We start from the raw sequence: 72089 nt of genomic DNA, 5'->3' as shown, positions 1-72089 counted from the left end.
ATTTACAAATTAGAATTAAGAAAGTAATGAATCTTCATGAACAGTATACAAAAGCAAAACAAAACAAAACAAAAAATCTGTGAGATTCTTCGTTGTCCTTTGTATACAATTGTAAGGAAAATATGTTAACCATAATGAAAACAAAACAGATGACAAGATGAATTTAGAGCTAAACAGCTTTTCACTAACCGACTGGAAATCAGAATTTCCCAGGGGTCCATTAAGAACACAATTGTCCATCCCTTGTCAGGCATCAGCATCTTGGAGGTCACAACTGTTTCCCATGCAAAGTGTGCACTGAAATCTTTGAGTTTTAAACATTACATGGGAGACTGCTCTGTGATACAAGTGTCACATTTGAACGTTTTGTATTGCATCATCTTTCTGAAGAAATTCACTCATGATCATACCCAGTTATATCTTGGGAGCAGCTTAATATTACTTTTTTCTTCTGTCTTATCCCTTATTCCTTAACATTTGCAAAAAGTGTAGATGAAATACCACCAAGAGAACTGTGAAGTATGTGCCTTTCTTAAGGGGCCATAGCTAGATATATGGTCCTTGTCAGTTGCTCCAGTGCTGGCCATCTTCAAAATGACACAGCTCTGGAAGCTGCTGTTGAAGTTGCAGTTTACTGAAGTGGTGATTAGTGAGAATAAAGTAGAAATACTGGAGCTAATGGAAACAGGGAGCTGGTTTGGATTTAGACCAGGCACCAAAAATAAAGCCTCTAGTTTAGACAGACAATATAGAAAAGGGTTATTTTGTATAATAATGAGGAACTAATAATTTTAAATTGAATCTGAGACCAATATATCTCTGACTTATTTGTTTGGGTTTTTTTTGCAACTACTCCAGCAAGGTGGAATTAATTTACTTAAAGAAGTGGCACTATAGTGTGCTATGTGAATAATCAATTTCTAATATCATGTCTGAATAGGAAAAAATGAAAAAAAGGAGTAATTTTATGCTGAATAATTTTTTATAAAATGTTATTTCTATTTTCTTACTATCACAGATTAAATGCTTGGAAATTGAGATTATTTCTTTGAATAAAATTAGACAAATTTGGTTTCAACAAGTGAATTGAATTTCATTCCTATGTAATGTAGCTAAAATATTTTTTGTATGAATTTTCTATCCTATTCTTCTTCAAAAACTGTGTTCCAAATTTTCCCCTACTTTTAAGGTGATTATTTCTACTTAAATGTTAAGTGAGAATTTTAAAACCCCCAAACCTGAAAATTGGTTTCATTAAAATTATACTTTAAAAACTTTCTGTTATTACTTTAAATATTTTCCCAGTTAAATACTTTCTGAATCTGGGAGAGGCTGAGCAGATTATAGAAGCCTTTCAAACACGTCATACGAATATTCTGCAGTGTTTATGAGCTGGTAATGAAAATCAGTTAATTTCAGAAATCATCTTATATGTATTTGCTCTATGTGCCTTTTTCCCCAAGTGCCTAGATTGAACAGGGACTAAAGTAGTGCAAATCCCCTGACTCTATCAGACCAAACAGTGGAAATACCTTCTGAAATCCAGCTCACAGTCTGGCTTTTATAGTTCATTTTCTAAATGAATTTGTAGATTGGTGTTAGCTAATAGTCTGTTGTTATATCTACAAGTTGTATCATTTCGGCTTGTAAATGGTGTTTCAGGGTAAATAAGCCTATTTTTTCCAATATTATAACAGCAATGTGTTCAGTAGGATAGCCATTTTCTCAGCATTCTGCAGAAATAGAATTCTACAATTTCTGCAGTAGATTTTATGCATATTTTCTTATAATCCTTACTCCTGATGGTGAAAGCTGATTTGCATCAGAAACCCACCTGCATCGACATTATTGTCAATAAACTTGAAGATGTAATTTGAGTAATAATGAAACAACATTTTATTGGGAATCTCCAGAGAATTGGTTTCACAAGATATAATTGGAAGGGGGTTAAGTGTCTCCTGCACCAATTTCCAAACTAAGCATCTCAGCCATCAGGATGTATATATTTTAAATCTGTCTGGGGAAAAAATAAAGTAGAATAATCAATAACAACTTAAGACAAGAATATGGTTGTGCTGAAATGAGGACATGGAGGGGGCTGGTTAATGACGTAATTTGTACACTGAAACATTTTTCGTTGATATGTTATCAGTATTCCTTATATTCTGTATATTTGAAACTGTTTGGACAGACCTTCATACGTTGCAAATTGTGCATCTGCACTGATTAGCTTTGTTTTCAGTGATAGAAGACCTGGCTTTTTAAAATTCCTAATTTTTTTTTTTTTAAATCAATAAAACTCCAAGCAGTTTGTTGACAGACTGAGATTTACTTCAGGATTTCAGGACTCAGAACATCCTCTATCCATTTCTGTGTCTCTAAAATTACATCTGGAAATCAAAATGTACATTTGGAACAACTACCAAAACTTGCAGGTGTTTAATTTATGGCAATAGGGCTGAAAGGTTTCCTTTTGTTTTATGTTTGTTTTCCAATAGCATTTAATTCTCTCTCTGTTTAGGCCAAATGATTTGAGACTTATTTTTCAGAGGCAGCCTTGTTTCCTTTTGATTAGTGCTTTGATCACAAAAGCTGAAGCTAGATCTCATCATTAAAGATGACAACAGATTACTAGCTATCCACTGAAAGGAGATTCAGTATCTAGAACCCGATTTTCTCTATGGTCCAAAATAGTTCAAATCAATTGACCCTTAGTCTCATTTCTTTCTTTTAATCCAAGCCTTTGTTAAAAAGTAGAATGAATGGTATTTGAAAGTAGAATGTGAATTGAATTCTGTTTCTTCTCTGATTTGTCTTCTTTCTTTATTGTTGTTTTGGCGCTGAAGAAAAACTCTTGGTTATTTAAAAAAATTCCTGTTGAAGATAGGAAGAGATTGTTTTTATCCCATATGTTTATCAAAAATAACTACATTCTGTTCATTGCCTTTAACATATAAGCACAATGAAAAAAATGAAAGACAAGTTTTGTCTGAAAGCAAATTGATTGAAGATTATTAATATAGATCATTTTTCATATTTTCAGTGTTTGAAGCAAAGCAGATTGTAAGCCTATCTTGTAGCAATGCCAGCCAACACGCTTCACTGATAGCAGCCATAATATATTGGAAATTATATGTATATGTTTTGCTTACATTAGATTTGTAATTATTGGACAAGTATTTATTTTAAGCCTATAAGTACAATGATAGTATTTCTGAAACCAGGAGGAAATAACTTTTACTATAGAATAATTTAAAAAATGACTTAAAATGCTAATTTTATTGGTTCCAAAACTCAGAAAGGTAACAGTGATGTTTCTACAATGAATTCCTGTTTTCAAAGGGCCATACTAAGTAATATTAAGTAGGAGTGTTAAGACTGATGGAAGAATAGACACAGAAAGAGATTTAAATGGGAATAAAATAAAACAAAGCTAATCTTGAATGCAGTAGAAGAATGACAAGATGTAATTGCCACAGTTCGTTGTTTCACTTCAGAAGACATCTTTGTTTATTTGTTTATTTTTCATTTTCCTACAGTAAATGATTGATAAACAAATAGAAGGCACGTTCTTGAAATGTCATTGTTATTTTCTTTTAATTATTGCCAATATCATTAAGCAATAATTGTTTCTACATTGTGTAGTGATTATTTTCTCTTAAGAGTCTTTAGAGATGTGGTAGGTAAGGTCAGACACCCCTCAGTGGAAGTACAAATGAAAAGCCCTACCTCATTGATTTCTTCTCCACTTGCAAAAATTAGATTTTTTTTTTAGCTCTCTGCCTCATCATGATGATTCCAGATAAGCACCTTCGTAATAATAGACTAGTGTGGAGAGGTATCATGCTTCATTTCAATGGTACTCTACAGTAAGTTTATCATGGATTCAATTCATTGCTGCAAGACCATGGCTTCAGTTACTAAGAAGAGCTTTCAGTGAAGAAATTCATCTGTGCATGGAAGAGAGTGAGGCAAATTCATCCATGTTCTAAATCATCGGACTTCATTGGAATTACCACAGGAAAAAAAAAAGTTTCACTCCATTTATCCATCACTTTACAGGAGGATACCTTTCATAAAAGTTATTTTCCTCTCTGCTGCTCTGCTGCTTACATATTTCACTCTTTGAGTAGCAAAAGTGAATGATAAAGATGGTGATGAATATTTGTCATACCACTTATTTTACAGAGAAGTCCTTTTGTGAAGGAATAATAAGTCTGAACTTTTCATTCTAACTGACTTCTGAAATAAAGAATAAGCCTTTCTGTAAGATGTAAGACCAGAAGAAAGACCTCACGAAAATATGTTTTAGGACACTGCTCCCTCGAATTTAAAAGAACCTATGCTTAGGTAACAGTTCTAGAATTCAAATTACTGAACAGTTTGTAAATAACCATTCCTCATAATGCTATTGTGAAAATGCCCATGGCCTGAACAGATACACTCTTTGCTAGGTAAAGAACTGCTTGGAGGGCCAGGCCCAGAGTAGTGGTGGTAGAGTTAGGTCCAACTGGCAACCGTCACAAGTGGTATTCCCCAGGGGTCAGCATCAGGGCCAGCCCTTTTTAATATCTTTATTGATGATCTGGATGAGGGAATTGAGTGTGTACCCTCAGTAAGTTTGCAGATGACACCAAGATGGGAGGGTAGGAAGGCCCTATAGAGGAATCCGGACAGGCTGGATTACTGAGCTGAGGCCAGTGGGTTGAAGTACAAGAAGTCCACGTGCCAGGTTCTGCACTTTGGTCACAACAGTCCTGTATAATAATACAGGCTTGGGGCAGATTTTCTGGAAGACTGTGCAGAAGAAAAGGATCTGGGGGTGTTGGTTGACACTTGGCTGAACATGAGCCAGTAGTGCGCCCAGGTGGCCAAGAAGGCCAGTGGCATCCTGGTTTGTATCAGAAATGGTGTAGTCTGAAGTAGTTGCGAGGATAATCCCTCTGTACTCAGCATTGGTGAGGCCACACCTTGAGTATTGTGTTCAGTTTTGGGCCCCTCCGTACCAGAAATACATTGAGGCCCTGGAGTGCATCTAAAGAAGGGCAGTGAAGCTGTGATGGAGTCTGTAGCACAAATCTCATGAGGAGTGGCTGAGACAACTGGGATTGTTTAATCTGTAGAAGAGGCTTGGGGAGACCTTATCATGTACATCCTACTAAGAAGAAGAAATATGTAACTTTTTTTGCTAGTAAATCTGATGTATTTCTTGAATTATGTTTCAGAAAAATAGAACGCACAAAGGACAAGAGGTAAGAGTGCTAAAAATTGTAAGTCTTAATATAAATCTGTATCATATTTTAAATAGTATGAAATCATATGTATCTCTAAACTGAGTGTGCTTGCATCTATTTTAAACACTTACTTTTATGAGAAAGTCTAAAAATTCAAATCCAGGGTGGTGTTGCTTATTTCCTAATCTTAAAAAACATTTTATTTATTTGTTTGATTGATTGTTTGTTTATATTCATTTTGGAATTCTACCTTCATATACTATTCCCCACTGATGTAGCAATTTATACTTAGAGAAAGCTGTCATTCCTGAAGCACTTTAAAATTGCCTGAATAGCACAAAAAGCTATCAGGTGACATTTAAAATATATATATTGCCTGCACAGGGAGAAAGTTTATTTAATATTGTGAAGTTTGGATTAGTGATATATTTACAACAGTCTTCACACTGAGAAAGTGCTTGTTTTTGCTTCAGCACAGAGCCAGCCAGACTCCTGCTCTTTGTATAAGATGAAGCTCACATTCACACATTAGCAGTATCTCCATCTGACATTTTCTGTTCTGATGGAATGAACTTCTCCTCTTGCTTAACAAATAAATAATTGATAATTTACTGCCTAAATCAGCAATTAGGTTTTCAACTGCAGATACTAATCTCTCAAATATCCGAAAAAGATTTCTTCCCTTTCCCTTCCCTTTTCCATTTGTTTTACTTTTGCTTTTCTCTTCCCTCTGACATGATTTGTATTTTATCCTGCAGAGTGCAGTACACAACATTTTAGATGTGTATTCAAAGAAAAGGTGGACATAAGATCTGAGAAATCTATGTGAAAGTTATCAAATCAGATGTGGTAGATGTGAAAATGACTTCTTTTTTGTGTGTGTGTGTGAGAGTTCTGGTATTACATATCGACTCTTTCTGTGAATCTGAATTCAGTTAAAGCTTTTGGAAAACCCACTGGAAAATCTATAATTATAGAAGAATGTGAAAGAACTTGGACCAATATCAAAGCCTTTGAAAAAATGCTTTTTAGTCAGGAATAATTCCATTTATGTTAAATGAGACTTTCTCACTATTTTATATGAAATATGCATTCAGATGTTTTGCTGAAGCACAATCTTTATTACTTGCTTCTTTGGTAGGCAAGACCTGCTGAGGACACAAAAGTCTAATCTGACACTGGAGTTTCAAGTGGCCATCTGATTCTTACATGTGGCGTTTCTCTATTTTTTCCTCAAGCAAAAACCATATAAGATGTCATATAAGTTTCTATAACAAGTGATCCCTGTTCTGCAGGTTTACAGGAATTGAGACAGTCACTCATTCTTTAGAAGATCTAAACCATTTTATCATCCAGCTGGAGAGTAAATGAAATATAGGAAAGTTGACTGAGGTGAATTGAGGGGAAAATATATTCTGACTGATGATACCACCTAAGTGACAGTATATACTAAAGAAAGAGTGTCATCTAGCACCCTCTGAGTTCAGTTGGAAATCTCCTAGTAATTAATGTTCAGATTAGATCATATTTGAAATTTGTTATTATGTAATAAAAAAAAAAGTAAGCAGTCTAAATGAAAAAAAAAGATTAAATGGTGATAGTCAGATGAAATGACCAAATAAGTGATTAAGCAAAATTAAGCTGGAGTACTTCATGATGTTTGAATGCTGTATCAAAGTGTAAACATATCACATCAGTTCAGCCAAGGTCTGGTTTGGATGAGTGAGGTGGAATATATTGAAATGTTGATCATGTAGCACATTAGTGAGCTGTGTATTGACAGGGGCTTCCATAGTCAAGGTGTTGCTTTTGATTTCTTGTTAAACTCTGTCAGTGATTTGTGACTAATCTATATCTAATTTGAAGTATTCAATAGAATCTCCTGCATCTCTACTTTGAAGGCCCTTTTCTTTGTTACAGATTTTTATGAACTTTATTACCCCTGATTTCAGCTAAACATGTTGTGCATAAGCCTTGAGAGAACAAGTCTGATGTTAGTTTGATAGCCAGCCCTATTAGACAATCCACAAAATTTTTTTCTCTACCTCTTAATCTGATGATCTTGACCACTTCAAGGGAATTACAATATGAGATATTGCAAAGTATGCATTAGGATGAAATTGAATAATGTTATTTGCTTATGATTGCAACTGTAATTGTTTAAGCGTCAGCATTAGGTGCTCTCAGCATAAGCCTGACTCTCAAATGCCTTTCTAGTTTGCTGCAGAGCTTGCTTCAAATTGGAAACAAGGTACTAATCGTAGCTGTTTTATTTTCCTCATTATTGGATGAGACTTTGATTTACATAAATGATGTTGGCCACAACATGGATGCACTTAGTTTTCCTTTGTAAAGCTTAAATTTCTCTACTTAAGATCTTAAACTTTTGTTGGTAGAATATACATAAACTAGCTTTAAAAAACAACATTTTCCACACACAAGACCAGAGGTCATATAAAACATTATTAAATGGAAAACATAATATTTATGGCTGTTCATAAGCTTTTTATACCACAAGCTGTGGCAAGATGAGGAAGATATATGAAAAAAGGATTTGTAGTTTATTTTTCCTTTCTTTCTTCTGAGGAAAAAAAAAGTGGCAGAAATATGGTAAAACACTGCAATGAAATAGCTGTGTGGCCGCTAATGCTTAATGGCATGGACACTTTGAGCATTATGTGAAAGTGTGGATTAGAGGGCAAATCTGATTTTCCATTTAGGCAGTAAATCTATTCCTTCAGCACTATGCATGCTGCACTTTTGCAGAGAATGACCAGATCACAGTCATTCTCCCTCTAGTGAGATGTATACAACTTGAAATGGGTTCTCAGAGGAATATTGGCAGAGCCCCATCTGATGGTTGGGATGTACTTCTGCAAGGGAACCTGTTAGGGGAGAAATGACAGTAATACACTGAAGTCTCTGCAACTCTTGCACAAAATGATTCTGAGCAAATTATGATATACCGGATCCTGAAGACAGACTGATGAATGGGAGGATGCAGAGGATGTTTTTCTCTCTCAAAGCCAAGTTAGAAACAATAATATAAAAATATTATTATCTGTTACTTTCATGAGAAGTAGAACAGCAGGATAAAAAAATCACTGTTCATGTTCATACATAGGTTTGCTCTGAAAGTAATGCCTCCTATTTATTTCCATGGAAATTACAACAGATGCAAAAAGCACAATAACTCTATTTGATAGAGCAAATTCTCAGCCACAGAACACTTTTTCAACACAGTCACCACCATTAGCTACGCAGTTTTGCCAGTGTTATCAAGAGCCTTATGCTATGCCTTTAAAAATCTGCATGGTCTTCTGGAACACAGCTTATCTTTCATGCTGCTGTCACCACTGCTAAAACACACCACCCATCATCTCACTGTGCTCACATCCACTGTTTAGTTCTCCAGAAATATTCACCAAGTGTCAGTGAACGTCAGTGGGTGCCTTTTTTCTGGGTGGAGGAATTCAGTGACATATCATTGCTTCATCCACACTTCATGTCAGACACCATTCTGTCAGACTATCCCTCTACTGCCATCTGTCACACAGCAACAGCATGTAAAATATTGGTGGTAAGGTTCAATCTGTACTGTCATATCACCAACATCTGCCTCTGACTTCATGGGCCAAGAACATATTAAAATAGGAGGCATTATATATACACATATATATGTAAATAAAATGAAAAATAAAATGATTTCCCACTTTGGAAAAGCAGTAATTTCAGCACTCCAATTCTAAGGAATTTGCTTAATTTCAAAGTCACAAAGCATCAGAAGTTCATCTCTCACTGGAAAGATATTCGAAAGACCTTCATGAGACAAAGGTTTAACATCACCGAGACTGCAAGAATACCTGCAGGCACACAGCTTGCCTGCTATTCATTGCTCTCACTAACCTCCTGCTATGAGGCCCATCCTCTCTGAGGGTTTGTCTGTGCACACATACCCTGACTTTACTGCCCCATAAGACAGTGACTGCTGTAACTGGTGCCCTCTGGTAACCCAAGCCAGCTCGTCCACCTTCAAGGCACATAAACAAAAAGCTGCTCACTGTTTACCTGGACCAAGTCCCAAACACTGTGCATCTTCAGTGAAGAGATGTTAGAAGAACATGGAGCAACTTGAAGTTTGAAGAAGCTGAAGAATGCCAGGATATAAAACAGTTTGATGACAGCAAAACATGCGATAAAATTCCAGGAGGAATAAGGTTGGTTAAAAGGTTATGTATTCTTTTTTCGATCTGGATGCATCAGCTGAAGATTGTCTGCCTATAGTGTCTCATGAATTTTCAGCAAATGCTACCATGCAGCTCTGACATTTATACTACATGTTCCTAATTGAATTCAAAGGCAGACCAATTAGACCATGTCTGTATTTGCCAATGTTTTAACCTAAACTCATCCCTCTGTCTGAGAGGACTGTTAAGATACTCTATTCTCTCAGCAGGGATGTAGAGTTGGTAACCTTAAATGAAGAAATTCAGGCAAAATACTTTAGTTTACTATCCTCTGCAAAGAGAGTGCTATTGGGAAAATAATAATAATAATAATAATAATAATAAAAACAAAAACACACACAACCAAAAAAGACCAGTCAATAATTTAAAATATAACATTTTATAGGGAGTTTTGAAGGGAAATGGCACTGAGGAATGTGGTGTGAGGCAGAACAAAGGCTTGTTTTTTTCCTGCATGTATGCCTTTAAATTGCCTAGACAAAAAGAAAAGGGGAGGGAAGGAAAATATTTCTCAATTTCTTCAGGATTTTACATATCACATAGTCCTGTTGCAGCTGAGTTTCATAATGCATGGAACCTGAATGATGCAGAGCTGTGATGCAGACATTCTACGCAGAAGGCCTTCTGTGTGCATTAGAATCATATGCTGTTGTATGATGGGCATCTATGCATCTACTCATATATCTATCTGAAATTTCTCAGATACGAGAACAGAAGCCCAAACTTTGACAGTGTTCCAGGAAAGCAGAATTTTTTTTTCTTACTATATATAAGATATCAAAATGAAAGATGGCTGTAATATATCTTCCTTTCTCTAGGAGTTATATTAGCAAAGAGTGAGGTAGTCGGTGTTTCTCAATTTGTAGTATGTTCACAGCACTGTGACAAGCATGTGTTTTGTGGATCATGTGGAGAATTGTGAGAGACAGAGTGGTTGAGGTGTTTGGGAATCAGAAAAGTCTGAACACTTACAAGAATGGATTACGCAGTAACTGCAGAAATTTAACCATTTCATTTCATGTGGCTTCTTCTCTCCTCTCTACAAACAGGTGCTTACAAAAATGGAAGCATAGGTTCTCTTTCTTTTCATGGCCATGCTTGGATTTTACTGACAGATAGAGAACACTTTGCTTTGGTCTGGCTCACTACCAGAGCAATAGGCACGTTCAGTGCCAAATTGCTGCACGAGACCATTTTGAATGACAGAGTAAAGTGTATGTAAAGGATGTGAAAACAGGTGGTCTGGGATGTCTGGTATCAACAGAGCATCTGGTTACTGAAGTGTGACTGCATTACACTTTGTATTCCTAATCAAGTGTGCTATTAGCAGTGAGTCAAGAAGCTGGCCTCTCTTCCAGACCTATCATTCTGTAACCTCTTCAGAGCAACAATATGCAGACAATCCTGTGTTTTATGGCTCAAAATATTTCAGTCAATCTATAATTTCTTTACATAATCTCTATTTCTTTTATGACTGAAAGTCAGATCAACTTCACATATGCTGGAATATTTATACAATATGGTTTAGCTGACTTTCGTGAAGAGACACATCTGTTGCAAAACACTTGAATGATTTTTGACCTCTTTGCTGAGTTAGAAGTGACAAGATCAAGCAAATGTATTTTTATGCTTGTTTAATGTAGTTATCTGCATTAATATTTGGCATATTAACTTCAATAAAATTACTTGAAACAGGCTTTGAATGCAGGCACCCTTTCTCTCTTTGAAATCAAATATTTACCAAAAACAATTGATTAGCAGTCTAACAGAGAGATAAGCAAAGTGCTGAGGCACTGCATGTTAGGTGACAATGAAGGGAAGGTCTTGGGACCATGAAGGGAAGGTGGATTTCACTAATGATGCAGATATTGCAGTCTTGTTACAAAGAGCAAAGCGTATGAATTAAGTTTTAGGCACAGAATTCTAAAAGCAGGTATGAGAGCACATGGTCACAGCAAACATAAAAAATGATTGACATTTGTCAGATCTTCCATAGGTAACTCCTATGCAATCATGCCTTCAAGTTTTAAACAGAAAGTGATTCATGACAGTTTATTATACTCTGAAAGGTGAAATGTAGGCCATGATTTCAAATAGAAATTCTGTCTTTTTTTTTAAACTTAGGTTTCTGCTAATAACTTTTATCTATCTATCTATCTATCTATCTGTCTGTCTGTCTATTTATTTATTTATTTAATCTTCTAAAATAGCATGACCCGTTTACTGAAATCTGTTTCAGAAAGGTTTTTATTTTATTACAAGTTTAGGAAGAGCTGATGATAAAGTCTATGGCTCTCCTACATGTTCCTTTTACATGAGACGCCTACTAAAATCTTTCACCTTTTCTGTTCCCATGAAAAGCACCTTTTAGGACTCTGGGAAGTACTTGAAATATTCCTACTCACATTTAAACTCAGACTTAAGTACAAATAAATAAACCTTACAACACACTGATGAAGTCCTTTTGTACATTCTGACAACTTTTCTGTTACTCTGATGAGAAAGTTAGCTTTGTCATTAGCTTTGTCTGGAAAGGACTTAAGCTGTCAGCATTATTCATTTACCCTTATGTGCAAGTGAGAGATACACCATGGTGATGCACGATGAATACTTATCTTGTACAAAAAATACATAGAGACACCAACATCAAGAGTTCTTCTCTCTTCATGAAAAGGAAAGTTATTCTGTAGAATATAGCCTTTGATGCTAATCACAATTGTATAAAATCTGATTGCGGATTTGGTAGCTTTTGATTGTGCAAAGCTGATAAGCTTTCTCTTAAATTTCTGAGGTTGTTAAAGGAGATCATCTACAATTGTTTGCTTAACCAGATGACCTGAACTTCCAGTGGATTGAATTCCCTAGTGTACTCATCTCATTGTGATTCGTAAGGCATTGGTCCAAAACGTTTAATTGAGGGGGGAAAAAAAAAAAAGAAAAGCCCCAGAAAACTAACCACAAATCATTATTCAGTCTTTATATTTGCTAGGTGTTGAAAATGACCTAAACAGAAAGAAGACAAGTCAAATGCTAAGGCTATGTTCAATAAAGGTCAGGAGAGAGATGTTGGTCCAGCTTCAGTCAGATTATAATGTTATAAAGAAATAATCAATATACATTTTGTAATACGGTTCCAATTCTTACGAAGACTGAAGCAAAGCAGCATAAGAAACAGTGAATTCTACAGTAGAAAAAAAAAAAAAAGCACACTTCTACCTTTTATTCCAAAGCCTTCTTTCACTGAATTCTTAACTACCATGTGGCTTGTTTTGTGAGATTTCACTGAGGAATAGCTGTCAGCATTCAAAAGTCAGCATTTTAAGATGGTACAGCATGTATGTGTGAGCTCCCTTTCTCTCAAATAGCTTTGAAACACCAAAGGTCATTACCTGCTCTGGTACCAGAACTCCTGTAACATGCTGTGGTGTCTCAGGTACATCTGGGTGTTCATGTTAGCTTTTTAATAGTGACAGCTTCATGGAGAAATGACTGCTGGCCTGAGGTGTTTCAGACAGTTTCCCTTCTCTTCCTGACTGAGAAAGAATCTTAGGCTTTGCGTCCAGAAATATCAGTTACTTTTACAACTAAGGTATTTGTTCTCATTAAGGTAATGCTATTAGCATGACCATTATAAAGGATCCAAGGCCTGCACAATGGAGACAGCATGGCAGTGGCTAAAATAAAGACAGATACAAGTCAGTGAAATACATCTCCATCTCCACAAATTTGTTAAAATGTAGGTCACAAGTTTGTGACCTACTGTAGCTTTTGACTAAAATATTTATTTCTGTTCTTCTAGAATTGCAATGGATTAATTACTTTAGGTCAAATTTTGAGTTCATTTTGGCTTTTGGGACTATCAAAATGACATAAGGAAGCAGAAGATGTGAACCAGTCACCCTAGTTCATCAATATGACTAATTAGCAAGGATGCTAGAATTTACAATCTCATAATAGTAATAATTAAAAAAAATGAAAAGAAATGGACATTAAATTTTCTCCAGTATTATATTTCGGTTTTACTTTATCTTGGGATTAAAAACTAGGTTACTTCTAATAACAAAGGAACTAGAAATAATAGCATTTACAGAAGGAACAACGAAGGACCCAAACTTCCAACAGTTATTATAATGTTTCACCAAAACATCATGATGTTTTGAAAGGCTTATAAATACAAAACAAAAATGGCAGGAGATGTGTTTTATATATCAAAAGTTCTCTGTATTATTTATTTATATATGTATTACCTTATCTTTTTAATCAAAGATATAATCTCTAACTTATTTCAGTGTCAGAACCAAGATCTTAAATTGTTTTAAAATATTCTTTATTAATTTTTCTGTAGCTGTGTAACGAATTAAAAATTCCATGGAAATGTAACAGCCAGAGTAATAGGACTGGAACCAGAATTCATTTTAGCTTCTAAATTAGACTTTTATAATAAATGCTAAATTGAAAAGCCATTACAAAAAGGTTACCATCTTTTATTGCATGAAGTTAAGACTAATGGTGCAATTTTCTCAGTAATTCATCTTTTACTTAATAGCATATAATTGTTTAAATAACATTTTAGCTCCTTTAAAAAGAAGATATTGTTAGCAAAGAAAGTCTGAGTATTAGATATTCAGGAAAGTCCTCGTTGTGATGTTGGATTGTTGGTGTGATTACATTACTTCATATTTTGCTAAGCCACAGGAGCATATAATTTTCTGCATCGCTAGTTGATTTGCGTTCTGACTGATGACCTCAATATCTCACAATTTTTTCTTTTTCTGACAAAATGCTTGGGGAGGTGAAGGGTGTTTGAAATTCATTTTGTTTTTCAGTTGGTGTGGTTTTTGTGTTTTTGTTTGTTGTTTTTTTTTTTTTTAACTAATCTTAATAAGGTATTATGAATGCAATTTAGTGAAATAGATTTGCAAGTGAAAGAAAAGTGTGCTCAGAATTGCAATTAAGCCTGGTAAGTGCCTGTAGACAAAAATGTGCAATTTTTAAGCTTAAAACTTTCAAACCTCAAGGGATTTGTTCTCTTGGAATGCATAATCCTTATAGGTCTGCATGCTTTTAAAAATGTAGCTAGGAAGATCTCACCTAACGCTAATCCACTTTAGCATCCACAAAATATATTTGGGCACTTGCATTTCTCTTAGCACACACAATCAAAGACTGGGTGATCTTAGTCAATTTGCATACCTTTTACTGTTAAACCTGAATGTTGTACTTCTGAGTCTCCTGAAACATGATAAACATGCTGTATAGCACAGCTGAATTAATGGCAAACCCAATCCTTTCATTTCAAATTTTGTTAGGATGGTGTTGCTCAGGTGCTCAGTGGCTGGTGTTGGGAGGTGCGGAGCATAGCAGTGGGGAGGATAGCAGGTCCAATCAGTCTCATTTCAATGAATGAATTCAAGTCTGACAAGCTGGTTCTGGGCTGAGTTGTTCCACCACTCACTGGAGCACAAGAGCTGGCATGGGAGACGAAGTGAAGAAGAAACACTGTTTCCTTACTGCATCTTATCTGAATAGCAAGTAAGCTTTCCCTGCAACAGGAAAAAGAAATCAACGGTATTTCTATTGCTGCAGTATCTATGTGCCAACTGCAGACATTTGTTTGAGTTGGCCTATGACATTTTTATATGGTGTGCTTTGTTTCATTTCTTCTGTCTTGCATCCATTTTAAATATATTTTAATTATTTAAAAAAAAAAAAAAAAAAAAAGAGAAAGAAAAGAGTAATAAAAAATAGAATAAAAATGCCCTGTACATCCAGTTGAGATGCAAATGGAAAAGCCTTCTCTTCTGAAACATTGCTACAAATATGGTGGTAACCCTACTTAAGAGCTAGAGGAAACAATATGCCTTTGTGGTTGCCTGTGAAATCCTCCCTTCCTTCCCAAGCTTGCTGTCATTCACATCCTAAATAGTGGATGTTCCAACTAATACATGCTTCACTGAGCAGTGCAGTTCAGTGGCATGCCACTCCTGCCCTGTCATGTCAGCTGAAATTGCTGCGTTGGAATGTAAATTAACCCCAGAAATTACAGTTATATTTTGATAAGTGTGTATATATATATATATTTTTTTCTGTATATGCATTTCTTCTCAACTGAGGAGGGGTTCTAAATTAAAAAGTGTTGGATGACAGAAGTGGGTTTATCCAAACATATCAATTTACTGCCCAGATAACTTGGATTTGAGTATTTTAAGTGGAAAACCAAAAGCTTGATAGGCTTTTAGTTAGCAGCTAAATGGTGCTTATGTTAAGAATAACATCTTTTATGAGCCAAAAGGCCCTAGTTCTCTGTTAGATTAAATTACTAATAAATTCTCCAGGCAATATTGCAGTGAGAACATACCACAGGTAACCAGGAGGTGTAGCAAGAATGTCTAAACCAATTGTGTGGAATAGAGAGGTTCTCGAGGTGAAAGAAAAGAGAGTGAAGTGTTACAAGTTTGTCACTGCATCAGCATGTCAAAAGACTACTGTCAGGCAACAAAATAGCTCTAAGTATTGACCCAAATTCATTAAGGTCAAAGGGTTATTCACTAAGTTATTCGCTAAGCACTGTTCAACCACTTGGTAGTCTTGGCATAGATTCTAGATTCTATCTAGATTTCTGTCAGAGGAACACTGAAATTAACACAAACTACAGTGAAATAAGGAGCTATTGCTGTTAGTTTAATAATTTTCTCTTTTAGTATGTAAATCCTCAAGTTATGGAAATCTAAAACAGTATTTCAGAATCACTTTGCTCTACTTTATATCATTTTTCATATTAGCAGCTCTGTATTTCATGGCAAGCATTTGAGAGTCATTAATTTCAAATGGCTGAATAAATATTGCTTACTTGACAGGCACTTATTTAAATGCATTATTTTTGGCATGAGGTCTAAAATTATGTTTTCAAAAGATGGCCACATTTTTTGGCTCTATTTTCCCCCTCATCTCATTGCAATCTGGCACAATTTTCCCAGTCTATTTTATTTTACCTTACCACAGTGATTAGCTTTATAGCCAAAAGGATGAAAAGCACCCACACCTACAAACATGCAGTAATGATTTGCTTAGAGCTCTTTGTTAAGCCTGTCCTTGATATTTAGCTGTGTTGCTTTGTCTGCAATCCCCACAGAGTAGACAGTGCCAAGATGTGATCATTTTTTAACTCCCCATCAACAACCTAAATAGTGAAGAATAGTAATTTCAACACTGGAAACCTGCATAGTTTAATTTTCAATAATAGATGTTAAATGAACAGTAAAAAGTGTTTAATGAATTTGTAGTTCTTTTATGCAGCTGTTCATTGCTTCTTAGTTTAACTCTCTAATTACGCTCCTTTGAACAGGAATTTATGCAGTTCTGTCGGCTTTCTTTCTGTTCTATTGTCTGAGATCTAATTACAGTATGTGTCAATATAGTTGGACTGTTTAGAGGAAGTAAAAAAAAAAATGTCCGTAAGAAGAAGAGTGGAAAGTTATTTATTGAAGAACACTGTTTTCTTGTTCTTCCCTGAATCAGGTGGTTCTCTGTTCTAAAAGATATCAGAAAGTGGTCTGAAAAAATGGAGTACAAACAAGCTACCCCGGCACACATCTCCTTGCTGCTGGCAGACAAACAGTAGCACTTAAAGACAAATGTACTTACAGACAGTCTGCTGTTTTCTGTCAGTACCTGCAAGCAGACAGTGCTTGCAGGCAGGGTTTCACATGTTATTTTATATATTTCTTGAGATAAATATTTTAAGTATTTAAAATTAAAAGGTAATGTTTGATAAATGCATTATTGCTATAAAACATTAATGCCTCGGTTAATTACATTTAAAGATGCTTAAATGTTATGTGGAAGACAGAATGCTGGTTTGGAGCTGATGTCTTCATTCTGATGTCTTTAAAAAGAATCATGCAATCCAAGGTCATGAATTACCATCATTAGGCTGTTTCATAAACAATTGGAAGACGCATACTGGCAAAACGCACTAGAAACAAGAAAGTCCAAGGATTATAAAATATTGAATTAGGTTTTTTAATGGAATGAAAGGATGCTGGAACAGTACATCCCAATTTACAAGGCATTAGTGTATGTGTGAGTATAGTTATCCTACATTGTGTTCTCATACATCACTCGTGGTTTCTGTAGAGCAAGAGCTAACCAACACAGTATTTTAGAGAGCTGTAGCTGCATGCACTTGATAATCTGACTGGACATACAGGGTTTCACAGGTTTGCAGTGATGATACTTCTATCTTAGGCACCTCATTAAAACATCCAAAGATTAGGGAAATAGATTTGGGCCATATTTCAACCAGCTGACAGGTTTGTGCAGGAAACAAAAACATAGAACTTTATATATTTTCTGTATGGAAGGCCTCATTTTCCTTCCTATTGCCCTGAATGTCATATCGTCATTTGTATCAAGACAAACTGAATGAAATACCCATTTCCTTATGCTCTCTTCATACTTGAAAGGACTTTGGTCCAAATGCATCTTTTAAAATGTAATTAAAATCTAAAGTTCATTTATACCACTTGAAGACAAGCTCCTGCATTTTGCTATTTTTATGGTTATCTATTTACAGCTCTGCAGACATGAAACAAGCTTTATCATGAGTACTTATAAATCAGGCCTTTTAGAATAATTTTACCAATTTTATTGATCCTTCTGGCTGTAGTTGCTGTTCGAGTTGAGATCTGATCTGAGAAGGGAAGTGACATTTGTTTCTGTGAATTTTGATAATATCATGGAACTGCATCACAAATTCTATTTATTTTATTTATTGTAATTAAAACCTGAAATATAACTTGAAGTATAAAAAAAGGAGGAAAGGAAAAACCTGTGATGATTAGTAGAAGGAGAAACATGCAAAATCCCAACTTTTTTATTTAGAAGTTCAGAAAGTTATAAAATTATGCACAATATTTTGTAAGATTAGCAGAAGTCTAAAATAAATGAAAGGCCAATAGAACGATGTATGTAATGTCAGTAACAAGGATTTGTAAAGGAAGCCAGATCAGGAAATGCTAGGTCAAGAATCAAAGCTAAGTCATCGTATTCCAGGTTCCTGAAATCAAAGGCAAACTGCATGCTGTAATAGCATTTGCAACAGTTGCCACCACCATGTTTTAAAAGGCCTTATGAGTTGAAGGGAAATCATGATTATAAAAGCCTGGTGAAAGATAAAATTCTCCCAGAGTTTCAAGTAACATAATTTATCAGACTGACTGTTGCTCCAAGATTAAATGAAAATGCACTCCATAAGCTTTCACGAAATCATATTTTCTTTGCCGTTAGACCGAGGAGATTGTTTGTCTGTTGTTCAGTAGAAATTAAACTAAAAGTTTTTGTTAACATATGAAATTAATACCTAGACAATATTTACAGAACCGTTTCTTTTTCCAACCCAAGTGATATTTCTAACCAGTGAAGTTTTTTGAGCATTAGTACCATTTCCTCTCACTAGATCATGTGAATGAAACTTCAAACCCTTCAAACATTCAAGCATTTCAGAAATTTTAGATCTCTTTCTTTTTATTCCACTAAGTAGAACTCAGCATGAGGTACTCAAGATGAAAATGACAAAATGAGTACAGGAGAGTCATCAGAAGCAGGTGATCTTGCTGCTTCCAGCTGGAGCATTTACTAGCTCTTGGAATGCTTCTCCACGTCCTCTTGAATCAAAATACATCAAACTTGCCAGAAGAGCAGTAGATATTTTCTTTATGAAAGGAAAACTTCAAGAATTTCAAGAACAGCTTTAAGGAGATCCATGAATGATTATGGATCTGTCAATATCTACCACTGCATCCACAACTAAAGTTTGTGCTCAAGTTCAGGAAAGACGTGATTTAAAATGTGCTTTAAGTGTGCTTCCTGACCATGAATATATATAATTTTTTAATTTTTTTAAAAAGGAAGTGGAAGTAAACAGAAATTCCAGCAATGGGTATTTTGGGACTATGATTTCCTTTTACATCTGAGAAAACTGAAGTGCTGGTAACTGATCCGCTTTATGTGTATAAGAATGAAACTACAGGGCTTGTTTTTTTGTTTTTTTGATTTTTTGGTTTTTTTTTGCTGAAGAGTGCTTTCAATTCAGGAAAAAAGATCAATCAAGAGAAACCATAAATGGCACTGAACTCCACATTTCTCTTTGGAAACAACAGTACTACCTTTAGTCTTACTCAACAAGAACTTTCGTATCACTTTTATTTACATATAGGATTATACATAGGGGATACAGGGCTTTCTTTTAGAAAGGTTAGTGACACACTTGGTGCTGTGTTGGCATTTATTCTTTGGGTTTTTATTGCTTCTGAGCTGTGGTATTTATGTCTCTGAGGTGAGAACTTCCATGTGTAATACATGCTCATGATTTACAGACCATGCGCGCCCTGATGTTGTCTGCAGGGACAGGAAATTAAACAATTAACCAGAAGGCAAGTAAAAACAAGTGTAAAGACAAGAGTAAAACAAGCTATTTCCCTCACTGTATTTCTTTTTCAATATTGTTATTTAATGGTCAGAGAAGGCTAAAAACTATGGCCTTATATAATGGCTTGGGGAAGCAAGATCATTTTCAATAGATGAACCAGAGAACAAGCTAAAGCTTCCCTCTCCATGATGAGGAATTTGCCATGAAACATATGAATACAGCCCTTAATGGCAGTTTGACCTTCCGTGTTTCTCTTGTGATCCAGTTCTCCCAAAACAATATGTTATAGTTAAAGCCATTTCTGCTGGCCTTTGAAGACTTCCTTAACATGCTCATACACTCCCATCCACTCCAGCTGTCTGAAATGACCATTTCCAAGCTCCCCAGTGATTACTTTAAATGCAATAGCATTGACAGGTCACTTTATTAATTGCAAATTGCACTATCTGAAGATGCTGACAACAGATATTGAGAAAGGTACAGAATATCCTAATTTTTCATAGCATAATCAACATGTTTGGACCCCCAGATAAAAATAAATTACCTCAACCCTACAATATACTTGACACGTATTTATTGCAGCATTCTCTATCAGCAGTTGCCATACCTCCATGAGCTAACTTCTCACACATTACCCTAAAGCGTGAGGGGGAACGTTAATGAGAAAGAGCAATCTGGTTGCTGAAGTGAAGCCCTGGTAACTGTGTCTGGGCTCCAGTTGCTGTGTGCCACAAGATTTTGCCTTCTGCACGTCTCCCCCATCTGCAATGTGTCCACCAAGGTAGCAGGCCCAATGATAATTTTGTGTCAGACCTCTTGAGGATAAATATATGGCAATAAAGGGCATTTTTATTCTTCAGTGATAGAAAACAATTAAATAGACAATATTACCTGTTAGAATACTAATTACTGAAAAATAATTTCATGTTGCCTTGCAGAAAGAAGAACAATTTCAGTGACTTGAGATGGAAAGCTACCAAAATTATCTCAATTTTGAAGGTCATCACTACAGACATACTACATATGTATTCTTGTAGCCAAAGTTTACAATACAGTGTAAGCTGACGATTTTTAACTTCCTGTTTGCTACTGCTGTTTTCATGATGTCTTGAGTTGTTTGATACAAAATCTAAATTATTAGGCTTGAGAAACGGGATTAACCTTTCCAATCAAATTTAAGGTGAAATTGTTTAACTACAGCAAACAGTGTCATGCTGTAGATAATCCTTGTCCTTGATTAATGCTTTTATAATCAATTGCTGTCTGGAAGTGACTCCTTCCCATCGCACTCTTCACAAAAAGAGCAGATGGTATTTAAAAGGTTATGGCAAGAGGGCATTTCAGAGGTCAAATAGAACATCGATCAAGTGGGCAGAAAAATTGCTTTTTTCCTTCCCCTTCTCTTTTTTCTCACTATCCATGAGGGAATGTGGCTTATGAATTATAGTTTGATCTATAGTTCAAGTACTAAAATGCTTTCTTGTTTCAAATTTCTATGTTGTTTTGGGTAATGAACCTGGAAATTGGATTCCTTTTGTGCCAATAAAAAATTGTGCCCAATGCACATATCTCTGCAACATAATTTTTAGACCCAAGGAGATTTGCTTGCCTCTACCTTGAAAGGAGTCATTACTAATATCCAGAATATCCTTAGATCAATTAGCAAAAATGAGAATGACTCTGAAAAAAATTGCACTTCAGTTCTGCCATATTTCATACAAACAAATTAAAAAATGAATATATTGTGGGATTGACTCCCTTTCACTATTTTGCCTTCAATGCTGGATACCATTCTTTATTAGACTCCCAAAAAACCTACTCTCACCTGGAATGATGGGGCCAGAAAGACTATGCATATTAATGTAATACCCAAGATCAGAAATCTGGATTCTTCCTCTTTTCCATTTATCAAATATATTAGCACTCTTTTCTCTGCTTTCTCTTTCACACTGAAAACACAGTGTAGGACTAATAGAATAGTAAAATCAGTTTATGTATGTTTTCCAATAATTTTAAAGGAATTATTAATGAAAATTTTTATCCTATTATTTAGGAAACGAACATTGTCATTTTTGCAGATTAAAAGAAGCATATTTTTGTCAGCTGTCATATCCTACTTGCCACTCATTGTTACAAATAACTTGATACATAGGTTACTGTGGGCAAAAACATGACTAGGTCTTGAAAGCAGACTTTCATCTTGGAAGAAAGAAGTGAAAATACTACAGACTTTCTTAGTGATCAATACCATGTTTGATTGGATAAGATATTTTTCTGCATTGCATCTTAGATTTGGGTGCCAGAGCCAGCCAAACCTTTATAAACTAAACAATTCTCACTCACGCTGTGGACGTAGACACACATGAGCCTGGAGAGATATTAATCATTCAGGAGTTTATTCAATAATGCTTAATATGTTGCTTTTATTACATAACTAAAGGTGCTATGCACTTTTGAGAGATGGACAAAAGCAGATCCTCATGCAGTCAAGCTTACAATTAAAGAGACATCTGGGTGTCTTGACATCAAAAACTGCCATCGAGCCAATGATGTCTTTTAAACAGTACTGATATACACAACAATTTGTAACATGCTGACATACCTTTCAGTGTCAGTTTTATACTTTGACTTCCTTCAATTTTTGATTGCAGTGGGTGTAAATTTAAAAAAGAAGTTGAAGAACATGAGGTACTCCAACTAAGTCAGACCTGTCAGTACAGATTTGCTGGTCATCAGGGAGAGAAATTCTTTCAAATTTCACTATTTAATTAGAGGTTCTTAAAAGGCGGTGTATGATGCTAACATGAACTTTTGCATAGTTACGAATGAGTTTCATTTGAGGACTGCTTTACTTCTGGCATTAACATAAAACACGATTTCCCAGGAACTTGTGGGGAGTAGCTGTAATCAAGGCATACATCACATCTTGGAGCAGTACCATCCCCTAGAAGACAGCTAGTGTCAATTGCCTTGTTATGACTAGGACTCAGTGTTAAATGCAAACTGATAAAAGAACATTTTTATTACTAATCTGAAGACAAAAATACCCGTGAAAATAATGCTAGATGCACTGTCAGCATCATAGCATTTTTTGTAGTGCTTAATATATATGTATTTTGTTACTAATCCTTCAGTAATTTTAAAACTAAATCTCTTGTCTTCTATTTATTGATCCACTGTTAAAGCATTGCTTGTGACTGAGAGATATTTTTCATCATATTTAGAAGCTGTTTGTTCAGAAAACAATACACGATGGTTTCAAGAGAGAGAAAATTTAATGAACTTATATAGAGGAAAAGTAAATTGTAAGGAGATGCTTCTTCTACTTTCTGCTATTAATCTTTCAGAGCTCTTTTCACTGAAGAGACTACGAAGCCTTCAGATAAACTGACAGTCTCTTAGGTACTCTAATAAATAGCCAAAGTCACCAGGTAGCTTTTAACAATGGCAATGCCTGTAAATATATGTCCTTTCAGCTTTTTATTCCCATGCTTAATTTCAGGATTTGCTTTTTTCTCATTTTGTAGAGTCTTAAATACTGTTCTGAATCATGAAATATAAACACGTGCAACTGCAATGTGATTTTTTAAAATCTACTGTAGTTGAATAGCGTCTAGTCCTTTGAATGCTAAATGTGAAATGAGAGCTTCATATATACTATCAATCATAAAAAGGGAGGAAGGCATAGAAGCCATTAAGAGAATTTTTCTTAACTGTCTTTCCCCTAACTAAACCTATTATACTTACATACGCTTCCCATCACTCTCCCTGCTCCGTCACTTTCCAATCCATAGCTCACTCTTACCTTTCATAACCATCCACAATCAATCCCACTTTTTTTTTTTTTTTTTTTCCTTTATAGTGTGAGAGTACACAAAGGTTTCTTTTCCCAACATCTCCTATTCCTGAGCTTAGACACAATATCAATCTTCAGGGCCATAGCATATATCTGCCAGGTGATCACTCTTCTACACCCTCCGAGTATTTCCTTGGCCCAATTATATTCTTGCCCTGGTTGTTTGCTTCTTTCTCAGAAATCTATAATACACCATCCACTGGAAGAGAGAGTGGGAAATGCCCTAGGCTTTCCAGAAGTTGCTGTTTTGTTATAGCTTACGTTGCTACTCAGCCCATAAATGTAACACTAAAATAAACTGGCAGTATCTGTGTTTGGATGACTATTAAGTGAAAAAAGCTGCACGGTATTCTTGTACAATCAATAACTTACATGTTAAAGCTAACGCAACACTTTAAATTACAAAGGAAAAGATAATAAAATATTAGCAAAGTGATGTCTATTTGTTTGTGTATTGTTGGCTTTTCATGCCAGAGTACTCGATCTCAGATCTTTTGTACATGCACTCGGGTTGACACAGCATGTGGCTACACACCCTCCACATGTGTCATGAAATTTTAGGTTTTACAATTTAAGTTTTTTAGATTATACTTAGGACTTCATCTGAAAAAGTGAGCGCACAGATGCTTAATAGCATGGGTAAAAAGGTAATAAATAAATAAACAAATAGATAGATAGATAAATAGATGTAGAGATATTTTTGTCCTGGTATAAATTTAATCAAAATACATAAAGTGAGACTGTTTCCACAGAGAAATAAAGATTATAGTGCCTGAAACTGATCTATTGCATTTTAGTAGCATGTTATGGACAAAGATTTCCTATCATTTAGTTTCAAAAATTCTACACCTATCTACTACTGGCTTTTTGAGGAACCCAAATTCCTCCATTAAGTAAATTGGTTTCTGTGCCTAAAATCTCAGAGAGTGAGGCAATAAATCTTTAGTAAAATATGCAATAAATGAATGAGCTCTGCTCAAAGAGATTACAAATTCTGATTTATTTTTCTAACAGATTTCTCACAGACAGACAAACACCCTGAGCTGTGTGGCGTACCAGAAGGCACCACAGCCACCTAGCTGTCAGACATCCAGGGCAGGACACCCACCAGTCCTTCAGTCTGGGCAGAAACATGTGTCCATGCATTGAATAGGAAACTGGTGCACACAGCACAGTGTATTGAGTGACTGCACATCCTGCAGGTAATTTTTTCTACAATGTAAACAAATACGTTCCAAAATTTGCCAGACTAGCTCTGCATGCCACGGTCTTTGTGCACACAAACCCAGCTCTCCTCTAAGCCCAGCTTTGCTGAGCAGCTAGTAACATAACTGTGCCAGCAGGTCTAATTGGACTGTGAGGTATTCAAATGTCCAACATTTAACCTATATTGTTGTTTCTCCATCTGGACTTAGTCTCATACAGAAGAGAGAGTTTCTAGGATAAGTGGGATATCTCTAGCTTTCATTCAACAAAATGGGCATTAGAAAGCTGAGCAGATGTTATTTGGACTTTTTTAGAGAAGTATACACACAGAATTTCTTTATAAGAAATGACTAATATTGGACTTTAATGACAAAACAGGCTGCTGATTAGCATATCTAACCATTTATATGTAAACTATAATTGTTTTCAAATTATATAAAGTATCACTGAGTTTTTTCGTAGAATCACATAATGGTTTGGGCTGAAAGCAGCCTTAAAGATCACCTAGTTCCAACCCCACTGCAATAGGTAAGAACACCTTCCAGTAGCCCGAAGTCCTATATAACCTGGACTTGAATGCCTCCGGGGATAGGGCATCCACAGATTGTCTTGACAACATGTTCCTGTGCCTCCCTGCTCTCATAGCAAATAATTCTAATCTAAATCTACCCTCTTTTATTTAAAAGATGTCTTATCCTGTCACTGTACACTCTTGTAAAAAGCCCCTCTCCATCCTTCCTGTTGGCCCCCTTTAGGTACTGGAAGGCCACAGTGAGGTCTTCTCCAGGCAGAACAACTCCAATTCTCTCAGTCTGTCTTCATAGGAGAGATGATCATTGTCATGGTTTTTCTCCAACAGCAGGTTTTTTGTGCTGGGAACCCCAGAACTGAATCCAGTACTGCAGGTGAGGTATTAAAAGAGCAGAGTAGAAGGGAACAGTCATCTCCCTAGACCTCTAAACCACACTTCACTTGATGTAACAAAGATAAAAATAAAAAAATCAGTGGAATTCTTCCTGGGTTGCGAGCTGAACAGCAGAGAAAAAAATTATACTTCCAAAGTCTGAATTTTGTTTTATTTTATTTTTCAAATACAGAGCTGTCAAATGTGTGAACATCTAATAATCTTCTTTTAACTTCATTTTGGTTCCATTCCTACTTTGCTTGTCCTGATTAAGTGGATAACTCAGTATGTCAAGTCAGATTTACAAGGATGATCCAGTTTCATTTTGTCCCAGAGGAAAAATATTATTAAACTACCCACCTGAGGAAGTGAAATGTATAAAAATGTCTACATGTTTGATGTTATGGTTAAAAAACATCCTGTAACACACTCCATGAAAACGCTGCATTGCAATTGAGACAATATATAATTATTATGTGATTTCTTGACTGACACAAAGTTAATGCATTAAGGAGAATATTTCATTTTTTCTTAGTCTCACTCTTGCTCATTAAAGATTGTCATCGACTGGTGGACTCTGAAAGCAAATTGGCTACAAAGCTCTACATGCTATAAGGCAGTTGCTATCAACAGATGAAAAGTGTAATGTGCTGACCCAAAAAGCATGCTGAAAACTACTGGTGGAAGCAAAAGCTTCACAGATTCAGGTGAAACAAACAAAAATAAATAACAAAAGCAAGAGAAATAGCATGAGTTGGACTAGACAACAAGAAACTTCAGATGGCCCTTGCGTGACAGACATGCCAATATCCACTTTTTAGGATGTGCTTTAAGAAGCTATTGCAGCAAGCATAATGATACAAAACAAACAAATAAACAAACAAAAACAATAACAAAAAAAAAAACAACAAAGCAAAACAACAACAACAAATAAAAGCCAAAACATCCCCAAATCATCCACCATCTAATTCAGTTCTTTATTTTGTTTCAACTGTCTAAGCATTGGAGAGTATTTACCAGTAATAAAGGCTACCGAATTAAGAAATTATGGTACCTCATGAATATTAAAAATGTGAACATTCAATTAAATTTAACTGTATTAAGCCCTGTTATGTTTCATAAGTGTTTCTATCAGGAACTTTTTTTAGATGGCCAAAATATTTTCACATTTAAAAAGCAAATAAATCTAACTGAGGTGAGAGAAAATACAGATAGCAAACTAGGAATTCAGGAGAGATAGGAAACACTACAAACAAGAAAAGATAAACAGACTTGAGGATTTAAACGAGAATTTAGAAAGACTGCCTTGACTCCAGAAATAATAAAAAAATGCACTATTAAACCTTTTTATTCTGGTACCATCTAGAGGCCAAATGACACAGCATCCTGTATTGCTAGGAACTCTTTAAACATAAAATGGCAGATATTCCTGCTTCCGCTTAAGGAGTAGCTATGGTGTACTCACAGTTAGTAAATGTTTATATCATTTCTTCTTTGTGGAATATTTTCTATGTGCTTGTATTCTTTACAAAATAAATATCCGGATTATCTTTGTGCAGTGGATGCACAGCACTTCTGGCTGGCCACCAGCTGTGTTGTACGCACAGATCACAAACACAGGAGGTGGAACTTGCAGGTCTGCCACAGGAACTTCACTCAGTGCTCCCATCAAAATGATGCAGTGACAAGAGATGCACTTAATACCAAGGAAAAGTTGTTATTAATGCCATGGGGCCTTGGAATTAGAGTTTGCTTTCTAAGACATCTGATACAGTATTTTGCTAGCATTGTGGTAGAATGTAGAAAGCCAAAAAATAAACATGGCAACCACAAATCTTCCTACTTTTCATTTACAGACATTTGAAAATGACATTTAAGGAAATATGTCTGAATGTTTTGTGCTACCATTATTTCAATGCTTAGTTCTAGTGAACATGTAAGTGAAAGAATTTTTTTGAGTAGCCACTTAGAGAAAGAAACATTAACATGGCACGTTTGCATGCAATCCAGGGCTACTGAAGTGACCTGTGAATAACCCAGCCTAAAGGCTGCAAGCTGTCAAGATGGAATTACTTTGAAGCTCTGTCTGAGCAGACAGAATTAGGTAGTCAGGGCAAATGCATGCAGTTACTCAGAGTAGGGCACGTGTTAATGAGGCTGTGTTGCTTCAAGCCACTCAAGGCTTGCTCCAATCTCTCTCTGTGCCACTGGCTAAGGGAACTGCCCTTTACTTGAGTAGTCACGTTTATCGTTTGCAACTGGGCTATTCCCTAGTAAAGTCAGAAAGGAACTAATTCTAAATCCATTGATTTCTAAGAGGGTTTTTTACTGAGCTTTCAAAGTATAAACTTCAATTTATGCTTGTGCTTTTGGACATTTTATTTCTGTTGATGCTTTAAAATACATTTTGTTTTACTGGTAAAATTCATGGAATGAAATACAAAATACAGTGATACAGATTTGATCACAGTTCAGTGAGGGTGATCCATAAGTTGGCTGAAACCTGTGCAATGATCCTACAGATGTTTTAAGTAGCCTTATTAACTTTTCATTTATTTAACATACAAAAAAATATATATTTTTACACTATGACCATACAAATCTTCAAGTATTCTTAAATTGTTACAGGAAAAACTGATAAACTGATTTTAAAAGATTTATTTTATCATATTTTAGTTTTTATCTTTTAATATTATAGTTTAACCATGAACAGATTGATATGAAGAATGCCTTCCTTAGAGAGATGACTGAAAGAAATAAACCAATACCAAAACAAGAATGATGATGTTTTTATCGATTTCCATAGGAGTAAGATCAAATTATAGGTTCTGGCAAGTGTTTAGACTCTACCTGATTTTGTGGGAGGAAACAACTTGAGACTTTTTTTTTTTTTTTTTTTTTTTTTTTTCCCCAAAACGTACCTTAGAAAACAAAGTTATATTTTAATTACAATATTTGAAGAGATTTCAGATAGTTCAGGCTTTACTCAGGACAACACGCACTACTTCAATAGCAGAATAGTCAACGCTCTGTTTTATATATCAGGAAAAATATTGCCAGTGTCGTTTTTAATATGTTATATTCTCCCTTCCCACAAATATACATTAGGATATTTAGACTCTTTTTCCTGGTGCTGTAATGCCACTGCCTTGGTAGTGCTGCTGCTTGCTCCAGTGCCAATGTCACTGTGGTCACAGCAAGTTGGTTTTCGTTTGTTGCTGTTTAACCTGACAGGTGGCTGAGAACCATGCAGTTGTTCATTCACCCCCTCCATCCCAGTAGAATGGTCTTGGGGGAAAAAAAAGTAGAACTTGTGAGTTGAGATAAAACTATTTACTAAAATAGAGAAAAGGAAAAGGATAACAGTCATGACTATATAGATAGTTATACACATTTAATATATTTAACAAGTGATGCGCAAACAATTGCTTACTTTGTTCCCTGACCAATGCCCAGCTAACCTCCCAAGCAGAGGAAGAGAGAGATGAAATTCCACTCCCTTCAAAACTCCTTTCACCTGATGTCATATGGCATGGAATATCTCTTTGGCCAGCTTAAATCGGCTGTCCTAATTCTGTCCTTTCCTAGCTCCTTGGACCTTTCACAAAGAATGTCCTTGGCTCTGTTCAACACTGTCATGAAGCAACTATAAACACTGTTTCTAGAACCAAAACATAGAATCATACCAGGAACTCTGAAGAAAACAATTCTGTCCCAACTGAAATTAAGACAAAGGTGCATGGTATGTTTAGACAACTATCAGACTCTTTGGGGCCTAACTGTTTTAAACCGTCACATTAAAAGCATTATCAGTGCTTACCTGTTATTTTTTCTCCTTTAGAAAAAAATTACACCCTCAACTCAGAAACTTATGAAAAGATCTGTGAAAATTTGGACAACCCTGTGAAGTTTCAGACCAAACTTTGCAAATGCAAAAGGTAAAACAGAAAATGTTTGATTTAACCTTTCAATTCTTCACAAGCTAATCTTGACAGATAAGAGGTATCACAGGGGTTGCAAGGACAAGGGGATACTGGAGAGGGAAATTGTTTGACATCGGTCTTCACACAGCCAACTGATTCCTGCCCTGGCATTTGTGTGCATCTGCATGGGTATAATGATGTTCTTTTTACAGTCTTTCTCACAACCAGTGTAAAATAAATTTCATGTCAAAAATCTTACAGTAATGTAAAAGACTGTCTCTGCCACTAGTGAAAGAAGGGTTCGGGTCTAAGATTACTTTCAACCTTGAATCCACAGGGAACCAGCTCTCAAAGTTTTGGTGCTCCTGGAATTACTTATTTTCTAATAAAGTAGAAAATTCACCTAAATTAAGGAGAAAGAACAATTTTCTCTTCAGTAATAATTCTACTGAATTTAGTATTTCTCATCCTTCCTAAGACTATATTGTATAAATTGAAAAGAAAAAAGTCAAGTCCAGCACCTGTATACAATATTTAGAAGACTTATAAATGATATAAGTTATATAAAAAAAGATAAACACATCATCTCTGAGATGATGAGAGAAAATTTGAGAATATCCAATAATAGGTTGTTTAAACAGATAGTTCTCAGATAGCAAAATTAGTGCAGTAATAATGTTGGAAACAGTACCAATTTGACTGAAAATGAGTGAACTAGAAAAATAAATATAGTGATTAACATCATTTGAGCTCTGCCATATGTACTTGATGGGACAGAAAGAATAATGATGCTCTGAATGACTGGCATATTTGACTCTTTGGTCTCTGTTTCATCAAACAACATTGCTTTCTTTGATTTCTTATAATGGCTCCCTGCTTTTTAGCTGGTCCAATACCTTCATCTTAAATTAGTGACAGATACTAAAGATACTAAAGATTATTTGTGTTGCTCCTACACACGTAATGTTTGATCTCTTTTTTGACTTTCAAACCCATGTGTATGCAAGAAATATAAGCCTGGTAACTTTCAGGTCTTACTGGGGAGAAAAAAAAATCTAATGATTATAACTATTTCAATTAAAAGCTATATTCAGTGCTTCTAAGGCTTAATCTTTTCATGACAAAATGTTTTGTTACTGTTGTCACTGCTGTTTGTTTTTGTTTTACCTCAAGTTTAAGTCTTCTGTTTTTGAATGCCTATGACCTTTCTGTATAAATCTAAATATTTTATTCTGAAATGGCAGTCTTGAAGTTCTATATCAGCAAGTTGAGCTCTGAGAGAGTTCAAGCTTCCTGTCTGTCCAGAGGATGAATCAATAAGCCAGATACTCTGATTGTTAAATCAGCACTGCTTCATTCACTTCAGTGCCTCTGTAACTAATAGTTCTAGCTGACTGATTTGATTCAATAATTATTATAAAATAGGGTCAGTTAGTCTTGGAGATAAGTTTAGATTTTCTTATTTGCCTTAGAAGAAGAAGATTTCTGGGACCCTTATTCAGCCTGATTTTCTAATTCGGGATGGCTACTGATTATCAGAGCAGTCCAAGCTGTCGCAGATGTTGTGTTAAGAAAGCTATTGACCGCCAGTGGGTAGTAAAATTTTTCTGCTCTGATTTTATTGCTGCCCCCATTAAACCATCCTCTCAGGTCCCATATTTGTATAACTGGCTCTGTCCCCTATGGTCTGGAATCATTAGCCCATTCCTCAATAGTAGATGGTGTAATGCTTTCTTAATTAACCCTGTGGATCTTGTTACCCCAAATAACATTTAAATGTGAGCTTGTAGATGTAGTATCTTAATATAGATTTCCACTGGAAGTGCTTGAATGGAAAACAATTTCAGGGAGAAATTCTAAAAACCCACAAGACACTTATAAGATAATTGCAATGCTGCTTGTCATTTCATTTCAAAACAGAAGGCATGGATTTATTGTCAAGACAGCATGTGACTTTTTTAATGCCGTCTTTATTCAGTTGTAAGCCATCTAAGAATCTTGTAACCCAAATGAACTGAAAAGAGGTACACAATATTTATCAAAACATTTTCATGTATGCTATATACATTTTGCAATCAGCCTCTTCAATTTATCAGTGAATATTGTTTCTTGAATTACAAATTAATGTATAGGATATTTGGTTTTCATGTCTTTTGAACCATTTATCACCACCACATTTTTTTCTGCACATATTAGATTCAGTCCCAGCTATTCCATCAAAGACTAAAGTAGTCTTTTGTTGAGCATGTCAAGCGTGTTCTGTGGGTTTACTTGTGTGTTCTACTTTCATTTTAATAAAAACATCAGTGTTCTTTGTGTTTTGGATCAATTACTTTTTGTTGTTGAGTTTTCATGTTTTTCCATGTGTAACAACTATCCTCGCTTTCATCATTTGAACTGATCCTGTTCTGGCTGAGATTTGAGGGAGATCCATCTTTATGGATGCTCCCTTTTAGAAGAAAGTCTAAACCATGGATCACAGAAGAAATAGTGAACTACTTTGTGCAGACAAGACTTTAATCACAATAGATGGCACAAAAGATATCCTGACTGATTTATTCCTTCTCCTTCCCCTTGCAACATATAGCTTCAAGGAACTATTCAATGGTTTGCATTTACTGAGCCCTACTACGTACAACACTTGCAATCACAGAAACTAATCAGTGGAAGTAACATACTAAAATACAATGTGCCATGATGTACAAACTGCACAGCGTATATACAAGATATAGAGGCATAGTAGTAGAAAAAAAAGTTCTGTTTCAACAAGTAAGAAATGTGACTGATGCTGACTATAGCATCAGAAATTCTAGAATATCAGGAAAATCTTTTAACAGAGACATGCTATAGATCAGATGACCACAGTAATTTACTTGCAGAACTAATTCATTTTTTAAGATGTGATCCTTAAAACTAACTAACTGAGATTTTTAGCTGACTTATAATTGAATTTTCTGATTGCTCATGTCAGCTAATAAACAGTGGCCCCCTTGTGTGTACCTCCTATCCGCTTTAGACTACAACTTTTGTAAAAAATGATGAAAAACTGAGCACCTTGCCACAACTCATTGTCTGTCTCAGCTATTGTTTGCTAGAAAACTAAAATTATCTTTCATATTTTTTTTTCCCATTAAAATGGAAAGCGGTGAGGACCAAGGCAGTAGTGTATCATTGTCTGCATGTTCCACCTAGAATTTCTGAAATCACAAGGAATTTACACTTAGAACATCCTTGCTGAGCAAGAGACTATTTTTCCCCACAGCATGTGATAGGACTTTATAATGCCTGAGCTTCCTTCTTATTACTCCAAGATGTTATCATGACACCAAACACTTGTTGTGCTAAATTTCTCACTGTCCTTAAGAAAATGAATGGATGACTTTTAACTGTAATTATGCCCACTCACTGGTCTAATGAAGAGAATTAGAGACTGTGTAAACAATAGCTGTGCAGAGGAGAGTATGCATAATTGGCAACTATTAATCTAATAGTGAGAGATGAAGACAGGTGAGAATGATTAACATGGGCCACACATAATGATCGTTAATGATAAAGATGACTGGGAAGACACTGACATTACTCAGCCTTCCCCATTGGCAAGGAGAGAAAGAACAGAAATAAAATTAAGATGAAGCAGCTGGTGTAGATTTTCATCTACTTTCCACTTTCTCTGTAAGAAAAAAACACACAAGTTTTCCTTTACATCTTATCAGTATCATAAGTACTCCATGGTAATGCAAAAGAACAACCGTTTTCTATTGTCTCATAAAGAGTTTCAGTATCCCAATTGTCATTTTCTGGAATAGTGAAGTGTGTTATGAATTGTAGGACAAAGAGGTTTAAATTCTCACTTGTACGTTCTGTCCTCCGAGTCAATGACTGCAGGTTGATGAAGAGCGATTATTAAAAAAAAGAGAGAAGTAGACAGTCCATGGAAAAGAAGAAAATAGTGGCCACTGAAAGCAAGAACAGAAAACACTGTAGGGTTTGTATAAGGAAACTACAGGATAATAAAGGGTGACTGGAACAGGGATCACCCAGCATTTATTGGGGGAGGCATTGAAAATGTGTACTGGAGACATATCACTTGGGATGGTGCAGCCCTCTTCAGCAGGGAAAGAACTGAATGGAGGAATAAGCAGTGGAAGGGCAGGCAGACCTGGCACGAAACAAAGATGTGGCATAGAAACAGAGGCAAAAGAGATAAGTAATTGTAGAGACAGATAGATGAAAGTGAGACACACTGGCTGCAAGTTTGAGAGAAACTCTTTCATGTAAATATCTAAAACTTTTAAGAGACTACAGCCAGGAGATTGAATACAGACATTAGAGATATGTGAGAAAAGTAGGGATTAAAGAGTGATACTAGATGAATAAAAATAGAGCTTAAAATGAAGGGAGAGAAATCTAAGTCTGTATAAGCAGATGAATATGCATGCACTGTAGGACACTTTTCTCCAGCACTGGAAATGGCAATCTAGACTCAAAAATGTATTTCTCTCCTGTCAGCAGGAGCCACACCACTGCTTCACAGTACACACCTTCCCTAATCATCAGCACATGATCATCATGTGTGCAGTGCTTGGGAATTTTGTGGAAAAAACTACAAGGTAGTCATCTAATTAAGAACTACTTTCTAAAGTTCACACAAATAGCCTAGTGGATGTTTGCACTGAAAAACAGAAATCTAGTATTTTTTTAGTTCTTTTTTTTTTTTTTTTCCTTTATTTGAACCTGGGAGGTTTGTATGCATGTGAATACACAGCTGCTATTGAGAAGGCATGCAGAGTACTAAAATAAAATGAAGGCACACTAACAAAAGAGACTGTAGCTATCTGGTCATTCTGTGGAAAATTACTCGATTCTTCTCAATAGTTATTCTGCAGTTTGGAGGATATTTCTACTGAAGATCTGTATCAAAGACAGAGTTGGTATCATTAAGCTCTAAATTTGTGCTGCTACCAGTTTCCTAAGTGTATCTAGTAAAAAACCTGAAAAGATAATAAAGAAGGAAGAACTTGGGACATTATTACTAAAATCTTACTCTCGGTATTTGCCTCACCATACGACAATCTCAGAATTTCATCCATGCACATAAAACAAATGTTAATGAATTTCATGAGATTTACCCTATCACATACATTACTTTTTTATTTCCAGAAAATACAAAGAAAACATTTTCATTGGAATTATGCAGGTAGAATTAGAGAAAGTCACTGCATTTCAAAATGTATATTACAAGGGAAGCATTTGTAAAAAGAATGCTGATTATTTCGTCTGTGAGCCAAAAGATAAAAAAATAAATTAAAAAAAAAGTCCAACTACTGCCAACAAAAACAGGTCAGAAAGAGCCACTCAAAGACAAAATGAGACAAATATAAATATGGGGCCACCTGAAATTTCTTGGAAGCTAATACTTAACTAATTCAAGTTGATTCAGAGACAGTCCATCTGTTCTGTGGATACTGCAAACGCATTCTGTCTTCCCATGTGCTCTAGAGACAGAAAGCTTCCAAGAACTGTCAGTGGAATGAAGTCTCTCTTCTTTTCCTCTCTCTGACTGCGATTGCTTGAATCAGGTTCAACTCCTCAGCTTTTATTATGAAATTGTCTTCCTTTTACTGAAGCATACCTTATTTCAAGAATATATATTTATATTACTAATGAACCATAGAGTGCATTTATCCACTGCAGACCACAGAATTAAGAAAAAGACCATAGGCACACTTTTCCCAAAACAGTCCTAATGCCATCTTAATGTTTAAATGCCTATGGGCTCCAAAACATTCATCTCTCTTTTATTTTTACACAGTGATGAAAACCAAAGGAAAATATTTTTTCCCTTCTTTAAAGTAATCATTTGTAGGCTTCTTATCACTGAAATACTTCTTCTCTTCATTAGTTTAGTTGTGCTGTGCTAGGTTATTTCAAAGATCACTGAGAACTGCTGGAAACTAGTTTAGAAGGTGAAACATTAGGCAAAATGTGCTTTTTAAAATAACAATTTCTGAATAAGATACAGACTCTTGAGATAACATTTTAAAATTAAAATATTTTCAGAAAATTGTAAAAAAATGCACCTGCATGTATATGAATACAAATAAGAGATATGGCAAGTATATGACCTCTAACTGACCAATCTCTTTCTTCCAATTTCAATTGTGCAGAAGAAGCAATCACACCTGTGAGATTTCCCTCCCACATGGACACTGCCTGTATGTCCTCCCTTGATAAGATTAATTTTAGCAAAATTTTATTCAAATTCATCCAACAGTTTTCCAAGACAGTTGCAGCCAAAGGTTTCAGTATTCGAATGAAATTTATTTTTCCAGTCTAGCGCTATTAAAAATCAAACTGCAGCCTCTGAATTCCTGTCATATTTCAGCGCTAATAGGAGAGAGTCTAATTAGAGTCTTCCCTCTCAGGTGCAACACGTTTGAAGAAAAAGAAGAATCTAAAATCTTATTTTCTTAATTATTAGAAAATTTTCATCTTAAAAAGATTTTCCTAATATGCACTCAGCAGAAGCAGGTTCTATCATCAATCACAGAATCAAAAAGAAAAAAAAAAAAAAAAAAAAAAAAAAGATTAACAATATGTTAAAGAAAAACAAAAATATCTATCACAAAATAGAGATTATACACCACAAAACATGTTGCAAATGAATGCTGTGATGGCTTTTGTGCGTTTTCAAGTTGCTGCTGATTTATGGAAATGAACAGTTTCAGTGACAGGAGGAAACCCACTGGCAGTCAGATGCCTTCAGGATTTGAAACAGGGTTTGGATTGCTCATAAAACACAGCTGGATAGAAGACAAAGAAAGGAATAAAGGAATGAGTTTTATGAAACCACTGTATTAATTTGACACCTAATGGGGTCAATATAAAACCCTCACTTCGTTTGCTGGTCATTTAGCAAGGGGTTTTAGACAATACAGTGCAATAACCCAGACAAAGCATCATCCACGCTGTCTCAGATGCCATTCAGGCAATAATGCAGGAAACCTGTTCTGTGAAGACTCCCTTTGAAAGCAAAAGATCTATTAAGCAATCTCCTGAGGTTGGGTTTTTTTGTTGTTGTTGTTGTTATTTTTATTTATTTATTTTTTTTAGAGGAAGAGTGTTGTGGTTTACCCAGCAGGAAGCTAAGCACATCACTGTCCTATGTTCACTTCCTTCTACCAGAAGTATGGGGGAGAGGATTTAAAAAAACCACAAAAACAACAACAATGAAGTATAATCTGCAGGTTGAGATAAAAGCTATTTACTAAGACAGAAAAAGAAAAGAAAATAGTAATGATAATAATATGATATACAACAACAGTGATGCACAAAAGAATTGTGCATCACCCACCAACTCATGCCCAGACAGCCCCCGAGCAGTGGCTGACTCCCCAGCCAGTTATCCCCCACAGTTTTTAAAAAGTTGCTTCACATGATGTCATATGTTGCAGAATATCCTTTGGCCAGTTTAGGTCAGCTGTTCTGGTTCTGCTCTCTCCCAGCTCCTTAGAAATACAGAATCAAAGAATCATGGAATTACAGAATATCGTGAGTTGGAAGGGTCCCATAAGGATTACTGAGTCCATCTCCTGGCTCCAAACAGGACCACTCCAAAAAAAAAGCCTATGGCTGAGACTGTTTTCCAAACGCTTGAACTCCATCAGCTTGGAGCAATGACCAATTTTCCTGGGGCAGCCTGTTTTAGGGCCTGACCACCTTCTTGTGCAGCACTTGTCCCTAACCCCCAACTGCCCCTCTCCTGACACAGCTCTATGCCATTCCCTCAGGTCCTGTCGCTGTCACAGAGAGCAGAGCTCAGCACTGCTCCTCCACTCCCCTCATGAGGGGCTGCAGCTGTCAAGAGGGCTACCCTTCAGCTCCTCTTCTCTGCACTGAACCAAATGGGGGACTTCAGCCACTCCTCATATATCTTGTCTTGCAAACCCTGCCCCACCTTCATGCTCCTCCTTTGGACACTCTAATAGTTTTATGTTCTTTTTGTACTGTGGCTTGCAAACGTGCATACAGTACTCAAGGTGAGGCTGCATCAGTGCAGTGTAAAGCAGGATGATGCCTTCCCTCACCCAGCTGGAAGTGCTGGCCTGATGCACTCCCAGAGTATGGCTGGTCTTCCTGGCCACCTAGGCACACTGCTGACTCATGTTCAGCTTGCTGTTGACCAAGAAACCCAGATCCCTTTCAGCAAGGCTGCTCTTCGGCATCTAATCTCTCAGTCTGTTCACGGGGTTGCCTCTTCTCAGGTGTAGTATCCAGCACTTGCTCTTTTTAAACTTCACATTGTTGGTGATTGCTCAGCATTCTGATTTGTCTAGATCACTCTGCAAGGCCTTTCCACCCTTGACATAGCCAGCAGCTCCTTCCAAATTAATATGATTGTGCTTCACCAGACCCCTCGCTGGAAGGACAGTATAAGAATTTGAAACATTCTTGGCTCTGTACAGCCACTGCTCAGCAAGAACTAAAACATGGCCGAGTTATCAGCACTGCTTCATCTCCAAAGCCAAAAGATAACATCATACCAGATACTATAAAGGAAAAAATCAGCTCTATTCCAGCCAAAACCAAGACAGGTTTGTTTTGGATTTATTTATTTATTTTAACCTTTTGGAGTCTGCCTTTTTACTCTTTATCTACACAGGCAATGTGCTATATTTCACATTTTATTTTAACATAAGATGCTAAACTGGTTTCTTTTGAGTTCAGCAGGGCCTCCCACTGTTTTAAAGGTGAGGATAATATTTTATTGCATGCAGTTCAGCCCAATGGGATTAATTCTTTCTTGGTCTTTCAGAGCAGACAATCAGTCACACCCAGCATCCTCGAACTCCCCGTGGAAAGATGTGAGGAGCTGAAGGTATTTGCAACTGTAAGGATAAGAAGCTGCAGTGGTCTGGTGAGAGTTTTCCTTTAGGCAGAGGCAAAGGAATGAGGATGAAAGCCAAGGGGTACCTGTTACATTTAGGTGATCTGTCATTGCAGCACAATGAGGGAAGTTTCTCTTTTCAGCCTCAAATGCTGGCACTGTGTGCATTTGGCACATTCCTTACTAGTTTATAAAGGATTGCAGCTTGGACTAAGCTTTGCTTACTGTTAACAAAACACACACACACTGAGCTATACTAAAATGTGATAAAGTCATCATAATAAATAGTTATAAGGTCTCATATTTTCACAGTCTCCCCAGTACAACGAAGGAGGAGAGAATCTAAATTCACTCAGGTCAGGACAGCAAATGTTATAATGTAAGTATATTAAAATATGTTGAAAGATAAAATATATTCTGCATTGTCCTAAAAAAAAACAATAAAAACCTAAATTCTGGCCTCTGTTAAGAGAAAGAAAATTCCAAAGTCACAGCATCTTTTCAGAATAGGGAGGGATTAATATAATCTTTGCCATTGTAACAAATAATTAAATGTACACAATATGTAATGGACACTAGCCTCAGGCATGCTACAGGTAAGTCCATATTAAAACAGCATTTCTAATAATGAAACTTGTTAAGACAATGGCACAATCACCTGGACACTTTTTAGTATTTATTAGAGCATAAATTATGTTGAAGCAGGTATTAAAATAAAATTTCCCCTTAAGCAATTTGTCAGTAGATCAAGAACAGAACAGATTTTTTTGGTGACAGATGAGAAAGCCAGTAATTTTTGAGAATCCAAATTGTGGGAAAAAAAATTAAGCACTCTGATGAACCTCCCAATATAACTACATAAAAATTCCCTGGAATTTTCAGAGAAAGGTCTTCAGACCCAGTAAAAACTACTGTGTTGCACATGACACATATGCTTTAGAAACACGTTCTCTGAAGACATGAAACAGAACCTCGAAAGACTTTTGGAGGAGGTAGCTTTGCAAGTGGTATGCTTCAAGACCTTTGAACCAAAAGGTTCATTTCCTGTAGACACTAAACCCATAATTGTCTACACCGCAGTCACAAACCTCTTTTGCCCCACAATGCTCAAGCTCCACCACACCCTTCAAAATAAAACAAGATTAGATCTTTATATTAAATACATAGGTTGAGAGAGGCACACTGTAGATGAGGCATCCAAATTAGTGTTCACCAGGGGGAGCTTAGCAAACTTTGACAATTATTTCTTATGTGGTACTACGATAAATGTCTTTGTATAGAGCCTAGAGAAAGCATTTGCTAATTAAAGCTGTTTGCACGATGACCAGCAAGCCCAGAGCTCTGGCTTTGTTAAGCTGAGAGGATTTCCCCGAATTACTGCTGCACATGCTGGCAGTGCTACTCCCACTTTCACTGAGCACTCTGAAAAAAGAAAGAAAAAAAAAATCAGCTCCTGAAAGATAAACAAAATATGCCTGCAAAAGGGTAGGTACAAGTTATTTCTTTCAGTCATCACTTTAAGAGATCACTGATTTTTTTTTTTTAATTTGATTATTACTTGATTACAATTGTTGTTTTCAAGATGTCATAAATTGTGCTTTTTGTTCAGATTACATAAAATGAAGCTATGCTTGAGCATGGTCTGACACTGCTTTCTTCCCTCAGCTGTCATGAAAGTGACAAACTATGAATTTAGTAAGCGCTTTAAGTTTGTCTTTTTCATTGCAATCTGGACTTTTTCTGAAGAAGTTCTCATGGATTGGCAACATCTCTCACAATTTAAAGATGACAGCAACTTCACTATGCTAACATCTCATTTGCATAGTTTAACACACAGTATTCCTCCTTGATTGGCATTCTCATTAACTTGACATTATAAAAGGCTGCCTGTTAAACAATGTAAGCAGTACTTAAATGTAACCACTATTAATTCCTCTGCTTTACAGGAAGGAGCATTTAACGGCTGTTTCTTTTTTAAAGGGTGTACTGGAGATGAATGTTGAAAGTTATATTGTTCATGATGGGGGATATGGCTTTTATGTTTGCTTTTGTTGCTTTTTTAATTTTTCTTTTTTTTTCTGTTTGGTTCGGTTTTGTTTTCCTTACATTGTCATTTGGGTCAAGTATTGACTTCATATGAAAAATGGTAAATGTGTGGAGATGACAGAGGTTTTCTAATTGCAATTAAGAAAATGTCAGCTCATCTAATGCGTGGTGCCTTTAGAAGTGCTCTCAGGTATTATTCAGAAATCATCCTTTCCTTCCTGGTTAAAAGCATGTAACTATAAAGTACTCTTTCAGATTTTAAAAGTCAATCTTCAGCCTTTACTTCTGTGTTCTGCTTCAAAAGACAAGCTCAGTACAAGCTTGAATTGTTCCTTTTCAAAACCTTCAGTACTTTCATTATCTCTAGTCCCAGTACTTCAGTACTTCATGCAGATTCCTCTCCCAAGCACCATTTTTAAAAAAAAAACTAAGGACAAAATCACTGTGTTTCATTAAAATGTGCTTTGGTTCCCCAAACAATATACCATCAAATGCAATATATGCCCAGCATGCTCCTCGTGTTATAGGATCTTATAGATCTTCTAATGGCATGGATCAACTGAAGCTAGTGGCACCACACCAGGCTACATCATCTGCAGGTATGAACTGCTGTAACCCTTTCAGGAGTCTGAAAACTGTGGGGTTCTTAAGCAGCTTGAGTTCTGTAGAGTTTTAGCAAGGTTGTATTCCATGTTTGTCATTTCTATATCGAGCAAATAGCTAATGTTTCTAGCCCAGCTACACCCACTGCATATAAAAATATTTTAGAGCTTTTTTTTTTCATGCTCTGTCCCAAAATTTTTCTTGCACAGGAAAGAAAACACCTAAATTTTTTGCTCAGAGACAGATTTTGAATATTTCTCCTTTGCCTGTCTAAAAGAGAGATGTCTGTTCAGTGCGACAGATATAGAGAAAAAGCTGACAATCATGTATTTTGGGAAGAGCTCCTGAGACCTCTTGATTTTCAGTCTTCTGGGTGAATTTCTAGGTTTCACTGATCAGCTAATGGCTTTTCGGTGAGGATAAAGCAGTAATTTGGATCAACTTATTATTCTTTTCATGTAATGTGCGCTTCTTAAAATCTTGATACTTCCAAACGGATTGTTCTTAAATCAAGGACTGTTCTGGAAAAAAATAGTTTTCCCCCTGCCATGGCTAGAACCTGATGTGTTTTCCTTAAATCCAATTGGAATTTACCACTGACTTTACTGTGGACAGTTCCGCATATTCTATTCAAGTGCAGAGGTGATGCATATGTAGTTTGCAATTTCAGGCTTTATGCTCTGTGAAATTATTATCAATCTGCTGATGAAAGATACCTTGATATAAAAGAAGGGAAAGTATTTGGAGACTTGGGCAGTCACCTGCCTGTTTTCTCCTCATAAATCAGTTGTTTCCTAATCTATATCAATCCTATCTGCACAGTCTCTGTATTAAATTTTTAGCCATCCATTTCTGCCTACTGTACACCCATCCAAAGAGACCATCAGTTTTGTAGCTCCACCTGCTTTATCTGTGTTCCTAATGGAAAATTCAGTTTTGTTCTTTCAAACTGGGAACTACCTATCTTTTCTTCTTTGCAAGCTGTAAAAGCAATTCTATTAAGTACTTTTGCCCTTCACCTTCCTTGCATAAGACACTGCAGATAGAAGAAGGAGAAGGAGCAGAGCAGCCGGGAAACTGCTTGTATTTCGGTAGTGAAAAGGACAAAATAAAGTCATATGGTGGTTAGTATTTCCTTCTGGAAAAGCAGATAGAAAGAAGGAAGTCTCTGATTGTTAGTTGGCTGCCCATAGGTTTTTATTTGTTTGCTTGTTTGTTTGTCTATTCTCCATGTTATTCCAGCTAGGCAAGCACTTCTGGGAGACTGCTGTTTCCCACTGAAGCAACTTGGCTCTGAAATGGGCCAAAATTCCACTGTGACATCGAAAGATACCATCATGATAGCTCTTTATACAACATCTTCTTATTGAAGAAGTATTGAATAAAGTCTGGAAAACAAATTTCTTAGTACTACCTAAACGTATAAAAATCTTCCAAGCCTACAAAACTTTGTGTGCAAACTGATAATCTGCAAAGCAACCAGCTTGATCTCACAAGAAGCAAAGATGCTTAAATCTCCCTGATCACTGAATCTTAGAAGAAGGATGTGCAACAGCCAGAGGAAGAGGAGAAATTGAATGCCCATGCATGGGCAACCTAAGCTATAAGTTAATAAATAAGCTGCATATTTTTTTATCTGTTGATTGAATTGAGAGATGGAAAGTGAGTGTCAAGTAGCAGCTATTATAGCATAGTGTACATGATATTGAAGTTCAGGGTCATCTGTTTCCATTATAAACCCCATTCTACAGGGTTTGTAACTTGACTGCCTTAAATCATATCTAACTCAAACTGCCATGCAACTTGTTAGAACAGCTATAGGGTTTTTCTCCCTTTCTTGTGTAGAAAAGGAAAAAGAAAAGGAAAAAGAAGAAAAAGGGAAAAGAAGAAAAAGGAAAAAGGAAAAAAAGGATAAAAGGGAAAAAAAAGAAAAAAAGAAAAAAGGAAAGAAAAAGGAAGAAGAAGGAAGAAACACAACTTTTATAAGACTTTTCACATAAACTTAGACCATGTATTACAAATTATTCTCTGAAGGAAGGACTAAGGGAAACTGTGGTAGCATTCGTAACTCTTAAATACAGCTATCACTGAAGACCTGAATGCTGCTTCCCTGCTGCTTTTTGATGGTTCTGATTCAAACATATGCTCACAAGTGTGTATTAGGTACTCTTATGAGGCCTCTTCCAGCTGCCACAGCCTTCTCCGCACACAGCAGTTCTTCCAGGTAAATGTGTACTATGGAGACCAAGGCGAGACTGTCTCCTACACCCATGTTTATACCACCTCCACTTTTCTGTGTGATGAATGAGACTTCCTGTGGTACAGCAGAGATGAATTCAGAAAGCGTTAACAGCAGATGGTCTGTCTAAATGATTTTTCACTTCTGGGGGAAAATTTGTGAAGAATTTAAACAACCTATGTCACACAGGAGGCCTAGCTTGGGAGCATTTCCTGACACATTAAAAAGTGTCCTGCGACCACACTGCATGATCCTCTCCAACTATACAAACTTCATTGTTACAGCTGGCTCACACCTGAAGCTATCCCTGAAATCATCCTTATATTTTTGTGCTTCACAAGCTGTATTCACTGTTTTTGGTATCAATTAGGCATCAGCTAAAGCAGTGCATTGCCAGATAAAGAATACATTTCCAGCGAGTCAAAGTCACAGCCATTGATGAGTAATGAACGCTTAAGGAAAGATTATAACAAATGAGAATTATAAAATGTTTTCTCTCAGCTTCCAACATTTTAAGTTAAAGGAATTCTTAGCCTTTTGAAGCCTTATATTTAAGTAGTAGGCATTATGCTTCTACAGGAATTATTCCTGACAGTTAATAATTGTGGTTAATAAAATAATTGTCTATATCATAACTGCACAGTTTTACATAACATTTGAATCTTGTGAATTTTCAGTTTAAATGTTCTAAGTCCAAGCAATATTAAGATAGACTTCTTTGAACTCACATAGCTTCAAATAGCACATGTAGTAGTCCTCTCCTGAACAAAATTTAGCTGCACCTAATAGGGCTTCACACAAAATAAAACTTAACAGTTTCAGTATGATTTTTCCAAAGTAATCTGTATCTACAAATCCCTTGAAAATGGGATAATAACAAACAAGATGGAAAAGGGTCTCATTTATTTCTTTGTGCCATTCATCTGATTTTGCCTTTACAAGAGGAAATATTACATTCTTCCTGTCTCATCTTCATAGACATTGTCCCTGCAACTGATTAAAGTCATCCTCAAATTTCCTCTCCAGACCAATGTAGTTTGTTTTCCATCTCCAACATAAAGCAACAACAACAACCAAAACAAAAACATAGGGAAGCTTCATCTTAGACTATGTAACAGTAGCAAGTCTCTGGAAAATCAGACAGAAGAAAGACAGAGATACCTTATTCAGAGAAGGGATTTGACACATCTTGTCCTCAGTAAATGACCAACAAAAAAGAAGCTTGAGAATATTCAGAATCTGGATAGATGCAACACTGCCTGCTGGTAATACGCAATGTACTTATGTATTAATGAAACCCATGAGCAAACAGATTAACATGACTCCTTAATCCTGTATCTGATATCCTCACCTGAGAGTTTAACTGTTTGTGCTGAATTATTTTGTCAGCAGGAAAGGTTGAGAAAAGCTGACATTGGATATGCTGTAAGTAGAGGGTAAGAACATGATAAGGTTGAGACTGATAGTCTTAGTTTCAAAACCTCTGAATTCAAATATTTCCAGTGAAAAAAAAAAAAAACCTGTTTGTATAGTGATTCCACATCTCTTTTCTTTGCTGTATTCATTTCTTTAAAAATTACCTGGGGGTGAAATGCTTCATTTTTAGTCATTTTTAGGAAATACATTCAGTACTGTGTCAATTTTAAAATAGACATAAATTCTTTTTAAAAAGTGAAATAGGTGAATGAAGAAAAAAGAAGAAGAAAATATATCTGTTCAGTCACTGATTTTATTCAACAAAACATACTTTTATATACTTATGAAAATTTTCAGATTTCCACTTGGAAGACAAAACGTATTGATCATCTTCAAGCTTTCTGCAATCACACTGCACACATTAGTTAGAATGTTAATTGCTGGCACTTAGGTTAGGTTTCTGATGAGTTTCAGGTGTTTTCATTCTGGTTTATTAGATTATCAGCCAATTTGATTCTTAGATGTAGGAATGTTGCAATTTCTGGCAGCAGAGATGTATTTTATGAAAAAAATAACTGACAACTTTTTGGGAGAAAAAAAAAAAAATGATGGTAATTGGCAATTATTCAGTGTGTTTGTAGGAAGCTGCATATGATAACTAATAGAAGTACAATACAGCATAGACCTGTAATCTTTGTTTATACAGCTAGACACATGTTGTATAAGAGAGCCCACTTGAGTTCCCTGGGGGAATCTAGACACACAATTAGAGGTACACACAAAAAATCATCCCCAAGGAAAAATATAATAAAAAAAGTCTTTTTTATAATGAAGAACTATATTAAAAAAAAAAAAAAAAAAAAAAAAAAGGAAAGTTGAGCACTGGTTGAGCATCGTATAATAAAAGCGCAGAACCCAAGGCAAAAAAGATGCAGTCAGTCTTCCAAATAATCTTTATGAGGGTTAAGGGAGAGTTGGTTTCATAGGAGACCTTGCAGAATGAGGTGCATATAGTCTCATTATACAGCAGAGCCTGGGCAATAATGTCAGGGGTAGGAAGAAGAAACTATCATTTGGCTTGTCATACATAACTAATAAAGCAGAACTGGAGACTAGTTGTCACTGATGGGGCCAATTTCTGGCAAGTGTTTACTATGGGCACCTGTCAATAACCCCAGGCAGGGCAGTGAGAGCAGGCATCTTCTCCTGGCTCTTCAAGATGGAATGGCTGTGATGTTAACCCTCTATGACATGCCAAAGAGAGATATCCCAAGATGTTGCTGAGACCTGTCAAGTTTCTCTCCATCTCCCCCATATGTGTATATCTCAACAAACAGCAGCCTTAATCCACTTCTCAGGTTTACATTGAAGGCATTTGCTGCTTGCCTCCTCTGTAGAAAATAACTGGAGTGAATCATGGAAAGCGAAATTTTAGAATTAGTAAGTTTAATAGAGAACTACATTCTGTTCATGAAAAATCTGTTATTAGAGCAATCACCAATATTGCTAGAGAAGTCTGAGCAGCATTTAAACAGTATGTTTTTTTCATATTTCACATAAAAATAAAAATGTTAGCTGCAGTAATTCCTTCATAATTTAAATATTGTACAGTGGTATATGGCACGGTAGTCCCTATGACCAAAATACCCTCTGAAGTAAATAGTTGTAACTGCCCTAGAGTTACAGAAGCAGAGCCAGTGAATTTCATATTTAGAAGACACAAGTCCAACATATTTTTCAACTGTAAAGGAATAGGGCCTACTAGATATCACTCTAAATTACATAGACAGCAAACTATAATTTCAAGGCTCCAGGAGTTTTAACCATAATAAAAAGTATACCCAGTGGCCGTGTATATTATTAATTTACAGAAAGAACAAGATGGAAGATACAACATGATGTTGTAATTTCTTTATGGCAATTCAGTTGGAGAAGGAAACTCATATTGTAGACTAAGATTTAGAGATTAGCCATGGAGGCCTCATTTTATGTCTGAGCCTGTAAAAATCAGTGTCTGAAATCTATCTTTCCGCTGAACTCAGCTTTCAGACACCTGTAGCATTATTTTGAGATACAATACCTGTAGCCATGAGCTACAGAAATAGATGTGATTGAATATCTCAGATAAAATTGGTCCCCAATGTATGCAGAGGAAAACTATTAATATTCTTGTTTCATCACTTTCCCTCTTAATGCTAATTTCTGAAAGGTGCTCAGGTTGATTTTTGCCTAACTGGTTATCTATTCCATGACATACAGCTATTTTTCAGAAATCTTGTTATGTCTCATGTCCATAAAACGTATGGTATGTGTAGCATATATCTACTGTAATTAAAAAGAGACAGTTGTGTTGATAAAAAGACGGTTGTTTCCACATAAGTGTAAAGACTGTCTTCTCTACCAATTAAGCATCAGCAGAATATGGGCTTTCATAGTCCTCCTGGGGAACTTGTCTTTTGTATCTATGATAAATACATGATTATAAGAACAAATTATATGAACAGCAATAATTTCCTAGTAATGTGATCATTAAAAGCCTTCACAAATGCAATACATCAATATTAATTGGGGAGGGATGATCATTTTACTGACATGTTCAAGTCATTATCCATATTTCATGTTTCGTACTTCATGAATACCTGAACAGCCCTAATGATGTAATTTTTTAAGATTACCTTCTTCAGTGGTTCTAACATGATTGTTTATTTAAAAACTATGAAAAAAGAAAAAGAAAGAGAATAAATTAAAGGTATAGAAGACAATTTTGGGTTTAAGGTAAATAAGCCGCAGTAATGTTTTCATTCAGATATTAGAACAGTTTAACAATCACAACTACTGTACACAAACAGCAGAATAAAGCATGCTGGCTCAGCTTGGGTTCTTTTAAGTCTCCAGCAAACCTTCACTGACACAGTGGGTACCAGGGAGGGCAAGTTTACTGCACCAATATGCTGAATCATCTTCTTCTAAAATATTCTTTTTCATTCCCATCTGCCACAAAAACAATTTCTCTCGTGGGAAATGAAAACTGATTCTGTGTTTGGATAGGTCTGTCTTTTTATTTCTATTCTCTGTGAAAACAGACTGGTAAGGAATTTTGTTATTTGTAATGGACGGGTTGTTAAAAAGGCAGACCCACTTGCAGATAGCAAATTTGTAAAAAGAATGGTAAGGACTTACGTGCTAATCTCACAAAAGCTAAAGTGAAACAACAAATAGAACTTCAGATTGCATTTTGTTTCTGAACTGTTTATCCTCACCAATACAAATGTGACTGACAGGTGTTAAGCAATAAACTATTTCTTCCTAAACTATGATCTTATACTAGATGAAATCATCTGTAAAACTGTAGACTCCTGTCATAAGCCAAACTTGTCCTGACGTTGTGTAATTATTTATAACCATAAATGAAATATATTAATACAATAAGTACACTCTGCTGGGTTAAGAAGTATCTGGAGGACTGAGCCCAGAGGGTGGTGGTGAGAAATCCAGCTGGGAACTGGTCACAAGCGGTGTTCCCCAGCATTCAGTACTGGGGCTGGCCCTGTTTAATATCTTTATTGATGATCTAGATGAGGGGATTTGTCATGGTTTTGTAATTTTGCTGTTAGTATTCCACATCATGACATCACGTGGAGCACAGGTAATTAAAGAGTTAATGCTCCATTTCCATAGACTGACAACTTGTGGCAGAATGTCTGGAAGACTGTACAGAGAAAAAGGACCTGGAAATACTGGTCAGTGCTCAACTAAACATGAGCCAACAGTGTGTTTAGGTGGCTGAGAAGGCCAGCAACACCCTGACTTGTATCAGAAATGGTGCAGCCAGCAGGAGCAGGGAGATGATTGTCCCTCTGTACTCAGCTCTGGTGAGGCTGCACCTTGAATACTGTATTCAGTTTTGGGCCCCACAGTACATGTGTATCCAGAGAAGGACAACAAAGCTGGTGAGGTATCTGGAGCACAGCCCTTATGAGGAGTGGCTGAGGGAGCTGGGATTCTTCAGTCTGGAGAAGAGGAGGCTCAGGGGAGACCTTATTGCTCCCTATAACTACCCGAAAGGAGGTTGTAGTGAGCTGGGGGTCAGCCTCTTCCCTCGTGTAACTAGTGATAGGACTAGAGGGAATGGCTTCAAGCTGTGTCATGACAGATTTAGGCTAGATGATAGGAAATACTACTTTTCTGAAAGAGTGGTCAGACACTGGAATGGGCTGCCCAGGGAGGAGTTGGAGTCACTGACCCTGGAGGTGTTCAAGGAACGTTTGGATTTTGTGTTGAGGGACATGGTCTAGTGAGAGCTATTGGTGATAGGTGGATGGTTGGACTGGATAATCTTAAAGGTCTTTTCCAACTTTAATGATTCTATAATTCTATGATTCTAAGAGATAAGGTATATGAATAAATAGGTAAGTTATGTTACAAATAAACAAGTAAGTTAAGTTTTTAATTTTAACTGGACAAATTCATCCAATTTCTACTGTTATTAAAAAGGCTTTTATAGTTTGTTTTCATTGTAGTTGTTTAATAAGACACCAGGTGTCATCATTAGGGTTGCTATTTGTCTTGCCTCAGTAGAAACTACTAGCTACAAAAAATTAACTTTTACTGCACAGTGATCACACTCTCTTCTTGTTTTCAGTAGTCATGAATGTTGAGGTGAATTATCTGACATAAAAATAATCAACAGAGCTAACAAAAGCACACTTACAAACTCATGAGCATAATAATATAAATACTGTATGTTTCAATGTTAAAAACTACAAACACTGTGTTGCTGTGCTGCTATAGCAATGATATTGAACATTCATCTATAGAGAGGCATAATATGGCTTTTAAAATCAGATTTTAAAGTAGTATATCTACAGACTGGAATATATACATGGAATATATACATACATAAAATATGTACTATTTTAAAATTAAGATTGTATAGTTAAATTTTAACATTCTTTATAGTTTTACATAAATCCAGTGCAAAGTGCACACAGCACACATAAAAATCTTTTTCTTAACTGTGCTCTACTCATACTGGCCAGAGAATATCACCATATCACAGGGTTACACTAGCAATAGGATTATGCTTAATTCTGTGGATCTAGATGCTGGATGTGGGCAAGAGAAGACATGGTCAAATAGTATGGAAAAGAAAATCAGGTTAGATTATGACAAAACTAAAATGATTTTTACTTCTTTCTTTCTTTCTTTCTTTCTTTCTTTCTTTCTTTTTTTTTTTTTTTTTTTCCCTTTTTTTTTTTTTTTTTTTTTTTTTTTTTTTTAAACAAATGCAGAAGTTGTTTATAGTTTTGAGTAAATATTTTGGATTTATTTTCAACTTGGACATAAATAAAATGCAGGGAATGGGATTTCTGAAGGCTATTTAATTTTCTCATCTTGGATCTGGAATATTTTAATATTTTGTTTCAGTTCCTTCTCCCACTTGAGGTCCCTTAAGCTCACTGCTACCATCAAAGTATTTCAATGGTCAGGCTGTTTGGCATCGTGAAGTCCTGTCCTTTATCTTCACTTCTGATTCTACTCTGTTTTTTGTAGAACATTTTTGTGGTTTAAAGAAAAAAAAAAAATTCCTTTGTTTGCAATTGTTACCTTTCCTCATTATTTCAATGGTTAGATGAAGAAAAAAAGCTCTAAAAGATTCAGGGATACGTGTCACAAGTGCCTGGGTTAAAGCCATTCATATGGGGAAAAGGAGTTCTTGGTCCAAAGGCAACAGCTGCCTGATTCATTTAATATGTCTCCTTTAAGTGATTTTCTCACTTTGAACATATGAATTATGCTTATCAGGTTTTGAAAATTATGCTCTTTTAATGTGGGAAACATTATAAGAGCTTTTGGCAAACTTTTGCATACATTGCACTGACTGGAGAAACACTTGTGATCAAAATATCAGAAATCTAAACTGATATTCTTTAGAGTAATGGAATTATTATATTAAAAAAGAATACATGATTTGTCCACTGTTAAGAACATTGCTGTTTAAATATTTACCTCAGAAGGATATGCACATATTTTATTCAATTAGTTAAGCAGATGCCAAGAGCTAAAAGAACTATAAAGGCATATTATTCGTATGTGATGCAATTTTCACACAATCATAGAATAATTTGGGTTGGAAGAGACCCTTGAAGACCATCTAGTCCAACTGACATGCAGTGAACAAGCACACCTACAACTAGATCAGGTTGCTCAGAGCTGTGTCCAGCCTGTGTCCAGCTTGGATATTTCCAGGGATGGGGCATCCACTACATCTCTGGGCAATCTGTTCCAGTGCCTCACCACTCTTATTGTGAAATTTTTTTTTCTTATATACAGTCTAGATCTCTCCTGTTCTAGTCTGAAACCTTTTTCTTGTGCTATCACAACAGCTCCTGCTAAAGAGTCTATCCTTTTTATTCATACAGCCCTGCTTTAGATACTATGAGGTCATCCTCAGGTCTCCCAGGAACCTTCTCTTCTCCAGGCTGAACAGCCCCAGCTCTCAGCCTGTCCTCATAGAAGAGCTGTTCCATCCCTTGAAGCATTTTTGTGGCCCTCTGGACATGCTCTACCAGATTCATATCTTTCCTGTACTGACAACTTCTCATCTGGACATCATGAGGTACACCCAGGCCCACTGCTGGAGCCTGTCTAGATTTCTCTGGGTAACATCCTGTCCTTCAGGTGTGTTGACTGCACTGCAGATGGTGTCATCTGCAAACTTTCTGAGAGTGCACTTAATCACAGACCAGTGACACAATCAGTGTCATTGTTGAAGGTATTAAGGAGTATTGGTCCCAGCACTGACCTCTGAGGATCTCCATTCATCACTGATCTTTATTCAGACATTGAGCCATTGACCACTACTTTCTGCGTATGATCTTGAAACTGGTTATTCATCCATCAAACAGTCTGCCCATCAAATCCATACCTTTTCAATTTAGTGAAAAAGATGTTATGAGGGACTGTATCAAAGGCCTTACTAAAGACCAGACAGATGACATCATTGGCTCTTTCCTTGTCCACTGATGCAGTCACACCATCATAGAAGGCCACTAGGCTGGTCAAGGAGGTGACAAGCCTTTGGTGAAACCATGCTAGTTGTATCACCTCCCTCTCTTCTGTATGCCTTGGCATAGCTTCCAGGAGGATCTGCTCCACGATCTTCCATGACACTGAAGTAAGGCTGACAAGTTGGTATTTCCCTGGGTTGTCATTTCTCTTCTTCTTTTAAATGGGTGTAGCACTGCTATTTTCCTAGTCACCAGAGGCTTCACGTGCCCAGCATAATTTTTCAAATTTCATTAAGAGTGGCTTGGTGAGTACATCAGCCAGTTCCCTCAGGTCTTTGTGATGCATCTCATCAGGACCTACACACTTATGGATGTTCAGTTTCTTTAGGTGTTTGTGATCCTGATCTTCACTTATATAGAGAGTGTTAGTTTATTAAATCATTCAAGAATTTACACTTTTACTCTGAGGAAAAAAAAAACACAAAGTATCAAATGGAAAGTACTAGCTTCAGGAGTGCAATACGCCTATACACAATTCAGTGTCAATTTGAAACTTCAAAATGGATTTGGACAAACTTCTTACATTTGCAGTCCCAGAGGGAAAAAAAAAAACAAACAAAAAAAACCATTATATGTTCAGCAAGGTGACAAAACATCTTAATAACCACTTCTTTTTTTTTTTTTTTTTTTTCCTTATTATCAAGTAGCATTAGTAACATTCAACTTTCCCATCTGGTCTTTTCCTTATGAAAATAGAGGACATGAATCATGTGCTTAATTTTATTTTATTTTATTTTTTTTTTTAATCTGTAGCAAATATAAGAGAGAACATGGAGGAGGTTATTTGCAAGCAAAGACAACTTTTCTCGATTTCATCTTCACACTGGAATATACAATTAAAGTTCTCTTTTGTTCTTTCTTTTCTGCAATTTCTGTAACATAAAGGCAGTTCATTGCTCAGGAAATAAGTAATACAGTAACTTTCCTGGACTGCATCAGATATCTCTGGGACATCATATTCTCGATCTCTCATTCCTCTCTTTCGTATCTTTCAATTTGATATAGTACATATATATGCTCACTGCTATGGGGAACACTAAGTACTGGGGATGACATGGTGTTGTCTCCAGATTTAGCCATGACTTATAACTGTTCACATTTCTAAACCCTTGTTCCTCCAATTTGACTCTCACTGAAGTGAAATTTGAGTCTTTTTGGATTTCTCATCTAAGTACAAAAAACCCAAACTACTAAAAATTTAGTTTCTATCAATTTATATTATAAAAAGTAAACAGGGATAGTTTGGAGGTATTTTGGACAGAATGTTTTCCTAATTAAAACTGAATTCCAACACCATAAATATGGTACATACATAGGTTGCTCCAAAAGTAATGCCTCCTATTTATTTCCATGGAAACTGTAGCAGATACAAAGAGCACAATAGCAGATCCTCTCAGTACACTCTTTTTTCAACATAGTCACCACCATCAGCTATGCATTTTCACTGGTGATGAAAAAGAGCCTGCATTCCATACTCATTAAAATATGAATGGCTACCTGGAACATGGACTATCTTCCATATCTCCGCCACCATGGCTGAAGCACACCACCCACCACCTCACTGCGCTCACATCTACTGTTTCGTCTTCACAAACATTCACCCAGTGTCAATGAATGTCATTGGGTGCCAGTTTTTCTACATGAAGGAATTCAGTGCCACACCTTTGCTTCATCCATGCTTCCACGTCAGACACCATTTTCTCAGGCTGCCCCTCAGCTGCCATCTGTTGCATACAAACAAAATGTAATGGAATATTGGTGGGAATCTTCTGCCATATCACCAACATCTGCCTGTGGTGTCACAAGCCAACATTATAATATAGGAGGCATTACTTTTGGAGCAGCCCTCGTATGTATGTATGCATTTATTTATTCTTTCATTCATTCATTCTTTTCCAGTTTCTAAATCTGTATGAAACTAAGCAATTCGTAAATAAAACATCTTCAGGGATAAAAAAAAGATGTTCTTTCTGTAAGAGTTCTTGTGTGGTGCACATGTGCTACCTGTCTCTAGGATTATTTGAAAACTGCATATGACACCTAAATCTGAAAATATGAAGCACAGTTAGAAAAGAACACTTCCACCACTGACATCTCTATGGGATATGGTTGTATATAACTATCTCCTGGGAGGAGGGATAATAGCCTTGTGTGACACTCAAAACGTAGTTATATTCAATACCACTGAAATTTGTTTCTCCCAGAATGCTGTCAGCTGTCTGGCAGTGTGCACATGTGACTTGTTAATGAGTTCACATGCAGTGTGGTGTCAACTATTTGATCTGGAATGGCCAGGATGTACAAGCTGAGAGTGATCAGAATAGAGTGATACCTAAAGTGACTCCAGTTATGGAGCTATGCTGTTCAGCTATGCTGAAGTCTCTGGAAAGAAACAACTGTTAATTCAGTGAAAGCAAATCTGCTCAAAATTCCAATGTGCTGCTCAGAAGCTGTGCCAGCATTTAATCTTTCTCCCTTGTGTGTATGACTTCATTCTCTTTTTATCCCATTCTGTTTCTGGTCCTGGCTACCTAGGAGTCTTCCGGTTTTCTAACCATAAAGAACAAAACAAAACATAGTTTTAACTGCACACTCAGAACATTGCTAAAGAAGTACTCTGCTAAATACCTGAGAAAGCAGCTTATTGCTCAGTGCCTCTGTTAAGTCTGTTCCGAAAGACAGCAGTGCTGGATACAAATGGAGCTTTCTGATTAGTTGTTACATTTCATATCTATAACCAACATTTCTAATAAGTGCAAAGTTCTTCAAGAGGATTATAAGGAATTTCAGGCAGTAATAGAAACTCAGTAGCAAAGAAGGAACATTCTGGAATATATTTCCCTTGGGCAAATGAACTATACATATATATATATATATATATAAAACATCATTGCAGGTTCATCAAGACTCTTCATTTAAGATCTCTGAATGTGCCTTTCTCAGATGCTCTGACAAATCAGACTGTGGAGAGTCCCCTGATGATCTATGCAACAGGGCAATAGTGACTGTTTTCATTAGTCACGCTATCTTTTTTTCCACAATTCAACTAAAGATCTATGAAGATAAGATTCAAAATGGACACAGTGATTTTTTATTTATTTTTTGAACTAATGTGATAAAGAGAGCTTCCTTTTTACAGTTAGCGTGCAGAAAAATCTCTTGGAATCATAGGTATGTTCCACCCAGGGGATGGGTCACCTCTCCTATGAGGACAGGCTGAGAGAGCTGGATCTGTTCAGCCTGGAAAAGTGAAGGCTTCTGGGAGACCTGAGACTGGCCTTGCAGTATCTAAAGGGTGCTGTAAGAAAGAAGCGGACAGACTCTTTAGCAGTGCCTGTGGCAATAGAATAATGGTTTCGAACTAAAAGAGGGAAGATTTAGACTGAATATCAGGGATATGTTTTTTACAATAAGGGTGGTGAGGCACTGGAACAGGTTGCCCAGAGACTGACTTGAACTGAGGTGTTTCTGTTCATTGCTTGGTAGTTGGACCAGATGACCTTTAAAAGTAGAAAAAAAAAAAAAAAAAATTCTATGATTATATGTCTATCTTCACCATAGCTGTATATCACATGCAATGTCACAGAAATTGGCAAGTGCACAAACCATATCAAAACTTAAAATAAATTTGGGCAGTTTAACTGCGCAGTCTAGGAATTTGCCAAATTACATTTCTTTGAAAGAAAAATGATCCATATTCCTAAACATTCAGTGCAGTATGACCATGTATTATAGCTTCTGTTGTCCTACTGTTCCTGTAAATGCAATGATTTCTCTCTTTATGTAGGGTATATTTCCACTGTCCTGAAACACTGGCTATGTACACTGCAAAGCTCAGAAGCAATAGGTCTGCTTGAGGCTAGAAATATTTGACTTTTTGTAACCAGTTGAATAGACTTGTTCATCATGTTTTCAAGAAATATATGCTTGCACTGTATACATTTATGTATGTATATATGTCATTATATGCCTATATAAATATATACATGCATTTATATGTTTATTATGTTATGTATGTACACAAAGACATGCACACATTTATACATATAAATATGCCCTTATGCATACCCGTACTTGTTTAATGACAAAAAGGCATTCATATGACATACAATTTGTCCTAATGAGGAACAGGAAATAATGAACAGTTCTTGTTCTGTTTTTTTTATTAGTAGCAATTTCTGAGGGATTGTGTGCCAGTGAACAGGACAGTAGGTTCATTCAATAATCTTATCTTCCATTTATAAATCTGTATGCAGTTGGAAAATTGCTGTGCATCACCTCTACAAACAGTGCTTATGGTGAGCTATTACCCTATACCTTACATTTGCCTACAGAGCTCTTGACCTCTACTGTGGAATAGTAAAGTATATTCTTAACGTTTCAGGGTCTGGTCCACAGTTCTGATACAGCATTTTGATGCTTTTTGCGCAAGTTCTCCAGAGAGGCTTTGATCACTGGCAAAATTGCTTTTTCATGACCTCATTCAATATGCAGAATAAGCTTCACTACCAGGTGCCATGGCTTTCCTTCACTGAGATTTCCCTAAGGACATTCTGGCCTTTGTGTAAATCTTCTTGTGACTCCTTTGTTCTTCTTCAAAATGCAGGCTGTGCTGAAACTCCTAATTCTACCTTTGGAAACATTCCTTCTATGACTTCCCCACCATCCCAGTGAGACCCAGATCAACGCCTTTCCTTCATCTGCACAAATTAGAAATGCAGCTTCATTCTCTCTCTTCTTCTCGCTCTCTTCCATAGCCAAATTCTTTTCCCTGGGCTTTCCCAGAACAATTTTCCTTTGCTCAGGTTTTGCTTCTTGGTATTTACTCTGGTTGTTTAATTGCATACATCTAAATGAAAAGCTCTGCTTGTAAAGTAGTACACTACTCTTTTTCTCTCTCTCAAAGACTCATCTCATGACAATTTATTCTGTGTGGCTGAGCATTTTTGAAGTACGAGGGCTGCTCCAAAAGTACTGCCTCCTATGTTATTATGTTAGCCTACAATGTCAGTGGTGGATGTTGGTGATATGGCAGTATAGACTGAACCTTCCTCTCATTATTCCATTACATTCTGCTGCTGTGTGACAGATGGCAGCAGAGTAGCAGCCTGACAAAATGGTGTCTGACTTCTGGGTATGTATGAAGCACTATCAGTGTGTAACTGAATTCTTCCATGCAGAAAAAATGGCACCAATTAACAGCATAATAGACACTATTTTTGGAGCAGTCCTTCAAATGTACTGCCATACCTGAAGCACTAGCAAAAAGATTTCTCCACGCACAGTGGAGTCTGCTACTGACGATACTATTGCTGGCAATGCAACCTAAAAGGGAGGTCAGTTTTTTGTACATATCTCCCAGAACACACATTTCCCATCCAAAAATGTAATTATTGTATAAAATGAGAAGTAAAAATTTGAAAAATTGAATTACAGATTTGTACTTAGGCATTAATTTACCTTGAATTGGCAAATCTTATACTATCAGCTGTATTAAATCTGTTAATTCTATCCGTTTCAACTCAGCAAACCACTGCTGGAATAATTTTAGCTTCATTAATAAATGAATCATGTTTAATAAACTTGCATTCCAAAAGAAAATTGATTTAAGTATTTGTATTCTATCATAAAAATAGAAACTTCAAGGTAAAAAATGAATAAGCCTTTCTCTCTGAAATGATGATTGTAACGAAAAAGTTGAAGTTACACAAGCAGAAGGTGACATCATCACCTGATCTAACTGGAAAAGAAAAGTCTAGGAAATGGTAAGTGTACTTTGTAAGGCAAAACCTAGATGCCTTAAGGACAAGACTGCTTAGAAACTGTAACAACAGTTTATAGGTTATAAAACAAGGAGAGAAGTTTTGCAGAGACTCTTACAGGAATTAGCCCAATACAATTCACAAGATGCAGCTTCAGCATCCTCAGTAAATTACGAGCACACTTATGACAGTCTAGTTCAGGCTTTGATCCCTGAAAGGCTTCTCCCTGTCTGTTATGTGAAAAAATTCAGAGTCCAAAGGATGAAAAGCATGAGTCCCAGTGAGCCTCAGTATTTTTGGTGCTGCAGAATTTCTCTAAGTGTAACAAGAAAATAGAAAATACCACAGCAATACTGAGGTGCAGATTAACTCATAATGTTTGCACAGTGACTAACAGGTTAGCTGATGCACAAGCTATAGGTCTCCCACGTAAAGATCCTGCAAGGCTGCGGTTTGAACTAAAACATGTTCGTGAGTTCTGCTGCAATCTCAGTACTTGCAGTACCGTGATCCCAGGTGAGCTACGTAATACCAGTCATCACACATTTGAACCTTTGAAGGTTACTCTTAGGGACTCACTGTCAAAAGCAGAATAATAACACTTTTCATTACACATCCTTCAGGTTCAATACATGTTGGGAAAAGAACAGCCTTGTACTTGTGAATACATCTGCCTGCAGGTGCAAGATATTTCCAGCAGGAAAAACAAGCAGAGCAAAAAATGTGTTCTAACCTAGCAGAGTTTCACTAGAAAAACATGATAGTGAGAGGGAAAAATAAGGACAAGCTGATCTTCCATCACAGCAGTGAGAAGAGTACGGTACATAGGAGGGAGATTAATTGCGCTAGTATCTAAAAAACCTTATGCAATTTATAGAACATGGTATTTCAAATAGAAAGGATCTTCCTAGAGAACAACTCTCTGGCTCTTTTTATTTAATTGCTGCTGTTTTTTCATTTCTTTCCCTCCTCCGTTTTTATTTCCATCTTGGATTTCTAAGCAGCAGTATGTCCTCATCTGAGGTTGTGCTCTTAATCAAGGGGATGTAGAAAATCATTCTGAGTATTTGTCTTGTCACTGTGTCTCATCAAGAAGCTACGGAGTAGCAGTCTCTCTTCTTCTGTTTTTATATTTTTGGTATTATTATCATTTTTTTTCTGAGAAGTGATACTGGGCAGCATAACTGTGCATTGGCTGAACCCTCCAGATAACAAAGTACATAGTAAAGCATGTCAATGGGCATGATTCTGATATGCTTTTCTTAATTAAAGGATTGTTCCTCTGGGAACAATGATATGATTTCACATGTCCTCATCAATCTCTTCTAGTTATTTCTTCATTTTGAAATTAGACCATCTTAGTCTGCTAAGCTTTAGAAAATCAAACAAGTTAAAACAAACACGTGGTGAATCCTGACCTAGTTTCTTTAGAAGTTTAACATGAGAGGGTGAGTCAATTTATTGAAAGCAGGCTTTGTATTTCCAAAAGCTAGTTCCATTACTATCCTATTCTTAAAAGTATTCCCTGAAGCCGTCAAAATTCAATCTCATGTTAGGAAGAGATAAGTGAATATACATAAACGCTGTTTTCAATTTATAAAAAGAATCACAGAATGCTCTGGGTCTTCTGTAGTTCCACACTCTCATCTTCTCATTACACATTTGCTCCCTGAGTCTTAATAAATATGAGTGTGTATGGAGAGAGATCACGTAGGGCCTTCTGAACAGTGTCCTGTGTGCTCACAGTCAGCAGATCCACAGCAAATCTCTAGTGGTCAGGAAAACCTACAGGAATGAATGAAAAGGATGGTGGGGGTTTTGGGATCATTGGGCAGCTAAGATTTTTGTAAAGTAATATAATATATATATGCCTGTATGTATAAATTATCATTCTTTTGCGATTTTAGACAAATGATAAATCTAAACCTGAAAAAAAATAATTTAAACTGTCACTTTGTGTTTCCTTGTTCCAGTTAGTGAAAGTAAAGTGTGAAAGGAGATCATCATCTCTGCAGGCTGAAGTAAAACAGTCACTTTTTACTTTTTTGGGGGGGATGAGTGGGGGTGGAGGAAGGGAGTTGGGGAGAGAGTTGGGGGGGCAAAAATACTAACTAAAAGCAGACTTATTTTCCAGCATCCCTTTTCTAACTGTACAATTTTTTCGTTTGTCATTTTCATTTATTTTGTGTCATTGTTTCATAATGAAGAGTTTAACTGGTCCAATTCACATTCCAATTCCTGACACTGCAACATGCATGCATGCTGACCTTTGTCATCATAAGGAAGGATTTGACCAAAAGACCCATCAGGACCTCTTGCAGAAAACTTCGACAATAGTCCTGATTTTTCTTCCTGAATTTGTTCAGTCATACTGTGCTGAATGTAGCTGAAGAAGTGCTGCTTTACACCCATGAAATGGGCAGGAAGGAGTAAGAAATGAAAACCAAGATGAAATAAAGGACATCACTATTTGGAGTTTAATAATAAATGTGCAGTTTAAAATGCATTTAATCCAAGTGTTTTTAAATTCTCTATTTTCAAACTTTCTGTACTAATCATGAAGTACTGTTATAGCTACCAAATGTGTTATAAAGTATAGCATAAAGTTTTCATTTTCTGCAAAATCCTTTGTGACATTTTTATTAAGCATGATCGATCTTTTTCTTTAGTCTCATGTATGTTGCAGTGGTGCTGTCATTCATATGTATTTATAAATTCACAGACAAAAGTGACAACATTTGTTAGAAATGCATTTAGATATTTCTTCACAATTACAGTGGAAAATACTAATGTAAATAATTCATTAATAAGTATGTGTGAAAGCAGAGCCTTGTAAGTGTATTTTTCACAATTGCAAATAATAGATTTAATATAGAATTTCCTGATGTTCAGTGGATATGTTTTCAACTGATAGTGGCAATGTATTAGGTTACCAGAAAGCAGTTTATAATGAGCTGTGACATAGTGAAGACGGCATCTTTGCTTTTAGGTATGTGATTAAAGCATCTGAAATTGCAAGTGCTGGGATAATATATGGCACTCATGTGGTGAAGGAGAACAAATCTTAGTTTGTATAATCTGCTTGCCTTTGCAAAAATCTGTATTTTAAAAGATAATGATATTAGAAAAAATAGAAACTGTGTTAAGAATTAATGATAGTAGGAATATGCAGTTTGTTTTTTATACGACTGTTATAAGTAGTTTGGGGAGTGTTCTACTGCTGTACCACCCAAATGTTTTTTTAGTATGTCTGATGCACTTTACCCAGACAAGCTGACTTTATTATTAATGACACTGCATGCATTTTTCACATTTTTATCTTCATTGTATTGAATAAGTGATACATGGTACAGACAGAATACATGACATAAAAACATTTCTCACTTTAAAAAACCACAACATTTGATATGCTCCTCTGCTGTTACATAAAATTGTAACTGAGAGGATAAAAGCTATGTAAAGTGGGGAAAAGCACCGAAAGAGCATTTAAATATCTTTCTTTTTGAATAGTAACAATCCAAAAAAAAAAAAAAAGATGCTAGCTATCCATCAGTATGTACATAATTATCCATGTGTACACATTATTTAAGAGCACTGACAAATCATAGCTATGCTGCACTGAGAAGACATTAAGATATAATTCAAAACAAATAACAAAATACATGCAAAATAAAATCAAGATATGCCAATTTGAACAGAAGTTGAAAAGACTACAGTCAGTTGTATGGAATGTGATTTTATCAGAGAAGGATTTTACAAGAAGAAGATTGGAAGGAAGCAAGAACTGAATGCAAGATGCAAGGAAGAAACCTGTTTGCTTCTTGAAATGAATTTTGATATAGACTTGGAATTAAAGACTAGAAATTAGACATTAAAAAATTCCAGTAAATGTTTAGGAATTTCAAGGAAATGCACCTTTAATTTATTACAGCATTATAGTCAAGGTTCAGCCTCGTAAGATCACTGACAGTCTCGAAGTAGGAGCTATTTTTCAGAGAATGACTAAAGATGGTATGCAACTGTCTTTGTCCATCTGTATTGACATGACATTGTTGATAGTTTCGATATCACCTTTTTTTTAATGTTTGGTACAGTTGGCAAAGTTAACATCCTCTGAATATTCTCTGCGCTTTGCTTCTATCCTATTATACAGACAGAAGACAAAGTTGAGTTTGAAGTGAAGCAAAAACAACAAAACCAGATTAATAAAAGATAGATTCTTATATTTTTTTCTTAGCACTTAGTGAAAATTCACAGCAAAAGTACTTTCCCAGTGGTATGCACTGAGCAAATAAATTCTGAGTAACTGGGCAATAACTAATGCTAAGACTGCCAATATTGAGATAAAGAAATATATCTCTATATTATTATTGTTATATATTATTATCTCTAATATTATATATTATATTATATACCACCATAGGCTGATATATGTAAGTATATCAGCCTATGCTGATAACTTCAGTTGCTCAGTGCTCCCATGTGGTGTGAAGAACACCCACAGTAGAAGAAAAGCAAGGTAATGTATGAAGCAGAACAATAAAGGCAACACAGAACTGCCTGGTGAAGACACCCATAACCATCACTGGTTATGTAAGAAGCATACCTTTGGGAAAATACATTTTATTAATCGGGCTTTGTTGGTTTGCAAGCATTCGTGACTATCTTAGAAGCATCTGGTACATATCAATTTACATAATATTTAAAAAATAAAATAAAAAAAATTGTTACTTTGCCTTTTTCAAATTGCTCATTCAAAGAAAACCAAACATGAAGAGAAAGAAGTGAGGAGAAAAATGGAAATGATCTATTTCATCTCCTTTCTCTTTCTTTCTTTTCTTTTTTTTTTTTTTTTTTTTTAATAATTTTTTTATTTTGTTCTCAGGGTGACTAGATCACATGGATTAGGAAAATAAGTGAAAGCCTTTGAGAGGCCATTTGTGCTTTTCCCTCAAGATAGTCTTCCTCCAACTTTTGATGGCAAGGGCCCTTTTAGGATACTATCAACAAGTGAAGATAAGCAAAAATCACACAATTAGTGAGGAAATATATGCTGAACCTGCAGCAGAGAAGCATTTCCCTTTTTTTTTTTTTTTTTTCTTTTTTTTTTTCCCTGGATTTAAGGCATCTAATTCCATGGAATCATAGAATGGCCTGAGTTGAAAAGGACCTCAAAGATCACCTAGTTTCAACCTGAATGCCGTGGGCAGGGTTGCCAACCACTAGACTAGGCTTCCTGGCTTTCATTGAGATGCAAGTTATAGGTATTATTTTCTTCCTTAGAGAGCACTTTAGATTTATATACATTTCAAGGAACTGAAATAATTGAAATAGATGTATTAGCAACATCAATCTGGTTAGAACTGTTCCCAACAAATACAGCTACAAGTTCACTATTACTAAAGAGGACAATATCTGCCTGTCAGAATCTGGCTTTAAATTGCTAAGATGTGATTTTATTTTGCTGCCATTATTCTCCTGATCTGTCAAGACTTGTACTCTGATTCGGCATTTGCTCAGTTTGCCTTCACTGTACAGCCTCTTAACGTGGCCTGCATCTCTCATGCTTCTGACAAAAAGTCTGAGCTGCTTTATACAGGCTCATGGAGAAACAGCAGCACAATGGCACTGCCGATCATTGTAGCCTGTGATGCCCTGTGAAACTATGCCACACAGGACCTTCAGGGAGTGAAATTCAGCCAAGAGCCAGCAGTCCTATACTCAGTCTCATGGTCTGACATGTCTAGGACAACACCTGTCACTTGAATCCAGTACATTTCCTACTCTTTTGGATTAAAAACAGTGTCTTGCACATCAGCATTCAGACAGCGAGATAGGTTTCGTATAAAACCTTGTAAGCCTCATTTCTTCTGATATTATACTGATTTTACGTAAAAGAGAATTCACTTCAACTGCTTGGCAAGGTCCCTAAGTTGGGTGTTGAAAATTTACACAGATCTTCGTCTCAACTGCACCAGATGTCAAAATGGCATGAACATAGCCAGAAACACAAGCTGAGCTGGCTAACGAGGGTTTTATGATAGGATGGTAGGTGATAAATTAGTTAGCAGCATTACAGTGTAAATGGTAATAGGAATAATTGGTCTTCACAGATGACATCCTATTTAAATAAATGGGCAAAGTTCATATATTTCTTACTATGTTGCTGATGTATTGTGACCTCTAAGGGACATGGCACATCATTTATGCTCATAAAGAAATAATTACTTTAGAACAGCAAATATAGTTTTTTTTTTGTTGTTGTTGTTTGTTTGTTTGTTTTTAATTATTATAAATGGCATTGGTTGCTGTTTATTCTTTTCCTTGTAAGTATAGAAAAATCCTCACTAAATACAGATCTAGACTTCATGGCTAAAAATGTAATAGCCTTACACATAGTTCAAAGAAGATAAAATGATTTTGCAAGCCAAGGACCAGCGTACTTGATTTCTGTATTTCTTGTTTCTTACATGTTTATTTTCTCCTGCTTTCTCAGAACCTTTTGACAACTGGACAGTTCCTTTTACAGGTTCATATTTATGCTTATCCTCTTTACTTTATGGTACCTGTTCATTTCAGCAATATAGCTGAAATTTCTACTAACAGCAAATTCTGTTGCTGTTATGCATAATTTACCACTGGTGATAATGAAAAAATAAAACTTGCTTTAATTAAACAACAATAAAATAGCTCTGATGACTTACCGAGAATAATTATTCTTTATTAAAAAGTAGAATACAATATGTGTTATTCTTTTCATGCATCATCAACTTCTTTCTAAGTAGTTAGTCTTACACTTGTGTGAATAGTGTTTGCTTAGTGTTTGCTGTAAGGCTGAAAAAAACAGTGATTGAAAACAGTGTCCGCTATGTTTTTGAAAGAGCTAATGGCCCCCTTTGGAGTTGCTAATTGGCAAGTTCTGCAAATCCAGGCTTTTGAGGTATGGTTGCCATGGAAAAATTGCTTTGAAGTTGGCAGTTGTGAATATTTGACCACAATTTTTCCTAGTTTGGAGACAGGATGAAAAGCACTGTCATCTCTCCCACAGGGCAAAAGATATCTGGAGAAACTGTGCAAAATGATTACCCATCAGAGTGGGCAGAACACTGGCACATGATGACAAACAAGATTTTCCCACAGGGTTTCATTTTCCCTGGCTGCCGGGTATTTATTTGGAACTTTTCCTGTTTCTGTTTTTGTTGTTTGGGCAGTAGGGGGGGGGGAGGTTCGTCAGTCTTTCACCTGATTAGAAGATATGTGGATGAATAAAGGTCAATAACTTCCATTTAGCCTAAGCATTTGTAAAAGAAATGCACTATCGCTGAGAGATAAGTTGATATTCTTACACTAACATATATATATATGTATATATGGCTTATATAAATATATAATGGCATATATATGTATATATGGCTTATATAAATGTATAATGGCTTCTTAAAAGCCATTTTGAGAATTTGCATCATCTATACTGGAAAAAAATCAGACCTGCTTGTTCCAGTACTACTGAGATGACGGAAAGGTACATTTTATGTTATATCACAGCATCAAGGAAAACTATACATGGCTTACTCCTTCATGCAATCTCACGTCACAATTTGTGATGATGTCCAGTGATGCATTAAGTCGCCTTCTGTCTGCTTATCAGATTTCAAAGTAATCTTTCTTTTAAATCAGTTTGCCAGTTTGCACAAAATTTAAACTGACAGTCTTTGACCTTAACCAATTTATGCACTGAATGCAATAAGACCAGAGACTGGTGTCATAAATGAAAAAGCGGCTTCTTCTTGCTTTTCTGATTTACTGTTTTTCCTCTATTACTCCTTTAAATCTACAAAAGATGCGCTGATATCACTGAACACTGGTGAATTTTATTCTAACAACTTTGCTTATATACCTGAGCTTTATCCTTGTTTTCCCTAAGCCAAGATTACCCATCACCTTAAATGGCGTACTGATATGGGTACTGGCTATCAGTCTGAGGAAACCAAACCTATTTCACGTTTTCATTTGGGCTTAATTTGGATAAGTTATTTCAAGAGGGAGAAACAGTTAATCTTCAGTAGATGTATTTATCCATACATCATTAAAAAAAAAAAAAAATTCCACGGTAATCTGACAGACTGGTTTTGATTCTTGTACATGAAGATGATGAGTTTTGAAGAACTCTTTACCTCATAATAACCCATACAATACTAAAAATGAAGAAAAGATCACATGTTTACATAGTGTAAGTATTACATGATGTTACAGAGGAAGAGAGGTTTTTTGTTTTTTTTTTTTTATGGTTACATAGTCTGACCTAAGGCAAATCAGACTTTCCTAACATTTCTTGGAAAATGAGAGTTTTTTGAGGGTAGGAGGACTGCTGAAAAATTGGAGCTAGAAGTAATAAAAAAAGAAATTCTATAAAGAGTGAATTGCTGATGTAAATTTGAGAGGTATCTGTTCTCGTTTACATAAGGTTCAGTTTTGGGATAAAAACAGAATTTTCGATATAAAAAGAAAATAAGTTACTATTAGGTAGCACAGATTTTGAACATTTACTGGAATTTTGGTATTCAAAATAATTAGTTCACTTCTTCTGGATAAAGTTGGCTTCACTAATTACAGTGAACTTTGGCTTAAGATTTTGCAATCCAATTTCCTTAATTTTCAATACATAATTATTTGCTGAAAAGGCTGTCTTATATGCTAAATTAAACTGTCTTTTACATTCTTTTAAGTCATAGAAAGAATTATTTTGTGGTTTGTGGCTATTATGTAACAGCGATTAAGGCAAAACCTTCCAGCTTCCTTTCTCCAGCTCTATCCCACTATCTGGATTATAATGTTTAGTCTACATCTTCAGATATGTTAATATGTTTATATTGTATCAAAGTTTACAATTCAAATAACACTATAAAGAAAAAGATGTTACATTTATATATTTAGAATATATTATTATTCCATTAACTCCATTAATATTCTATTATTATAGAATATTATTTGAATATTTAAATCTGAGGTGTTCCCACACCAGTATATAGTAACAGAAATTATAGATAAAGGAATTAGAACCTCATCCTAAACTGAAGGCAACGCAAAGTATTCTTGTCTCTTGGTCAGCAAAAGTGACAGAAAACAGAAAGATCACACTCCTTGTAGCTACAAATCTAGAATTCTCTTGGGCATGCTTCACATTATCCTGTTGGGCATAGGAGATGCCAAACCCACCCTTTCTGCAGGCAAGGTGTGAAATGCCACTCATTTCTGCATTCAAAAGGGGGAAAAGACTTGATGGTAACATTAGAATAGATCAGAGAAAAAAACGTTCCTCCACAAGAAGCAGATTATGAGAGAAAATTCATCCTAAATGGGTTTGACAGTAAATATGCAAGATTTAGGCTATAAATAAACCAAAGGTGTCATTCCACTTCACAGTTTCTTTATTTGCAAAGCCGACTCATTGTCTTTTTTTTTTTTTTTTTTTACCATTTCCTCAAATTTCTCACTGAGCCATGTATATATTTGCGATCTATTTTAAATGTCTCTTTTTCAAGGTTTTATTTGCTTGTTTGTTTTTCACATCAGCAATCAAATTTAGAACACGGAATACATCTTGTATCCACATTAAAGATAAAGGGACAAAGTGCCGTTGTACTGTAAGCATGAGGAGAGAGGAGATGGAGAGACTCCCAGTATAGTTTGGCTGTGGGCATCATCCAGTGCTTTGTGCCACAAGTGAAAGACCAATATAGATCAGAAAAATAGGTTTTTCTTTCCTTTTCTTTTGTGAGGATATGCACGTACTCTGCATTCACTCAAAGCCTGAGAAAAACATTTTGTTGTAAAAACTCAGTAGAGACAGACTGGTCTCTCTTTTAATATGACAGAGCACTTGCCTTGCAAGACCATTGCGTTTAAGTCCAGTGAATTTTAACTTCACCCTACTCAGACTGGCAAAACATGGGAGACTACTGGCCGGCTTGAGGAATGGTAAATCGCAGGTTTCCGAGCAGAAAAATAAATGTGTAAAGAAAATCAAGACTCAATAAGTGATCATATCTCTACAACATGATGTACAGGGCACACGCTGGGAGAAGATGTGAACTCAGCTTATAAACTAATCTCCAGAGGCTACTTAATCATTATGCCTAATTACAAAAATAATTAATTAAAAATAATAAATGCTGCATGAATAAAACTGGTTTCTTTCCAAAATGTCATTGTCCTCATCGTACTGAATGATACTTAAGATCACACTGTCACTCTTGGAATAAAAATATTTAATATTTTTATTTTAAGGAAAAAGACTAAAACATATGGAACAGTAAATTCCTCATGCTCCCTTAATAGGTATAGAAATACTGCTGAACTAGCCAGCACCCTGGTAAACTAGCCATTTTCTATGGCAAAGAATATCTTAATAGTTCATTAAGAAAATAAGGAGCTTGGAACTGGGACTCAGATATTTTATGTTGCTATCCTAGCCACTGAAATATTCTATTAAAACAAACAAACAAAAACAGATTCCATGCTTTATTATAAAAGAAGCCAATCATGTCCATAATCCACAGAGAACCGCATAGGATATGCATGATGAACAAGAGAATCTAAACTGCCAATAACAAGTAAAGTAAACCAGCATACAACTCAGTCCCTGATGAATGCTCTTCTTCTCTTCATTCTTCTCTTAAGGAACAAGATTAAAGACAAACTGTTATTCTTACTGACCTCCATTCAGCTTTAGATGGCTCCAGATTACATTTTTTCAGATCTCTTTCTATGACAAAGAGACTATACAGGCCTAGGAACAATGTGAAAGCATCTGGAGACTGTACACTGGAAACTTAGGTGTCCCTGTTTTTTTTTTCTCCTAAATTCTTTTCTAAGTGTAGCTCAGCCACGTTTTGTTTTCTTTCATTTTTTTCTTTTTTTTTTTCACTGCACATTTTTATCTCTGTTTTTTGTTTGTTTTCCCCTGCGATAAATTACAGGTTGATGTTTCAGGGATTTTAACATAAATCTTGAGAAAAAAATATTTTATTGTCTTCACAATCATTGATGTTTTAAAGAGTTGTGTAAAATATGAGTATTTCTATGGGCTCATTTTATTTCAGTAGATTTGTATATAATAGATATACTTGGCTCTGTGTCTGCATTGCATTTTGAACAGTCATTCTCTTTCCAAATATAACTGCAACACAGCTCCACTAAATTCATTAAGAAGGACGGACGTTATTCAAGCGCAATGCCAAAAGCGTGCTTTCAAGGTGTAATGTTTACTTTCCTTTTCCAACAGTATCTCAAGCCAGGCTAATAATGGGTTTACAAGAATTTAGTGGGCAAGAGAGGGGATGCCTGCAAGACATCATAAGTGCTATTGATTTTTCTTAAGTGCTAGAGCTTTTAAAGGGATTCTTACAAAGAAACATGCTACACGAAACAGGACCATGACCTGTCAATTTAGCTGGACAGTAAAAGGTAGACAGAGACTAGGAAAGCCAAAGAAATGGCAATACCTCTGGGTTTAATAAAAGTGGCTAAGTTCCTTCAAAATTGCTCTGCAGGCAATTGGGAACGCATCACAACCATTCAGCTTCACTTCAGTGGAGCACCTTATGTGGGAGATCTTATCAGTCCTAGTCTTCAAAGATTATGGAGAGAGGCTGAAATAACTTGCAGGTTAAGTCATGCTTCAGAAATCTTCAGACACCAGATATATGGCCAATTCACCAGTCATAGCTTCAGATCAACATCAACCATATGCATGACAAAAATATCTCTTGTAGTGTCAAATGCACAAATAATGTCACAATGCTAAATGATCGTTTTCTGTCTTCCATTGCATTTTCTGCTCACTTTCTGACAGATTATTGCATGTGACACTCTGTATGACATAAAAAGTACACTTTCCCAAGGCCACTTGCTGAGCAAAAGATCCATCAAGGCTTCTGAAATGTGTTTTCAAAGAGGTTAAAGTGATCTGGTGATGTGTTGAATGTGTTTTTCTATACAGAAAACTGAAGTCAACGGGAATTTAAAATGCGAAGTAGAAAGTTATTTAAAACATATCTTTCCTATAATGGCAAAGGCACACTGTGAGATTTTTTGTGAATGTTTTGACAATTACAAATAATCAGTTAATTACATGGAACCAGTCCAAAACACTTACTGGCTTTCTAACTTCACACAAGGAAAATACCAATCTGCTATTAAAGATCAAAATCTGTATTTTGCTCCTAAACAATTCACAAGGACATTAAGGAGATACAACAGCAGTACAGAAACATGCTGCTTAGGTAGTGTACAAAAAATTATTCATCAATTGAAAATAAGCCCAGATTTTTGCCTTGAGCATGCTTTAATCTATATAAGAAAAACAATTTCTGTTTTGGTTTTGCATACAATTACAGAACTGAGAAAGAGACATTGGTTGTGTAGAAATACATGTTTCTTCACCTCTGAGGGATTACAGAAGATTTGCATGTAAAGTGATATTGGATATTTTCAATAAACCAGTAAACATCAGTAAATCATATATTACCTGTTTTCATTTTCTTTGTTTTAAATGAAAACAAAATAGATTTTCCAGTAAAAAGCTAAGTACTGGAATCTGTACAGACTGAACAGACAATACCACCTGGTATTTTTCCCTTATCCTCTGTAAGAATATGTGTACCAAGACTGTATAAACTCTTGGAGAGATCACTCCTAGGCTGATAAAATACCACTTAGCTGAATTTTTATATATGAAGGTCGCTCCAAAAGTAATACTTCCTATTCATTTCCTTACAAAATATAGCAGATACAAAAAGCACAATAACACCATCTGATAGAGCAAATCTGCAACTACAAACTGTGTCTTTTTCAACATAGTCACCACTATTAGCTATGCATTTTCACCAGTGATGAACAAGAGCCTGCATGCCACGCTCATTAAAATCTGCATTAGCAGAGGAGACCCACTGGTGAAATGCACTGTGCACACACCCACTGTGTAGTCTCCAGAAGTATTCAGCAAGCATCAATGAATGGGTGCCATATTTTCTGCATGGAGGAATTCAATTACACACCTTTCCTTCATACACACCTCCATGTCAGACGTGAAATTGTCAGACTGGCCCTCTGCTGCCATATCATACAGCAACAAAATGTAATGAAACACTAGTGGAAGGTTCAACTTCCACTGCCATACCACCAACATCTGCCTCTGATGCTGTAGGCCAGCATAATAAAAGGAGGCATTGCTTTTGAAGCAGTCCTGTACGATATACATAACCGTGAGGAAGAGATTCGATAACACCAATGAACTCTGAAATGAGTAATACATAAACACAGGGCTATTGAGCTGGACAGGTTGTACAGAGTGAAATACAAGATGGGAACGGCATGTATCTAGTAATGAAGATGAAGAATTAGGAGGTAAAAGAAATGTCTATATCCTGGGTAAATGTCATGATAACTGAAACTCTTGCTGCTTTTTTCAGAAAAAAAACGATTTTATCTTAGCAAGTTAAAAATGTGTCAAGGAAAAAAAAAAAAAGTACTTTCAGTTTTCAGACTGATTTATTAAGAAACAACATGAATGACATTAAAAAACCTTTTTTTCATTCTCATGTATAGCAGGGAATAGGCTTTAGGAGAGATAAAAACTTATGAAGAATGTGTTCCTTCAGATTCTGTAAACTAAAATAAGTCTGAAATTAGCATTCTAATTGGAAAAAAAAAATCACTGTTTTCTTTTTGATAAAAGCTTTGCCAACTGAATGAAAACCCCATTGCTAATGTTCTGTGAATTATGGAAGACTGTGTACATATATACTTGCATGCTTCTCATTTTGGCTCTTTCCAATTATCTCTGCTGTACTTTGGCTCTTTGACACACCTACCTTATTTTTGTGAGGAAATATAAAGAAATAATGTTAAGAGTGCTACAGTAAAAAGGAGTGCCAATCAAAATGGAACATATTGAAAAGTTCAAATATTTTCCATTAATACATTCAGAGTCAGAGCTCTCTTTGTTCTTCAGCTTCTTCAGTGCTACAATTAATTCAATTAAACTAACTCTAAAGCTAACAAGTATTGTAGTAGATCATAACCTTTAAAAATGTCTGCACCCTCTCTCTTACACATTTACCTTACTTAGCATATTTTAATGACCTCTCAAGGAAGAACTATTTTAAGCTTTCCTAGCTTCTAAAAAATAAGAAAGAAGGAAGGAAGGAAGGAAGGAAGGAAGGAAGGAAGGAAGGAAGGAAGGAAGGAAGGAAGGAAGGAAGGAA

This window comes from Centrocercus urophasianus, unplaced genomic scaffold, assembly GCF_019232065.1.
Source record: "Centrocercus urophasianus isolate 14NV4802_14NV808 unplaced genomic scaffold, USGS_Curo_1.0 seq_12, whole genome shotgun sequence".
Taxonomy (NCBI): domain Eukaryota; kingdom Metazoa; phylum Chordata; class Aves; order Galliformes; family Phasianidae; genus Centrocercus; species Centrocercus urophasianus.
Note: the sequence above shows the minus strand (reverse complement) of the source record.